This window comes from Schistocerca americana, chromosome 2 (genome assembly GCF_021461395.2).
Source record: "Schistocerca americana isolate TAMUIC-IGC-003095 chromosome 2, iqSchAmer2.1, whole genome shotgun sequence".
Taxonomy (NCBI): Eukaryota; Metazoa; Arthropoda; class Insecta; order Orthoptera; family Acrididae; genus Schistocerca; species Schistocerca americana.
Window position 1 is genome coordinate 389803079 of NC_060120.1, and position 72089 is coordinate 389875167.

General features: G+C 42.6%; 1 non-coding gene across 1 annotated transcript; it reads right to left on the reverse strand.

Moving 5' to 3' along the window:
- Positions 1-24515: 24515 nt before the first annotated feature.
- Trnaa-cgc lies at positions 24516-24588 on the reverse strand. Its single transcript has one exon. It is a non-coding gene; the product is annotated as a tRNA-Ala (tRNA).
- Between the last annotated feature and the right edge of the window lie 47501 nt (positions 24589-72089).

The following is a 72089-nucleotide window of genomic DNA, read 5'->3' on the forward strand; positions in this document are numbered from 1 at the left end:
GAAAGCTTTGGTCAGAGGTCCTAGCATTGCATGTGTAGAGTCGTTCTGTTGTAGTAGAGTACCAACCCCCTAAACGTGAAAGCAAAGATGGTGGGAAAGTCAGATGAGGGAGATCGCGAAGCCTCGTGGATTGGCTCTGTTAGGTTGGCGAACCATCCCCTCCACTACCTATTGAACGAAGAACAGTTAGGCGAGGTGTCCGGGGAGCACTTGTTCCTGGGTCGCGGCGCTGGACAGACATGGAGACACAGCTCTCGTTTTGGTAACGTTAACAAAGGTATTAGATTGTCTAAAATCTGATCGGTAATGAAGTCCAGACGTCGAAATCAGGTGTGAGATTACCACTAAGCCCCATAAGGGAATTTATTTTCGTAATTTATTCGAATTTTCGTAGAACTTTGCGTTTGTTCCTTGGTCAGGGCACTCACCATGGGCCTTAAGCTCACGGTCATATTTTTGCTCTGTGCTTAACGGAAATTCACTCATTCAATGTATTTTAATCTGTTCTTTCATTTAGAGTAATATTTTGGGGGATTTTCATTTATTTTATATGTGTTTCGTTTGTGAACTTCCTTTCGCGCCACGTGGTGGGTTGGAGCAACAGCCTTATTGATGAACTGTAGTTTCGGTCTGAAAATATATTTTACACTATGAATAATCATACGACAGTGGGCAAGTGTAGAATAGGGAAGGAATAATCTTGTGTGTCCGTATTTTTCTGGATTTCTGCTGGCTACTGAAACTTGGCCACGTGCGTTAAATAGCATTGAAGTGATGATTATTCTTGTGCTCCCCCATAACAATCTGATTTGTTGACGATGTTGTGCGATAAGTAATATACATGGTTTAAACTCGTGCCACTAGGAAAAGTATCGGATTTTAATGTCCACTGATTTGATAAAGACTTGCGAAATACTCATCCACCCTGACCTAGTTTTGCTTGTAGTCTTTTTGATGAACTTGTTCTGAGTCACCTATAACAATTGAATGTAATAAGTATGGGTTTAGGTATAATTGTGTGCCTGCATAAAATTACACTGAAGCCAGGTCTGCGCTCCCCTATCACATTCCATAATTACCTGGCGAAACTGAATCATGTTAACTAGAGAGACCAGTTTTGATTATGTATATTGCAAGTGAAACACGACTAGTTGTTGAAATACCATCGGTACTGAATAAATATCAATTAATCTCTACTCCCGACTGATTATTTGCTCCCTCCATCATAAAGAATAGGTGAAAGTCAGTACCACAGGCTAATTCTGGGTCATGAAAGCAAATAAAAGCTATATACTGCCTATTAAGCCCTGTATAGGTGCCTTCTGCAGTGGTTAAAAATATTGCGTTATCCGTTACGTTCAAATTTTTGACGGTTGGTTAAAATCTTCCACTAGAAATTATTAATACCCGGCAATAACTCACAGGGACCAGTAATTTCGTGGAACACACGAATTTAAGAAACCATTTACTACAGACGGTAACTTGCAGGAGCTATAAGACATGACAAAGCGACAGTAATCTTCCAACTTAGGTAGAGTTTTACCACCAACAGTACTGGAAGGTTATGTTACAAGGTGATTGGAACTCATCAACACATAAACTTATAAGAAATGCTCGAAAAGTCCTCCTCTTGCTTCCAAACGTGCATGCACTCGTAGAATCATGAACTTCCGCTACATTTCAAAACTTCGCTGAGGTTTCATATGATTTCGTAAACTTCTATGATACGTAGATGAAGAGTTTCTGTAGCTGGGAGGTCTGTTACACAGACTAATTGTTTTAAGTGCCCCGCGATAATAATCCGAAGGATTGAAAGGTCTGAGATCTGGAAAATCTGTAGGCCATGGAACTGTACCTGCTCGACCTATTCATCTGTAATGATAAATACCAGCCAGTGCATCTTGACTGAGGCTGAAATATATTGGTGTTCTTCCATGCGTAAACCACGTGTTTCTTTTTATATGCAGCGGCACATTTTCTAATAGGTTTTGGAGGGTGTTCTGAATAAATTCCCTGTAAACGGAACTTGTAATTTGTGGTGGAAAAACGTATGGCTCTACCAACAATTGTAGCCCACGATTAATCATAAACTGATGCTCATGTCTAGCCTGTACTGAAGCATGAGTACTGGAATCGGGCCATATGTGTTGGTTGTTGGAATTTTGCGTCGTCTGCAAGCAAAAATGAAGAGACGAACAATGGATTGCCAGTGTGCAACAAACCATCAGCGAAGGTTCTCCCGTGGTGGGTGATCGATGAATGTAAGGCCCATCATACGTTCAAGATGACACGGGTAAATGAGTTACTTGTGGATTATCCTCCATGCAGAATTTCCAGATGTACCCCTTGCCAGGGTCATTTGTCTTGCTCTGATACCTGGCTCTTCTTTGACAGCTCGTAGAATGTGGTCTTCTTGCTCACACAGACGAATACGCGTGGTGTTCCTCGATGAACAGTCTGTGATCCTGTCTCGACAACACGACGATACACAGCACTATACGTTTAATGACTCGACTGTCATCGTTCTGGAAACGTCGTCTCATATAGCCGTGCATTTTTGTGCCCATTACCATTCGCGCGGCCGTACACGAAAGTCATACCTCCTGGACACAAACTGATTGTCCTGTCATTTTTGAATGGCGTACGTTCAGTAAAACCAGTACCTTTAGTGCATGCATCCAATGGACACACTGGAGACAGACGAAAGACGAATATAAACGACTCTCCCTGTCATCAAACCGGCAATGTGGGTGCATAGATAAGCAAAGTTGTTGGGTTGTACCTGGAAAGCCATGGACGGTAACTACCAACTACTTGAAAACGTAATATTTTCGGACATATGGTTATATGAACTTTTTGGTGTTTTGGCGTAAGAAACCGGTCCCCAAAGTTTCTAATAGAAGGGCGTACCAGCAGCCCAACAGTTACTCCACTCGACAATGGCGAAGGAGTATTGGGTAGAAAGCTTGTGGCAGTTTAACCAGCTGACGCGGCTGGAAGTTCGGGAAAGTATTACTCCATTTCAATCACGTTCCATTTAGAGCAGGAGTTGTCAAAAGTTTTCGCTCAAGAGCAAATACTGATTTTGTAGGCCGACACCTCGGCACACGTTATTTCGGTGCTGCAAGGCGGGGGGGGGGGGGGGGGGGAGGATGGAAACGTGGGGGGGGGGGGGGGGGGAGCGTCGTGCAAAGTGTCCGCTCAAAGGGAAAATGAAGTTTCATCAAATCACGGTTACTGATACAAGCTTACCACTTACACATTTTGAATCTGCACATTATAAGGTATAGCACCGAATATATTTAAGTGATAAGATAATAATACACAGGAACTATATGCATTTACCTGAAGACTTATATGTAGTGACTAATATTCCATACATAAGCGGGTGCTGTGGCCAGTGCCATTTCAACACGATCGCATGTTTGTTTTCCTGATTACTCGGTACACTTTCTAAGCGCCAAGAGGCTGCAACAGATCGAAAAATGTTCAACTGTGTGTGAAATCCTATGATACTTAAAAATATATTGCTCTCCATACAAGTGACGTAACAAGAACAATATAAATGAGTTATCTTGCATAGGAGAACTCAAAATAAGAAATGTTTTTACTAATCAATAATGGAACAGTATAGCAGGATATTTAGCAGAACGGTCAAGTAAAATAAGAAGCGTAGGCTCGTAGATTATTTGTATTATTTGGTGACTGGTAACATATTCCCTTAAGATTGAAACCTATGCCTCGGACTGTGGCATATCACGAAATAGTAAGATAAGACAAGGACAGTCAAAAACATGATTTTGCTCCGTCAAGGTGAAATAGGGGGGGGGTGGTGACAGCTACTGCTCATGAAGAGGCGCGAGATCGGCGCTCGCTTTCATATTTGTAATGGCACCATAGCGATGGTGAAGTTCGCTTGCTCCAAGTGTGGTCACACGGGCGTGTGGAGCGGAAGATACCAATTGATATGGAGCTACGTTACGCCTGCAATGGCGACAACACATTATACGTAACAGAGTCGGGTGTTGCCCGCTTTCCAAGAAGTAGATTTCCTGGCTCCCGTAAGGCAGCCTTAACAATGCCGCCAGAGGTCGTGGGTCGCGGGAACCTACTTACTTCGGCAACACAGGTGACCGAAAACAGGTCCCAAGACATCCTGCCGCCGAACAGACTGCAGGGATACAAATCAGATGTCTACGGATGGCGCTGGAAGCCCGTTGACGGACACCCACAACGGAACGTCAAGACGCAATACACAAAAAGTAATAGCAGCAAAAAAGTCAAAGGCAAAGCACATAAAATGTTCGACACAGTAGACAATTCACAAGGCGCAACTCGGCAGTTGCAGACTGTAGGAATAGTCCAACCGGAGAGCTGGCGCAATTATCGGGTGCCACGATCTATTCTTTACATTTAAGGCAACAGCCATCTCATCACCACTCTTCGTAGCTACATGCGACATTCAATGAAGTACGCCTACCAACAAAACACGTGTGAGGACTCAATTGTGAGTCTAAGTCCTGCCTTACATGTGTAATTAAAACTATATTCCACATAAGCAGGAAAATCGGTGAGGTCTATAGTTCTAAGTCTCTACCATCCACAAAAAAAGAAAAGAATCCTTCGGCACTTGACACACAGTCAGGAATCCGTTTTGGACATCAAAGCCACGCCGACGCCAACGCCTCAGACACCGACAAGCCGCTGCTGCCGGCGTCGCCGCTGCGGACAACGGCCGGGGTTCCCGCGACGCCCCTGGCGGATCTCTCTTTGTGATTGTAGACGTCGTAAAACTTGACTCAAATTATTCTTCCAATACATGACTGTAGAACTCTCTAAGCGAACTTTAACTCCGTCCAGATGGAGAAACGCAAACCTTTTTGTGGAAAGTCGGCTCCGTGCCTTGACGAATGAATGGAACGGGTAGCTGAAATTTCCTTCCAGATAGTCTCAACGACACCTAGCTTTTTCTTTTTGTGTGACCAGCTTATTCGTTTCTAAACTACGGCCTTTAATTTATGTTATTCGTCGGAGTACAGGAATAGTGTTTCTTGGTTTTGATAATAAACTTTTTGAAGAGTCTTTGACATTGATCGTGTCACCTATGGCGGGTTCTTCACATGAAAGGCTTGTCATGACGACAAAGCCATGACTGAACGTTAGGTGGTGATTGATGAAATGGATAAAAGAAGAAAAGGAGAGAAGCAGTGCAACTCTCACATATTGAACTAGGAAGTTATTTTAAGCATCTTAATTTAACAGAGAAAATCGTAATAATGAAAGGAGCTGTGACAGAAATGTACTTTTGTTGGGTGGAATGTAGCCTCTGTGTGGCCACTTAGTACTGACTTTCAGCATTTCGCTTGCTGATTAGGAGTAGGACATGTTCCAGATTCAGTACGAAAGCCTAAGGTGCAGGCTTTGATGTATTCAGTTTTGCCTGTAAAAGTTCACAGATTTGCTGAGTGACCTGTGGTACTAATACGGCGATAATAGCTCTGGCACCTAAGATAATTAAATATATAAATTATTCGGATTCAGAGTATGTTCTCTATATTTGAGTATTCATTTTATTGTTTAAGTATCTGATGAGCATTTGGATAACAAATGCAACTTCGTTTTCAGACAATGTTCTCATTCTGACAGGCATCCCATTAAAGCCCTTGCGAAGAACCTAAAATAAATACTGGAACTGTGTCGCAAACTTTCTCCACATCACTTCTCACACTAGCGTAGTTCTTTCTTTCTGTTAGTTCTTTCTTTCTTGACAGAAAGGGGTTCTGGCAACAGCCTTTTCTAATTAAAAAATTTCTATCAGTACATTCGCTAGGCAAACCATGTGGTAATTTAGCATTTGGCATACTGTGCTACCGTGAATATCCTGCAGTAATTTTGCCAAAAACCAAAAGAGGCGATATCTGACAATAGGAAAACATACTGAAATACTTAAACATACAGTAACGAGAAACTTAAACGAACACTAAATATACATTGCAACTTTCATACGATAAAGATAAAAATTCCAAGGTGATGACAAAAATTTATCGAAACACTACTGCGTTACCCAAATTGTTGTGTACCGCGGCCAACCTATAAGCTACTCACATTTTTTAATATTTTAATTGTTTTCTCTGTGACTTTAGTTTAATATGCAGCAAATTCATGAAATTCATGTCACACAATCCTGTAACAATGTTTCATTGTAATATATAGTAAAATAAGTGTAAAAAGCAAATCGCACAAAATTCTGTACAAAAGTATTCAGTCTTTTAGCAACAACCACCTTCCGATCAAAATCGTTAGTAAAGCTAGTGCACAGTTCGGAGCGTAGGCACCGTGATCGTTCATTAGAAAACGTATCTATATTTATGTAATAAATTATATTTCTCCAACCTGTGACATGATCACCAAAAGAACAGTGATCCGGAAAGCATAGAATAAATTTCTTTTATTTCCGTCTACGATCACAAAATTTTTAAGTCCTGGGACTACCTTCCTCGGTCAGCGATGACTGTCCACAGATCTGCAGCAAAACATGAGGAAAAAGCAAATAGATCTAGTGAACTGTCTACGTCTTAAAACAATAAAAGAGGCGATAATGAGAAATATTACTGACATACGTACGGTAAACATGGGCTTAAAGTATGACGCGGCGTCTGTTTTAACACATTTCCTAACATAATGAAGCCATAGTGACACCGTCAAGAGATACACACAAAGGCAGCTTAGCATCACCACACGCATTTAAAATATTGCATGTACTAGGCCACAGTCTCTGTGGAGTCATCTTGTTGATAGCGCTACAGTTCACAACAAACTGCAGAGCAGTAGCCATGACGAGTTTGTGTCGCAAGCTCGTTAAACGCCGTTACTGGAAGTCTACACGTATTCGTCAGTTATATAATTGTACAAAACGCAATAAAAAGAAGAATATAAGGATAATTCTATAGTTGGCTGACCAAGTGTACATGTTATTTCAGCGATAAAATCCAACAAATTAAAAAGCAAGACTAAAGTTAAAGATAGTGAAACGTCTCTGTGAAATCGTTTCATAAGACGCTTGTCGAATTCGGTACAACTTATTAACTTTTCTACCTGATTTTAGCTCAATTTATCAACTCTTCCAGAAAGACTGAGCACTCAAATAAGGCCTATTGAATATTATATGTGTGTTTTAATGTGGGGTTTCGGTTTTGTTTTGTGGGAAACGCTGGGTCGGCCATCGTCTGCTGGGAGCAGACGATGTTGGTTCTAGTTCGAAGGAGAGCACAGGATGACCAACTTAGGTATCCAGTACCTGAACAGAGAGGTTTACCCATTTTAGTCGAAGGCTGTGTCGAAGGCTGTTCTTGTGTGTGAGGTTGGTGACGGAAGGCTACTCCTCTGGTAGCTTCCGCTGCACGGAGAGCTAGGTAATCCCGTGAGAGAAAGCGGCACTCTTCGGTGAACTCTTGGTGAGTACGGATCCTAACCCCCGTTTCAGGTTATAGGAAGCAGGTTGAGTAAGGACTTCGTTATTTTTAACTGTTGAAATACTTAAGAACTTCAGCTTAACTGAAGCGTGTGAAGAGAGTTATTTTTCCGAATGTGCCATAATTATACTGCTTTAAACAGGTGATTTTTGGGTGTTTGAGTTAAAAGTGTGGAAGTTACATTGTTCATTTTGAACAACGATGAAGTAGAATTTCAAACGGTAAATCTGATTAGGAAAAGCTGGTAAGGATCACTTCAACCGTACTTGAGTCTAATACTGTGTCGAAGCGAGTATGATTTTTAATCTTATATTTTGTGGAAGTTGCTTTTTGTCTTTGTGTCGATTTTGTGCCACGTGTCTGGTAATCAATGACCCTTCTGGTCCACCACGGCACCGCAATAGGCTTTAACAGTTTTCTTGTTTAACGAGCTATAATTTGTGCAAGAATATCTGTTCTTTCGTGCGCTTTCTAGAAAGCAGCACATGAGTTTGATTCGGAATGAACCACGTGCTCTAGTTCGGCCGTTTGCAAGCAGCAGACGCAGTTAGTATGTTGAATAATTATCGCACAACCTCGTGCGTTGGTTAAACAATAGTGCATGCGTAGAATCGTAATGCGAATCTCATTGAGTTATTTTTATGGTATGAATGCAATGGAGATGATCGTATCATTGTCTCCCACTGCCGGTCGGGGTGGTCGAGCGGTCTGGAACCGCGCGACCGCTACGGTCGCAGGTTCGAATCCTGCCTCGGACATGGATGTGTGTGATGTCCTTAGGATAGTTAAGTTTATGTAGTACTAAGTTCTAGGGCACTGATGACCCCAGAAGTTAAGTCCCATAGTGCTCAGAGCCATTTTACTCGTATATTTGTCTGTGTTTCTTCTTGCTGTAGTTAAATTGTGCTCTGTTACATTCTCATGTAATGGTTACTTAAATATTTCTAGTCAGATGCCAGTTATGTGTAGTTAGGATGTGCAACCAAATACTTAGATACAATAAATAATCTACGTGAAAGACAAATTCTATGGTGTTGATCTTACCCACTTACTTGAATTTCCAACCCTGAATTAGTCAAGTTGCTTCATGTATGACATGAAGTGCTATTTATCTGGCTACTTAAAGAAATTTGCATAGTTGTATTTAAATTAATAATTTTGCAGCTCCGTTTTTTTCTGAATGGTTAGGAAGGGCTTGGGCTGGTGGCGACCGTGAATTTCTGATTTTTTATCATTATTTGTGTGAGAGAAGCTGCTATAAATGCGAGATAACGTATATGGCTCGATGAGGAACGTCGTAAAGATAGTAATACGTTACAATAGATTGTTAAAAAGGAGTGACAGTATTTCACTCTGAGGCGCTGTTGTGGCGACTTTAGACAAAAATATAATCACATACATAAGAACAAGTTTACGGAGCTAACAGAATACCGATATTATAAAAATGATCTAATAAATAGGGAACGATATCAGATAGCTGAAACAAAAGACTGAAGTAAGCAATGAGTGCCCTCTAATGGCGTGGGCGCCAGAATGCAGCATAAGCGAGAAATGGTCGGAGCGACTTCACGGCCAGAAAGTCTGTCGTCCCCTGAGACAAGCCATTCGAAGAAAAGAACGCTGAAACATCCTACCAGTCGATTAATAAGATCATGAAGGTAATGAAATATCTCATATAAACAAAGAAGGAACCTCCAGGACAGCCGAGAGTGCTAACGTGCTGCTTCCTGGGCACGGGTAGGCGCGCCGGGCCCGGATCGAATCCGTCCGGTGGATTAACGACGACGGCCGGTGTGCCGGCCAGCCTGGATGTGGTTCTTAGGCGGTTTTTCACATCCTACTAGGTGAATACCGAGCTGGTCCCCACGTTCCGCCTCAGTTACACGACTCGCAGACATCTGAAACACATTCCAACTATTTCACGATTTACACTAGACGCAGACAGCTGGGGTACACTAATTCCGTTCCAGGTGGTATGGGGTGGCGGCAGGAAGGGCATCCGGCCGCCCCTTAAAATTCATCATGCCGAATCCGTACATAACCCTGCCGACCCTGCGCCCAATGCAGGACTAAGGCAGTAGCAAAAGAAGAAGAAGATACTGGGTGATCAAAAAGTCAGTGTAAATTTGAAAACTGAATAAATCACGGAATAATGTAGATAGAGATGTACAAATTGATACACATCCTTGGAATGACATGGTGTTTAATTAGAACCGAAAAAATACAAAAGTTCAAAAATGTCCGACAGATTCGCATCTGATCAGAACAGCAATAATTAGCATAACAAAGTAAGACAAAGCAAAGATGATGTTCTTTACAGGAAATGCTCAATATGTCCACCATCATTCCTCAAAAATAGCTGTAGTCGAGGAATAATGTTGTGAACAGCACTGTAAAGCATGTCTGGAGTTATGGTGAGGCATTGGCGTCGGATGTTGTCTTTCAGCATCCCTAGAGACGTCGGTCGATCACGATACACCTGCGACTTCAGGTAACCCCAAAGCCAATAATCGCACGGACTGACGTCTGGGGACCTGGTAGGCCAAGCATGACGAAAGTGGCGGCTGAGCACACGACCATCACCAAACGACTCGCGCAAGAGATCTTTCACGTGTCTAGCAATATGGGGCGGAGCGCCATCCTGCATAAACATCGTATGTTCCAGCAGGCGTTTATCAGTCAGGGTGGGGATGATGCGATTCTGTAACATATCGTCGTGCCTCTCACCCGTCACGGTAGCAGTTACTTACGTTTTGCTGTCCAGCGCCATCTGTCGGACATTTTGTGAACTTTGATTTTCTTTTTCGGTTCTAATAAAACCCCATGTCATTCCAAGCATGTGTGTCAATTTTTACCTCTCTATCTACATTATTCCGTGGTTTATTAAGTTTTCAAATTTATACTGACATTTCGATCACCCTGTATGAACAAAGAAGGAGCGGGTAAACCCTAGAGTAATATGAGCAACTTAAGAAAATGAAACTGATATGTAATGCGCCATATGCACCACTGGCCATTAAAATTGCTACACCTAGAAGAAGTGCAGATGATAAACAGGTATTCATTGGACAAATATATTACACTAGAACTGACATGTGATTACATTTTCACGCAATTTGGGTGCATAGATCCTGAGAAATCAGTACCCAGAACAACCAACTCTGGCCGTAATAACAGCCTTGATATGCCTGGGCATTGAGTCAAACTGGGCTTGGATGGCGTGTACAGGTACAGCTGCCCATGCAGCTTCAACACGATACCACAGTCCATCAAGAGTAGTGACTGGCGTATTGTGACGAGCAAGTTGCTCGGCCACCATTGACCAGACGTTTTCAATTGGTGAGAGATCTGGAGAACGTGCTGGCCAGGGCAGCAGTCCAACATTTTCTGTATCCAGAAAGGCCCGTACAGGACCTGCAACATGCGGTCGTGCATTATCCTGCTGAAATGTAGGGTTTCGTAGGGATCGAATGAAGGGTAGAGACACGGGTCGTAACAGATCTGAAATGTAACTTCCACTGTTCAAAGTGCCGTCAATGCGAACAAGAGGTGACCGAGACATGTAACCAATGGCACCCCATACCATCACGCCGGTCGATACGCCAGTATGGCGATGACGAATACACGCTTCCAATGTGCGTTCACCGCGATGTTACCAAACTCGGATGCGACCATCATGATGCTGTAAACAGAACCTGGATTCATCCGAAAAAATGACGTTTTGTCATTCGTACACCCAGGATCATCGTTGAGTACACCATCGCAGGCGGTCCTGTCTGTGATGCAGCGTCAGGGGTTACCGCAGCCATGGTCTCCGAGCTGATAGTCCATGCTGCTGCAAGCGTCGTCGAACTGTTCGTGCAGGAGGTTGTTTTCTTGAAAACGTCCCCATCTGTTGACTCAGGGATCGAGACGTGGCTGCACGATCCGTTACAGCCATGCAAATAAGATGCCTGTCATCTCGACTGCTAGTGATACGAGGCCGTTGAAATCCAGCACGGCGTTCCGTATTACCCTCCTGAACCCACTGATTTCATATTCTGCTAACAGTCATTGGATCTCGACCAACGCGAGCAGGAATGTCGCGATACGATAAACCGCAATCGCGATAGGCTACAATCCGACCTTTATCTAAGTCGGAAACGTGATGCTACACATTTCTCCTCCTTAACGAGGCATCACAACAACGTTTCACCAAGCAACGCCGGTCAACTGCTGTTTGTGTATGAGAAATCGGTTGGAAACTGTCCTCATGTCAGCACGTTGTAGGTGCCGCCACTGGCGCCAAAGTTGTGTGAATGCTCTGAAAAGTTCATCATTTGCATACCACAGCATCTTCTTCCTGTCGGTTAAATTTCGCGACTGTAGCACGTCATCTTGGTGACTAGGTAAAGACAAAGGCAAGAGATACGTAAGAGGTGCCTAAATAAAAGAAATTTAATTAAGGTTCTATTTCGCGATATAATCGTGTTAAGGCAGCAGACAGATGTGTCTCGTCGCTGTTTGGAGCTGGCGAGTGGTGTTCCGGACTGCAGTGGGTACGAAGTCTTCTCCTCGAGTGAGCATCAGCGCCCGGCTCGCGCCTCGTCGCCCTGTGTCTGGGAACTCGATACGAGTCCCGCAGGGGGCGGTTGAGGCGACGGCTGTGAAATTGCGCCGACTCTCCCAGCCGAACGGTGGCGGGGCGGCAGAGAACCCCGGCGGTCCTGTGCGCCGCGCCACCACCCACCCACCCGCTATCCGCTTCAGCATTGGCGGCGGCGGCGGCGGCGGCTCCGGAGGAAACTGTTTCAAAGGCAGTGGAACTCTCGGCAGCCGCTGACACCGCGCCTCTTCTCCTAAGACTGCGTCCTTCAAACCTGAACATGTAGTTTTCATTTGCCAGCAGAGTGGAAAGGTGGAGTATTTATGGGCTACAATTTATAATTACATTCAAGGAAGAATTAGCGACTCCTTCGTAAATTTTTGGTCTACAAATCTCCTAAGTTGAAAAAATAAGTTTTATTTTCCTTCCGTATCTCCACTCCAAAACATATATTTGTACATGCTATGCAAATCCTTACCTGATAAAACTCTATTATCATTTTCTTTTTTTTTATTTCTTACTGTATACTTGCTGTTTACATGATAGATCATGTTTTTAACAGTTTTTTAAAGTTATTACAATATTATTACTGATTGATTGATTAAAGGCTCTGTCTCAACATAGTAATAATAATAATAATAATAAACTTATATAAATACATCGGCTACACCACTGCAATTTCATAACCACTTCTACAAACCTTTAGATCACATAACATTAACAGATACAAAGAAAGTAAATTGGAAAAAGAAAACACTACATGGCAAGCATCCGTATCATCTAACACAGCCACACATCGATCAAGACGCATCCAACACCTGGCTAAGAAAAGGCAATACATACAGTGAGACGGGAGGATTCGTGTTTGCAATACAGGATCAAACAATAAACACCAGATATTACAGCAAGCATATTATTAAAGATCCCAATACCACAACAGATAAATGCAGATTTTGCAAATAACAAATAGAAACAGTAGATCACATCACAAAGGGGATGTACAATACTAGCAAATACAGAATACCCCAGAAGACACGACAATGTGGCAAAAATAATACATCAACAACTTGCCATACAACATAAACTAATAAAACAACACGTTCCCACATACAAGTATGCACCACAAAATGTACTGGAGAATTATGAATACAAATTATACTGGAACATAGCCATTATAACAGATAAAACGCCACCACATAACAAACCTGACATCATACTCACCAATAAAAAGAAGAAATTAACACAACCAATCGAAATATCCATACCCAATACAACAAATATATATCTGGCTGAGGAAGTCAACGACATGTGGCATCAGGATAAAGTTGACATTGTACCAATTATATTATCAACTACAGGAGTCATACCACACAATATCCACCAGTACATTAACGCAATACAGCTACATCCAAACGTGTATATACAACTACAGAAATCTGTAATTATTGATACATGTTCAATTACCCAAACGTTCCTAAATGCAATGTAACATATGCCACACAGTTAAAATGAAGTCACGCTTGATCAAGGTCCGCGTCACTTTCCATTTTTAGCCCGACATAACGTCTGAGAAAGGAATATAATAATAATAATAGTGCCTGTGTAATGGTGAAAAGGAAATGTGTATATGATGTATTTGTATACATATCATATATCACTACAATATTAGGTGAATCAATATATAAATATTAAAAGGAGAGAAAGTGGTTGATCGAAAAGTAGAATTAATACTAGATAGATAATATTTAATAGTAAGAACAATTCAACACTAGGTTCTAAACAGGAGGACCACAAGCAGAGAGAAACAGCGTGAATATCACCTCACGAAATTAATGTTCCTTCATATACAAAAGTGTAGAGTTAGGACGACTATGGTGGCAAAGGCAGGTAAAATGGACACTTCCTTTCATTCTCTTGAAGAGTGCTGCATCGTTGTGGTGAAAACTTAAGGCTATTCAAAAAGATATCTTCATACTCTCACTAAATTTCATTATGCGTCCTCATCTACAGTTAATTATTTTGCATTTTCTAAATGTCTCAAGTAAGGTAAGTGACAAATTCATTTGCGTATATACATTGTGACAATTAATTGTTACAATGCTGGTAAAATGCTATACCTTATCCCTTAGATTTATGAACTGCAGAGATTATGTAACTTTGCGTTCAGACAACTGTTTACTTATTAGCGTCACCGGCTGCGGGGGCCGAGCGGTTCTAGGAGTTTCAGTCCGGAACCGCGCGACTGCTACGGTCGCAGTTTCGAATCCTGCCTCGGGCATGGATGTGTGTGATGTCTTTAGGTTAGTTAGGTTTAAGTAGTTCTAAGTTCTAGGGGACTGATGACCTCAGATGTTAAGTCCCATAGTGCTCAGAGCCATTTGAACCGTATTAGCGTCTAGCGTCTGGCCACTCGCCTAATGGCTCAAAGTAGCCCCTTGACTATTTTTTGTATTGTCTGTATACGCCTTGTTTCAACACAAATGGAATAAGACACTCGTATTTCATAAAGTAAGTATGCAAAGGCGTAGGTGTATTAATGAACCTATGACCTTTTGTTACTTGTGTATGTTAAGATGCAGTCGAATTATTTAAGGAACTCACTACTCCAATTATGGGATTCCAAAGCTATGCAACCGGCATTAGACGCTGCAGGAGAAGAAAGGATCCCAGTGAAAATGGAGTTCTGCACAAATGATAAGTCACTGATGAAAATGAGATGGCAACCCAGCCAGCGTGTTTTGCGGTAAGTCTAAGACACATTACATATTTGACAAAATTAAAATGAGGTCAACAACAACAAGGAAAGAACGGCAAAAGAAAGCGCAAGCTAACGTCGAGCACATACAAAACTGAACTGTTAGAAGATGAGTTCTACAAGAGGTGATAAAAAATTTTCCTTTTGAGGACGTTGCTGCAGCGTATATGAAACATAGTGCTTCTCCGATGCAGGTATATAAGTACCAACAAATATGCAAGGGATTAATGTGACATTCGTGCCGAAGTGTGACGATCAAAATATTCACTGGAATGTGCGTAAAACTCGTTATTAAATTGAAAATTACAGATTAATAAAAGATTTTTATATCATTTGTCTCCTAAATATCCTAGGAATTATAGAAATGACAAGTCAGAGAAAAGTTCTCGTCGTAAGGAATCCATAAAGCCTAAGAAGTCCAGTGTTGAGCAGATATAAGAGCTACGGCAGTGCCGAATAGGAAAAGAAAAAACCAGGCTAAACGATTGCATAACCTGTCGATTGGATGTATAGAGACTAACTAATGTCAGAACTTGTGATTTATCTATTTTGTGATGATTATACTACTATACATAACCACGGTATTAAAGTGTGTGATAATCAAATTACATATTCATACGAATCACTACCTATGATTTCACCCTATCGTTTTCAAAAAAAATATATGATACGGATCCGAAGTGAACATTTTTCTGTCCTCTGATGCTGACTGCTGAGATTCGAAACCAGTTACAACTACATATCTGTACAGTGAGATTACGAGTTCAATAAACATTACTGTGATAAGCAGATATTCGCTGATTATGATGGGTCTTACTATGGGTCATATGAACGAAGCCATGAATTTTAGTCAACAGTCCACATAAAGCTGATATGCTCGACAATTTCTTTGAGGTTAGGGCGATATTCATTTTATTAGTTTAAAGGCGCTACAAGCAAATCGTATGACACACATCGAAATGCCTGAAATAAGCTCGTAAATATATACAAAATTAACAATGCATTTGGCTCTTACGAGTATGTATTTGGTATTCCATCGTCTCCCTGTCGCAGATAACACACAATCCTTCGAGTAAAGTTGTCATCCCATTTCGAAGCACGTACGAGAAGAACTTCTAAGGAATGCTTTTGCTCCATCCAGCGCAGTCTGCTGCTATTCCCACTACATACCACGCATAAGCGCATGTTCTGGCTCCGACAGGTAGCGTATTATATCCCAGACTGGTATTGCGAGACGTCGGCGTGATGTGCAGCAGTAAGGTGGAGTGGCAGAGATTGTGTGTGTGTGTGTGTGTGTGTGTGTGTGTGTGTGTGTTTGTGGAAGCGGGGGTGGGGGCTGTGGTGATGTAGGCTACATCAAACAGCTCTTACCATGTCAGGCCGATATAAGGGTTTTGAAAAACGAAGTTGTTACAATATTTCAGCCACTAAAGGCACTCATTACCACATAAGTAAGATGTGTCGACGGCTTTTAGAGATTTACTTGTCTCATCTGATTCTTGAGTACAGTTTGTTGGTCTGAAAACCCACTCAGTTCCACTAGAGAAACGGATGAAATGATTTGGATAAGAATTTCACGATTAACCACAGCTCCATGGAGTTAAAAATAAAATGACACGGAACTATTCAATAACCTTTAGGAGCAACAGATAAGTTTAGAGTGATTCAACAAATCATTATAGAACGTAATGAGCCAACGTCTAAAGGTGTCGCAACTCAATTGCGACTGGATTATCTGACCATCTAATAGCTTCAGCATGGCTCGCTGAAGTCGTATGAGATGGTCATTCTCTGTCGCTTTTAGCCCCTAATCCCGACACAAAATTTGTGTTAAAACCTTTTATTACCATAGAAACGAAATTTAAAAAATTAATTTGAGCACGCAATAAATAATAGGAATAATAGTGAAATAATAAGTTATGATCCCATAGAATAGGGTTTTGCGTAATTCAGGTTGTTTCGGGTTCAAACGAAGGATTTATTTCAGATAAGCGCACAGCTATATGTCAGTCGTAGCCTCACATAAAATAACTAAATCATGTAAGCAATATTTAAACTATTAGCGCAAAGGTAATTATGGAGAGGATGCAGAGCATTCACTGACGATAGTCTACACAAAATAAGTGCACAAAACCACCCATTAATTCACGAAACCCGTAGTCAGTCTTAAGGATCACTAGCACGAAATCTCACGAACATTCACAGCAAAATCAAAAGTTTATTAATCGTCAAAGCTGTCGTGAACAACATATGGCAAATTCACCTAACTTGAAATACTGAAGTGCAGCAAAATATTAAAGCCCAGAGATGATTAAAACAGTTAAAATGTTCGCGCTGCTGCAAAAGAATCAATGACTAAAAGCCACAAGCAAACTCTCACAATATTCTAAATCCACAGTTCACTCCCACAGAACTGTCAAAATCCTGAAATCTTTTCGAGTCTTCAAGCTCATGGCCAGAAAATGTTCTAAGTACCACAAACGCTTGTCTTAGGCCCTGTCACACTCTGGTCACTCATGTTCACCCACTATCCTCTTATCCTCAATGCTCACTGACAAAAGACTATGAGCTCGTCTCTGTATGTCTACTTATGCACTATCATATGAACACTAATCTGCACAAACCAGATGTTCGTAAAATGACTATCACTCTAATTTTTCATTTAATATTTCACAAATGAATGTACTAAACACAGGATAAAAGTTCATGGTCAATTCACAACCTAACAATAAAATAATTGTACATTATTTAAACTGTAATGAGTAATTACATGAATATCTCACGACATCCGATGCTGCAACGAGTTTCTAGTCAAATTCAGATATATTATAAATGTTAAGCTATAGTTAAATAAACGTAGGAATCAGGGGCTGGATGCTTCACTATTATTGTGTTGTTTTACACATCTATAGTTCAATTCTTTTATCTTGGCGGCTCGTGCATGCCCGCCCAAACGCGGGAGTATTGCTGCGTTGCCAAGTTGCAAACGGCGCACGCGCCAAGAGAAGGAGCGCCATAGTATAGTATAGTTCGCAAACTTACGTTGAGGGTGGAGTGCGCAGTTTATGAAGTAAAGCCGCCACGGCCGCATTAACCCTTTCGCTGCTACAGAGAGGTGCTCCCCGCATTCCGCGCTGTGCGCGATTTTATCATCACTGCACTGCTCGCCTGTGCTGACACGCAGTGTTCCGGCTGCTTTGACACTTATCATTCGATTTCACAAAAACTATTTGGCCCAAAAATTTTATTTTTACACATCTTCTTGACTGACACCTTCCCCCCATAAATGACTTAATTTTGTTTCGATGTTCAACGCAGTTACTGTGCAGCATTAAATGTAGTAAACCATTGCACGAAATTTTGAAGAGTTTGCACAGGTAAAAGTCCATAGCGTATACTTCCCGTATGGTCGATTTTAGTTGCCACAATGTTGAGAATGATATGTGGACAAGATACCTAAATTTCATATAAAATTTACTGTATAACAATATTTCATTTAATTTAAGTACCAGATAGGTGTCGTATGCAATATTGAGAAATATTCCGTCTTCCGCGACTGTAATAAAAGTTTTATTTATACCAGAGTTATTTCTGATTAAAACAAAGTTGGCGAAGTACACAAAAGTGAATTGTGGATGTAGTAAAACATAGAAAAAACTAAAATATATTGTCAGTGAGGCACAGTGCACAAACAATTTGTGTTTGTCACAACGGACAGCAAATACTTGCCAAAACATATATCAGTCGACGAAAACATTGATTATCATCATGTTGCCAAAGCAATGAAACAAAGAATTGCGTCCGACCATCAAGTAGCTCAGCAACGTACGAGCCGAAATTGTGCTCTAAATAATACTGTTAATACTGAAGCAAAGGAATAAATCTCAATATAAATAGTAAAACAGCGACTGCCGAAGAGAAGTTATATGAACAAAAGAGAGAAGTTATATGAACAAAAAAGAATATTGTATGTGTGCCTTTTAATTGTTTTTAATTACTGTAAAAAGAAATATTGGAGGACAAAATTAGAAAAACCAAAAACTTATTATGATTATAATGAAGAGACAAAGCACTAGAAATTTCAAAAAATTACATTCAAACGATAAAATTCATGAAGTAAGACACTTCGATATTGTTTTTAAATACAGAAAATATAAAGCACCGAACGAGGTTTCAACTTGTATCCTCTCACTTAGCAACTAAACACCTTAACCATTACGCTAACGCATCATCTCATTTAACAGAGCTCCTGGAGGACTTATACATTTCACGCAAAATACAAACACTGTTGGTGTGACTATGAATTACTCACGTTTCATCGAAGTACAATAGGAAATAAACAATTACCGCTGTTCTTTATTGCGGAAAAGTTCGTGAGAATGATACAAATACCTTTCCTTGCTATCGCCTGAATTAGGAGGCTTATTGCTTATTTTGTTTAATTAATTAATATAATATGAAGCAATTGGTATAAAGAATGCTTTTTTCCAAACTTTCTATTAAAGAAAGTCTTCTCTCAAGACACTGCTTTTGTTCAATTACTTTATTTATGACTGAACGTTTCTAAAACTGAAAACACTCGTCCGTGCTCTGCACTGCAGTCGAGCTCTGGCAACGTCGTTCTCTGTTCATTGGCTGACTGCGTTTTGTGAGTCATATGCACAGAACTAACCTAAACTCGGCCGCCGTCATAAATGACAAGCACTTTAGTTCCATTAGACTCAATTGAGAAGTGGAGCACCATGGTTATGGAATAAGTCAGTACATAAAATTACAGCAGAAAAGTTGCTAAAAACAAAGTTAAATTTAGACATATCCTATACTGACGTTAAGTTGTTGAGTGTGTATCGTCATTGTCAAAAAATAACACAAGAAACTGCTTAAATTTTTCCAGAATTTCCCAACCCGAATAGGATTGAGCTCTGAGGAAAGTTTTCAATTTAGATTTCAAAGAGCGAGGGCTAATGCTAAGTTTTTCTTTTAGTTCTTGTGATAATTTATTGCATGCAGAAGGGTATTACACGCCTTTCTGCACGACATTCAAGGAGATTCGATTCAAATGTAGATTGTATATATACCGAGTATTAACTGAATGAATGCTGCTAATTCTTGGGAATAAGCTTTTACTGTAAACAACATTAAATAAAACATACACTGAGAGGTCAATGTGAGAGTTACAGTCTCTTGAAGAGGGGTCGTCTAGAGGGTCGCTAATTTACACCACATGTTGTTCGAACTGCCCATTTCTGAACCAAAGATGCTTTTTGTCAATGGGAAGCATATAATTCCATATATTGGACTATCACTTATTGCAGCCACTGTTCTGATGGTAAATACAATAGCAATAAGTTTTTGAGATCCTGAACATAATCAGTCCGTGAAAGTGTACCCTCTGTCTGAGCGCCTAGGAATTGGGACTATACTAATCATACGCCCTTTCTGTGTAATCATATTGTAACTTTTAATTGAACTGTGTATTATAAACTCTAAAAACTAAGCCTTATTGTGATTTACCGAAGTTATATTGTCTACAAGCCACTAATTTATGCCTTGAACTACAATAATTATATTTGACAGATTGCTTTAGATGCTCTGGAATGCTTCACTACCAAGCTAGCGTCATCAGCAAACAGAAATATTTTAGATTCACTTCTCCTGTTAGAAGTCATATCATTCATATACACTCCTGGAAATGGAAAAAAGAACACATTGACACCGGTGTGTCAGACCCACCATACTTGCTCCGGACACTGCGAGAGGGCTGTACAAGCAATGATCACACGCACGGCACAGCGGACACACCAGGAACCGCGGTGTTGGCCGTCGAATGGCGCTAGCTGCGCAGCATTTGTGCACCGCCGCCGTCAGTGTCAGCCAGTTTGCCGTGGCATACGGAGCTCCATCGCAGTCTTTAACACTGGTAGCATGCCGCGACAGCGTGGACGTGAACCGTATGTGTAGTTGACGGACTTTGAGCGAGGGCGTATAGTGGGCATGCGGGAGGCCGGGTGGACGTACCGCCGAATTGCTCAACACGTGGGGCGTGAGGTCTCCACAGTACATCGATGTTGTCGCCAGTGGTCGGCGGAAGGTGCACGTGCCCGTCGACCTGGGACCGGACCGCAGCGACGCACGGATGCACGCCAAGACCGTAGGATCCTACGAAGTGCCGTAGGGGACCGCATCGCCACTTCCCAGCAAATTAGGGACACTGTTGCTCCTGGGGTATCAGCGAGGACCATTCGCAACCGTCTCCATGAAGCTGGGCTACGGTCCCGCACACCGTTAGGCCGTCTTCCGCTCACGCCCCAACATCGTGCAGCCCACCTCCAGTGGTGTCGCGACAGGCGTGAATGGAGGGACGAATGGAGACGTGTCGTCTTCAGCGATGAGAGTCGCTTCTGCCTTGGTGCCAATGATGGTCGTATGCGTGTTTGGCGCCGTGCAGGTGAGCGCCACAATCAGGACTGCATACGACCGAGGCACCCAGGGCCAACACCCGGCATCATGGTGTGGGGAGCGATCTCCTACACTGGCCGTACACCACTGGTGATCGTCGAGGGGACACTGAATAGTGCACGGTACATCCAAACCGTCATCGAACCCATCGTTCTACCATTCCTAGACCGGCAAGGGAACTTGCTGTTCCAACAGGACAATGCACGTCCGCATGTATCCCGTGCCACCCAACGTGCTCTAGAAGGTGTAAGTCAACTACCCAGGCCAGCAAGATCTCCGGATCTGTCCCCCATTGAGCATGTTTGGGACTGGATGAAGTGTCGTCTCACGCGGTCTGCACGTCCAGCACGAACGCTGGTCCAACTGAGGCGCCAGGTGGAAATGGCATGGCAAGCCGTTCCACAGGACTACATCCAGCATCTCTACGATCGTCTCCATGGGAGAATAGCAGCCTGCATTGCTGCGAAAGGTGGATATACACTGTACTAGTGCCGACATTGTGCATGCTCTGTTGCCTGTGTCTATGTGCCTGTGGTTCTGTCAGTGTGATCATGTGATGTATCTGACCCCAGGAATGTGTCAATAAAGTTTCCCCTTCCTGGGACAATGAATTCACGGTGTTCTTATTTCAATTTGCAGGAGTGTATGTAAGAAATAATAGTGGTCCCAGCCTGGCCCCTGAGGCACCCCACTTCCACTTAACTGTACCCCAGTCAGTCGCCACCTCATAGCCGTTCTCTTTACTTTGGAGAATGACCTTTTATTGCATCTCTCTAAAGTATAATAAAAACCAGTTGTGAATTTCTCGCATTCTTCCATAATGGTCCTACTTACATAATACAGTTTTCTGATTAACACAGTCAGACGCCTTCGATAAATCAAGGAAGATGCCTCCTACTCGCAGTTTTGTATTATCCATCCATCGCTTCACATAGAAAAGATAGTGTAGCATTTTCGGTTGTTAAGCCACTTCGCAAAATCAAACTGTACATTTGAGAGCAAATTATCTGAACTAAAATGATCAGTTACCCTTATACTAGTATACAGCCTTTTCAATAACTTTCATTAAAACCAGTTTGATTTTTACTTTTTCATCCAACATCAACTTTCGCCACACAGTTCTTGAAGGAGTAAATTTAGTCCAACAATATTTAGAGTCTCCAAAAATGGATTTCGATAAATGGCTCACCAGATAAAAAACCGTGACTAAGTTTTTATTGACGGAACGAGCTACAGTTACGGTCAATGCTGTTACTTTTGGCACTAAACATTGCAGTGATATGACATTAAAATTGACCAACGGTGAAGAAGGAGGTTAATCGAAACAATGCAGGGTGAACTAGCTCATAACGATGCATTGTCGACTCAAGAAGCAGTTCTTCTATCAATGTTTGCATAAGTACAGTTATTTGTACAAAAACAGTCACAACGATACATGACGATGAAAGAAGTCACCACAGTGTCGAAACTAAGTTTATCATTGAAGCTTCCAATGATACTCTCTCTGTAGCAATAGACGTTCTGATAGAAATTCACAATGAGTTCGATAAGGAGCAGATGCTGCCAAAAATAAAAATGTGTCGTAGGCGCCTACGTGCAGCCATTACGATTGTGAACGTTGCTGTTAGATAGACAGCCCAGGAATCCTTCAACTTATAATGAAATGGGATTTCAGCGAATCATTTCCCTGTACATCACTTATAATCCCGTACTTGTTGACCATCTGTGCCACAGTTGCATCATGCAGGAGAAGTTCTTCTATAATGAAACCAATAAAAATTGTCCTCTCTCCACGATGAATCAAGAACCACAAGCCAATCTGTCCATTTTATAAACTGAAAGAAAAGTTCAATTGCAATAGAGTCCAACGACGCTATTGAAAATTTCAGTGAAATAAAAGCACTAGAACATGTACTACAATAATATCAATAATAATTACTGTCTTGCACTAAGATTACGAAACTTATATTATAATTATATAAACTTTGTTTCTAGACATATAAAATAAAAGATAAAACATAATTTTCTTATTTGATTCTTTGTCATTTCTTTGCACTCTACCTTACAGTTGCTGTGCTAAATGCTGGGTGGTATTCTAAGTCTCCCATAATATCTTTAGGTACGTATATTTCAATAATTAGAGCGTAGATCATGCACATAATAAATACTTGCTGCTTTTGTCAACCGTTACACTTAGATTATTCAATTTGTACAAAATGTACACTACGAATATATCAGTGCCTAAGCAGACCTAATTCTGTTTCGCTGCCCCGTGCCTCCGACAGGGTTAGTCCATAACTGTGGTTGGGCCAGGAATATTCACTTCGAAAGGCTTTATTTGTTTGAATAATGTGAAAAATTTTATCTCTCATTGTATTTAGTTTTCATTCTTGATTTTGTATCACCTTTGTCAAGCGTTAAGTAAAGTGACAGCTTTAGTTGGGTATATTTTAGAACTGGGTTCCGTGTTAACATCCTTTGTTGAATATTTTTGTATTCTCCTTTTATTGTATAGAGCAATTTGTGGTATGTCACCCCATTATGGTAATATTAGTTATTAAGGTTGTTATTTTTGGTATTTCAATCCACGTGCTCTTATTGTAAAGTCGGTTGAATCCAAAGACAAATTATTTGTGGGTGTATGACATTGTATTAGATATTAAGTGGCGTTTTGATGAACTGAGAAGTGATTCCTTCTATTGTTCCTTCTTGTGTATACGCTCTGAGTTGATAATACTGATTAAAAAATGGGTTTATGTTTTGTTAAGCGTTTACATCCTCACATCCTCCAGCCGTTTTCCACTGCCATCGTTTCTGCGTCACACAACAAAGCCAATGAAATTACGAATAATTCCTAATAGGCTGACATGGCATTTTTGCAATATATTGAACTGTTACTTGGCAGATAAACAAAATAACTGTAAGAAAATTGTATAAATAAGTTAATATTGGAGATCGAACAGAAATATGGAAACATAATAATCTGAAAAGTTTTCAACATAATAAAATCTATGAACGTAAAGAGGAAGATCGAAATAACAACAGAAATACGGAAAAAGTGCACAGCTGAGGAGGAGGAGGAGATTAGTGTTTAACGTCACGTCGACAACGAGGTCATTAGAGACGGAGCACAAGCTCGGGTTAGGGAAGGATGGGGAAGGAAATCGGCCGTGTCCTTTCAAAGGAACCATCCCGGCATTTGCCTGAAGCGATTTAGGGAAATCACGGAAAACCTAAATCAGGTTGGCCGGAGACGGGATTGAACCGTCGTCCTCCCGATTGCGAGTCCAGTGTGCTAACCACTGCATCACCTGGCTCGGTGCACAGCTGAGTGAAGTAGTAAGCAAAAGGTGTAGAAGACGACTTCAGCAACGTTCCACGCTGGAAAAGAAGCAGGAAACTGCATTTCGTAAATGGTCATCTTCCCATAACGATGGAAGTAAAAGGAAAAACAGGACTTCAAAAAAGATACAGACAGACTTTCTGTTTTAAAAAATATTATCAAATAAGTATCAATTGCAGTCCACTATGTTGTGTGAAGGAGCTGTAAGTGCTGAGCGTATTAATTTCATGAAGTACAAACAGTCGTACCATACCTGGAAACTACGCTACAACGAGCGTTTCCTCTCTGTCGTTTCTCATTAGACTTGAGTATAATGTAAAGCTGTCTGCACAAACGTGCCAAAACTGGCGAGCTACAGCTAACTGCAAGCTTCCTGTTTCCGTTCTTCGATTTCACAGGCGATTCGGTCGCTGTAAATGTTTGGAGCGGTGTCACGAACACTCTGCCAGCTAGTTTGCATCCCGCCAACGCTTCACAGCGAGGAAATAATTCATCAGCGCCACATTTCCGTCCGGGTGCGCTTTTCAGCTGGAAAAAGATGTACAAAGGGCTTACGTAATACCTCTAAATAAGTAATTGGCTGAAATTGGCAGACCAGCTTGCGAGCGAGCTCGCAGTGCCCCGGGCGACATACCTTTTTTTGTGGGTGGAACTCCACCTCCAGTGCCTGGCTTACAAGTCCATTAACCTAACGATTAGGAGTGGTGAGGTTACTGAAGCACTCTGCGACGATAAAAGCGTAGAGACGATTACTTACAACCAAAGTCAGCGTTATTCAGGGTTGTGTTTTTACGTGTTAAATATTAGGAGCAAATTTTCTGAACACTGCAGAACACTGATAATGGGCAGTATACTAATAAGAAAATGGAGAAAGTCTGCTATTACAGAGAAATTTTTTTCTACTTTTCGACTACTAGCAAGAAAGTATTTCACCTGGAAATGGTTGGTATAGGTGAAACAATTCGTTTTCAGTTACACCGGTTTTTTCATCTCCAGTTTTACCTGACTGTTAAAACCGCTCGAAATAACTGGTTTCTCAAATAACCGATTTTGGGTTTGTACATTTCTGTTATTCTCAGTAATAACCGTAGCCTACCGCCAAAGATTAAGAAATTCTAATGAATGTAAAGTAGTAATACATCTCGATCGATATGAAGTTGAAGGTATGACCCAAATAAATCTGTGTCGCCAGTAAAGGTGACGGAGGTGAGGGAGGAGGCCGGAGAGACGGCGAGAGCAAAGTGTCACAACTTATGACTTTCCTGCGTCGTCATTTTCGTATGATAGCAAGTTTTCACCATGAAGCAGCCACAAGATTTTGACTTCAGTTATGATTCCAATTTTATAGCATGGTACGTCAATCAAATTTAACTTCTATTGCAAGGGACATTGTGGAAGTTTTTTTCTAATATGATGTCACAAGCTTGCTGGGCCTCCTCCCGTTTTTATATTTTAGAGCAAATGGAGCATTGTATTCGACTGCTGTCACACTTCGTTATATACCGGATGATCAAAAAGTCAGTATAAATTTGAAAACTTAATAAACCACAGAATAATGTAGATAGAAAGGTAAAAATTGACACACATTCTTGGAATGACATGGGGTTTTATTAGAACAAAAAAAAAAAAATTCACAAAATGTCCGACAGATGGCGCTGGACAGCAAAATGTCGGTGACTGCGCATGACAATCGTGTATAAAAGGAGTTGTAATGAGAGAGAGAATCAGATGCGCCAGCAGTCGCAGCATGTTGACGTTACCTGAAAAGCCGCTTTTAGTGAAGCTGTACTATCAGAATGGGGAATGTGCTAGTTCACCGTTACGATCCTATCGCCATAGGTAGGGGATTCGAACGGGTAATGGTCCGTTGACAAATGCAGCTGTGGCTAGAATGATTTCGAAGTTCGAAGCCACGGGTTGTTCAGACGATAGACTCCGTAGTGGCCGACAGAGCACAAGGCGTAATGCTGCTGAGACAGTTCAGGAAGAAATGGAGACTGTAGCGGGTTCGTCTATGCAGGGGGAGGTCAGCGCTCGTGCAGTCGCACGTCGCACCGGCATTCCATACACTACTGGATGGTTGGCACTTAGGCGTACCCTCCGATGCTATCAGTACAAAATCCATCAGCATCATGAACTGTTACCTGGCGATTTAGCGAAGCGGAGGGCATTTGCGATGGGGCGTTTCAAAAAGATGGTGGAAGATGACGATCAGGTAAGTAACGTTTTGTGGACCGACGAAGCTATTTCACGCCCCGAGGGTCTGTCAACGTCCACAATTTTGGCTACCGAAAATCCTAGAACTGTTGTGGAAACTCCATTGCACGACGAGAAAGTCACGGTATGGGTTGGATTTACCACATCTACCGTTATCGGGCCTTTTTTCCTCGACGAAATGCGTGCTAATGGTTTTGTAAGTGCTACCGTGACGGCTGAGAGGTACGCCGATATGTTACAGAATCGCATCATCCCCAGCCTGGCTGGAACGTACGATGTTTATGCAGGATGGCGCTCCACCCCTTATTGCTAGACGCGTGAAAGATCTCCTGCGCGTCGTTTAGTGATGATCGTGTGCTCAGCCGCCACTTTCGTAATGCTTGGCCTCCCAGGTTCCCAGACATCAGTCCGTGCGATTATTGGCTTTGGGGTTAACTGAAGTCGCAAGTGTATCGTGATCGACCGACATCTCTAGGGATGCTGAAAGACAACATCTGACGCCAATGCCTCACCATAGCTCCGGACATGCTTTACAGTGCTGTTCACAGCATTATTCCTCGACTACAGCTATTTTTGAGGAATGATGGTGGACATACTGAGCATTTCCTCTAAAGAACATCATCTTTGCTGTGTCTTACTTTGTTATGCTAATTATTGCTATTCTGATCAGATGAAGCGCCATCTGTCGAACATTTTTTGAACTTTTGTATTTTTTTGGTGCTAATAAAACCCCATATCATTCCAAGCATGTGTGTCAATTAGTACCTCTCTATACATTATTCCGTGATTTATTCAGTTTTCATATTTATGCTGACTTTTTGATCACCCGGTACTTTAAGACTGCAGATTGGAACCATTTTGAACCACAGCTGACGTCTGAGGACGACAGCGAGAAACTATCGTATACATGACGTGGGGGAAGTCTTGCACACTACGTATCCACGCGTACTGTCTAATAGGCCACTTCCCATGGCAACAGATACGTTATTGTCCCAGTAATGTTGTACCGATTCTTATGTCATGTGCTTTTGCCAGTTTATAAATGTCGCTATTGTTATTGAAATAGCACTGATCGCTTTCCCCGTATTCTACAATAACCCAATAATTCAAAGCAATGGAAATTTTACAGATAGGTACTGTTACTCTTTGCAAAAAAAGTTTATTGAACTCTAACAATTTTAGCGCTCTTGCTACGGCAAATTTATATGCCAACTTTTCACTTTGCTGTTAGTAAAAAGCAAAAAAATACCTGTTATAAACGAGACCAAAAAAAAACCGAAAAAATGTCTGTTATTCGGAACTAAGATACCGGTATCGATTTTGAACGTCGGTTGTGCCGCATCCCTAGTTTTCAACGAGTTGTGTCGTCCTCGTTGAGTGTTGCACAATTTGATGCTTTATCGACGTGGACTCTCTAACGTGTCTACAAAAATATTGGGAACACAGTACAACTCGCAGCCATCTACTGAATAGTCTTCGATTAAATTTTACGTCGCCGTAATGCTGTCGCCGTTCATGAATCTCCCCAGAGGGGCAGAAGGAAATGAAACGGAACTTTAGGTGTTGAGAGTGTATGTGATATTATTTCAGTGATCACATTATAAACTCCAATCTACAACGACTTTGGTAGTACGATCCTGCCAATCAGTTTGACGTGGCAGCCCGTTTGCCTTATATATGCACTGATTCGATCGAGAAGGGTGTCATAAAGCCGTTTTATCCTCCCCTGAGACGAAATAGCTCACAATTACTGCGTTCGAACATTATGAATTACCCCAAAGAAAACGAATTACTAACAAACAGTCAACACAGATTCAGTAAATGTCGCGCTTGTGAATCAGAACTAGCTCTTTATTCTCACGAAGTAATAAGTGGTGTCGTCAGATGCCAAACTGATTTCGTGTTTTTAGACTTCCGGTAGATTTTTGAAATCTCACAAGCGACTTCTAATCAGTGGAGTATCGTCACAGTTCTGTGAATGAATTCGTGATTCCTTATCACAAAGGTCACAGTGCATAATAATTGACGGAAAGTTTTATCGAGCAAAAAGGTTCAAATGGTCCAAATGGCTCTGAGCCCTATGGGACTTAACATCTGAGGTTATCAGTCCCCTAGACTTATTTAACTACTTAAACCTAACTAACCTGAGGACATCACACACATCCATGCCCGAGGCAGGATTCGAACCTGTGACTGTAGCAGCATCGCTTTCCTGACTGAAGCGCCACATCGGCCGGCGAGCAAAGAGGAAATAATATCAAACTGTTATACGCCCTCTGCTGTTCTTGCTCTACATAAACGATTTAAGAGTCAATCGGAACACCCCTCTTAGATTGTTTGGAGATGATGCTGTCATTTGCCATCTTGTAAAGTCATCAGATGATCAATACCAATTGGAAAACCATTGAGACAAGGTATCCGTATAGTGCGAAAAGTGTCAAGTGACTAAATAATAAGTGTGCAGTCATCCACATCAGTACTAAAGGAAATTGGCTAAATTTGGGTTACACGATAAAATCTACGTAAAGGAAGTAAATTCAACTAAATACTTAAGAATTATAGTTACGAATAACTTAAATTGGGACGATGAAATAGATAATGTTGTGGGCAAAGCAAACCAAAGATTGTGATTCATTGGCAGAATAGTTAGAAAATGCGATAGGTATACTAAAAGAGGCTGTTTACACTCCGCTTATCCGTCCTCTGCTGGAGTAATTCTGTGATGGAATCTGCATCAGATAGAAGTGACGAAGGACATCGAAAAAGTTCAAATAAGAGGAGCTCGTGTCCTGTTATCACGTAATAGGAGAGAGATTGCTACGTATGTGATACGCGAATTCGGATGTCGATTATTAAAACGAAGGAATTTTTCGTTCCGTCAGAATTTTTTCATTAAATTTCAATCAACTTTTCTTTCCTCAGAGGGTGAATATATTTTATTGACGCTCGCCTACATACGGAGAAATCATCATATAGCAAATTAAGGCAAAGAGTTAAGTGTTCATTTTTCCCGTAAACTGTTCGCAAGTGGAGTGGTAGAGAAGTAGGTTAAAAGATGTGATCGGAGGCTTTCCTGCCGTACATGTTGTTTAAGGGCTCTCGGGTGTCCAGCCTGATGCGACCGTTGAAGTCCCACGATATTTCGGCGAATAACCTTTCCGCCATGAAGATGGCGAAAGGTTATTCGCCGAAATGTCGTGGGACTTTAACGATCGAATCCGGCAGGACACTGGAGAGCCCTGGAAACAAGGTTAAATATGATTCGATAAATCCTCTGCCAGACAATTGTGAATTGCAGAGTAATGTAGATCTAGAGCTCGTCCTATATAGCCTGGGTACTGAAATTGGCATGGAGATGACTTTCGAGATGGTTTTAGTGGTTTTAGACATGTTCCCCTGGGGACCTACCTGGCCACAGGACAATCTCAACATCATAAAGATAGTGCAGCGACACCTGCCACGGGGGTAAGAAAATTGTGCTGTTGAAAAATGACAGCATCATTCTGTCGCATGAGAGTTAACACGTGAAGACGCAGGATGGCCGTCACGTACTGTTGCATCGTCAGGATTCCCTCAGTCACCACCAACCGAGAACTCAAGTCATACCTGACGGTTCTCCAGACCATGACGCTAGTATCAATGCTGCTGGAGGAACATCCCCAACTAAACATTATGACAGAAGTGAAAATACTTTTTCAGTTGTGCGATTCTTTTTATGTTTCAATAGTTAAAACGCGACCGGTTCCGGGCTCTTAAATGCACGTCATCAGGTGTTAAACTGAAAGTAAACAAGAGACCGGATGTAATAATAGTTTTTACAGGCCGTAGTGCATATAGAAAAGCAAAACAGCGGTTTGGTTAGGTGCGGTAATACCTAAGTCAATGGCAAAGTCACACCAGACAATACTGCGCACAACTGCGTGGGTAAAGAAATATGCACTGAACACGAGGACACTTACGCTTTGTGCTACGACGTCGAGTGCCGCAGTGCGTAGTGTGTCACAGCGAGCGTAGAGCACGGAGTAGCCTACACGTAGGGGAAAGCAAACTGGTAAAGCAGAGTGGCGAAAGTGCTGCCGTCTGTAGACGGGAAGAGCAACGCGGGGCCAACTAGCCCGGCCGTTCACGGTTTGAACTTGTGATTTACATTCAAATGCAAAAAAATGAAAAAAATAAAAAAAATTAAAATAAAAAATAAAAGAACATTACATAGAAAGTTACACGAAAAGCGTTAAAAGTGGTAAAGAAACAGAACAATGTCCGTACAGAAATGTAATAAAACTGATGGTAAGCCGGCGACATAAAATTTATGTATAAACCGTAAAACAAAATGAAGATATTTTCCTTTCCACGAGTGGCAATCAAATTTTTAAAACAGTGGGGATACATATGGCGACGTGGAATTACGTGCCACGGTCACGCATTGAAAGAAGTGCACATATGGCACTCCTATTAAACAACGTCTCTTTACTGAACAAAACGGGAGGTAGCAAAACCTTCAAGTCCACACTGTCAGGAACTACCATACCAATTAACAGGTTGCAGGAGTAGCACTAAACGCACACATTAAAAGTAGGTGCAATTCAAAACCTGCTAACTAAAAGTCAAGAACTTAACATTGTTTACGTAAGATAAGAGCTGAGACAAATTTTACATCAAAGACGATAAACAAATTTTAATTTAGTGAGAAAACAAATAATGACGCACAATAGTGCACCATAGTCATATGATTAAAACATTAAAAATGTATGAACTTCTATTAAAAGAGGAGCTTCACCGCTATGTAGAATATACTGGATGGACCCTTCTGTCTTCACTATTGGATGATGACGATGATGTTCGGTTTGTGGGGCTCTCAACAGCGGGATTACCAGCGCCCGTACAAATTCCCAGCCTTTGCTCAGTCCAGATTCGTCACTTTCATGAATGATGATGAAACGATGAGGACAACACAAACACCCAGTCATTTCGAGGCAGGTGAAAATCCCTGACCCAGCCGGGAATCGAACCCGTGCTCGGGACGTGAGAACGCGATCACGAGACCACGAGCTGCGGACTACACTACATAGAAGATGGGTGTATGCCGTATAGTAGCTAATTAAGGGCCGCAAAAGCAACGGCAAAAAACCAGTTAAGAAGCATACATGTGTAACGTGCAATAATCAGGAACAGAAGGAGAAGGAAATGGCACTGGACGATGCTTCAAAAAAGAAACGTTATTCGGCAGGAATGCATGCTTAAGCAAAATTTGCTCATTCGACATGCCTGCCGGATCACAGTTAATACTACGGATAATTTCTGTCTCTTCTAAAATATTTAAAACAGTTCCCTTACGTTGAATGCTGCAATTCGTGTTTATATCTGAAATGGAATAATCATGGTCCTTGAGGTGGTTAGTGAGGGCGGATTTAGAATTGCTAACAAGGAAAACTCCCCATCGCACCCCCCATCCAGATTTAGTGGTAAAATGGCCCAGTGGATAGCCCGTCAAAAACTGGACACAGATCAAGCATGGAAACATGAAAAAGCTATAATGAACTGGGAAAAAAGATGGAAAAGAAAAACAATCAACGGCCCAAGTTTAACAAGTGCAACACCGAGTGAAATCGCAGAGTTACAGCGTCGTGGTGAAGTGGTCACTGTGTTAGAATGTAATACGCGCGAGTTGGGTTCAAAACTATCTTGTGTCATTACCTTTTATTTCCTAACATTATGAACGTCCGTCTGGTCACTGAAATGTTTGTTCTCTTTCTTTAATCATGTGGTAAGCATACATTACCGTCTCAAGTAATGCGATAAATAGTGAGAGCAGTCGAGATACCACACAGACGCCTCACAGAAATGGAGACAACAAATAAACGGTGTGAACTACATTACAACAAAAGAATTCAGGAGTCACAACTTCCAAAACCGAACGCAACTTCAAATATGTTAAAAATATAAGTTTTGACAGAGCACAGAGAAACTGTGTGATTGTGAAACTGTTGCGTTCATTTGTTGTATATGACAAACTATTGTGTTTTTCGTCATATTCTTGGGAGTGATCACATTCATACTAAATCGGGCAAGGAGGCATATCTCACTCACCCACCAGGCGGACAAATTAGGTGCGTCGATAAGAAATGGTTCAAATGGCTCTGAGCGCTATGGGAGTTAACATCTGAGGTCAACAGTCCCCTAGAACTCAGATCTACTTAAACCTAACTAACCTAAGGGCATCACACAAATCCATGCCCGACCGTAGCGGTCGGGCGGTTCCAGACTGAAGCGCCTTGATCTGCTCGGATCACTGCGGCCCGCGCGTCGATAAGAGATTCTTATCATATGACACACGTACTGTCACTAGTACCGTATATGAAACAGCAGACGTATTTTCTGGTGGAGGATTCAGTTGACTTTTCACCTTGTCATCAAAGGTTTGCGGTCCCCATTCGAAAATAGCTTGCTTTCGGTTGCTCATAGAGAAGTTGGCCGGAATCAACTTTTATTATACGTCCCTTCCTTACACCTCGCTGTAGCAAACGGATTTTACACCATGACACGAACAAATTTGAATTCAGCGAACACCGTTGTGACCACTCTGCCGCGACAACATTGCTGTTGCAAATTGCTCTATGTTCCTCTTCTTATGCTTGGACCGTTCGCTGTTTCAAATTTCCTTTTTTCCACAACTCAGTACGCCTTCTTCCTGCTTTCATGCTTGATCTGTGTCCAGTTTTTGACTGGCTGTCCATTCGGCCCTTTTACCATTGAGTGGGGTGCAATGGGGAGTTTCCCTCGTACCTTCCTGATGCTCTCTAAAGCGTATGTTAAAGGAGCAGCCAGTTTGGCTCATGTAGATGGAAGGACAGTCACTACACTGTGTGCGCTAGACACACGATTGTGCGTAGCGTTTGTCCTTCCTGGTTTCGTTGTGGTTTAATAGGTGCCCGACTTTATCTGGGGTATAGAAGGCGGGAATAGCCCCCTCTTTTCTAAGTTATTTCCTGATCCTATTGAACATAAAACCTACGCATGGGATCCTGCAAAAACATTTTTAGAGTTATCATTACTGGTAGATGATAGGGTAGTCTGGTACCGATTATCAGAAGCGGCTTTCGAGTACGCTGTGTTTTACAGTTTGTTGTACCCAAATTTTATGTGACCGACTTCCAGTTAGTTTTACCACAGGTTTGTACTTCCACTGTCCAGCATGTTCCTCTACCACTCATAATGCACTTTTAACGCTTTTCATGTAACTTTCTATGTAATGGTTTTTTCTATTTTGAATGTAAAGCGCTAATCAAATTGTGAACTTCCGGGCTAGTTGTCTACGCGTTGCTCTTCTCGTCAACAGATGGCAATACTTATGCCACTCTGGAAAAATTTGGAAATTTGTGGTAAGTTCCTGTGGGACCAAAGTGCTAAGGTTATCGGTCCCTAGGCTGAAACCTATGCCCCATGGAGGACTCGAACCTCGAACCTCCAACGTGGCGGGGGGGGGGGGGGGGGGGGAGAGGGGGGGGGCGTACGAACACGAACCGTGGCAAGGCGCCCAAGACCGTATGGCTACCCCGTTCGGCTGCCACTCTGGTTTACCAGTTTCCTTCCCCTTCGTGGTCGCTACCCCCCATCTTCTACGCTCAATGGTGGTACACCGCGTCTTTCGCCCACCGCCGAGCTCGGGGTCATAGCACGAAGTGGAAGTGTCCTGTTCGCTGCATATTCCTTTATTCAGGCAGTCGTGCGTAAAATTGTCCGGTGTCACTATGCCATTCATTGACTTAGGTTTTACGGCACCTAGCCCGACCGCTGTTTTCTGAAATGTTATATGGAAATTCATTTTTCTTTTTAATATTACTATTGCATATAAAAACTATTATTAACTCCGGTCTCTTGTTTATTTTCAGCGTGACACCGAATGAGGGCCGTGTAAGAGCGTGAAACCGGTCGCGCTTTAACTAGTGAAAAATAAAAAGATTGTCACAAGCTCTGCTATGATGCTAGAAGTAACACGGCTGTGCCTTTTCAAAACCTTGGAACAATGGAATCTCTTCAAAGGCCGGCGCCATACTCGCCGACGATTATGATCTCGAGCCGTACAGAGCCGCGAATAATCGCCGAACACAATGGGACGCTATTCATGAGCAGTAGATGCTTTCTGATCACGAGAACACCCCATATAGAACCGTTTGGGTCACCATATTAAAGGCATGAAACGGTAATGCCAAGTTCTGGCTGCTGTTAATCTTGGACTAAGAGTTCTGGATGTAACTGAATGTTGCATGGGACCCATTAATTGTTACTGGGGATGAAAGCGACGTGCTTGGTGCACAATATGGCGGTACCCCCTTGTGGTGGTCAGACGTTTTCGACTGTAACCTTCACAACGAATATGGCTGCCCTCACGTTCCCACGCAGGTCACTGTCACATCCGAATGTCTCAGAAATCTAGATATTGCACAGTTCGACAAGACGGCCACACGGAGTCCCACAGTGAGGCGAATTTCAAACCCACTTAGGTACTGTAAAGTTGTCTCACACGGGTACCTAGGATCTCCGTGTCCTTCACAGTAATCACTGTGACGGTGTGTTTTGTGTCGTCTCGTTGTCTCTGTAGGCCTGTACCATGAGAAGCAAGGAGAGGACGTTGTTTACTGGCCTCTTTCTACAACATAACTGCACGCTTATATTAACTGGGCTCTTTATTCATAAGAATAAGAAAGCTGCTTAACTTAAGACAGTCCAGGCGTTGTGGTACAAGCCCTCCGTAATAGTGCATGTTAGCCTCACGGCTGGTGAAGCATAAGTCCGCTATGTATACTACATTGGTCGCTACGTACTGACTGACTCTGAGCTAGCGGCTGAGCTATCTGCGACTGCGACTCCCACTGGGCTGCGACAGACGACTAGACTCTTTGACTCACTGGCAGTAACTGACTGATTCCCCAGCCCGCGGCGGCGATCTACACTCATTCTCATAAATTAAGGATAACTGCAGAATGTTGTGCCACACAACGTTGCACAACACAAAACTTGCGCGACAATAGCATAGGCACATAGGGAACACACACACGACACAGATCTGTAAGTCCATGGTATTGGTGATAAGTTGAGAAAACCGTCCCAAAAACACATGTGCTACAAAACGCCACTGTTTCCTGCGCATGTACCCCTACATCAACATGGGATATGATCACCATGCGCACGTACACAGGCCGCGCAACGGGTTGGCATATTCTGGATCAGGTGGTAGAGCAGCTGCTGGGGTATAGCCTCCCCTTCTTGCACCAGTGCCTGTCAGAGCTCCTCAAGTGTCCTAGGTGTTTGGAGACGTGCAGCGATACGTCGACCGAGAGCATCCCAGACGTGCTCGATGGGGTTTAGGTCTGGAGAAGCGGCAGGCCACTCCATTCGCCTGATATCTTCTGTTTCATTGCACTCCTCCACGATGACAGCTCGGTGGGGCCGTGCGTTATCATCCATCAGGAGGAAGGTTGGACCCACTGCACCCCTGAAAAGGCGGATATACTGGTGCAAAATGACGTCCCGATGCACCTGACCTGTTACAGTTCCTCTGTCAAAGACATGCAGAGGTGTACGTGCACCATTCATAATCCCACCCCACACCATCAAACTACGACCTCCATACAGGTCCCTTTCAAGGACATTAAGGGGTTGGTATCTGGTTCCTGGTTCACGCCCCATGAAAACCCGGCGAGAATCTCTGTTCGGACTATACCTGGACTCGTCCGTGAACATAACCTGGGACCACTGTTCCAATGACCATGTACTGTGTTCTTGACACCAGGCTTTACGTGCTCTCCTGCGACCAGGGGTCAGTGGAATGCACCTTGCAGGTCTCCGGGCGAATAAACGATGCCTGTTCAGTCGTCTGTAGACTGTGTATCTGCAGAAAGCTGTTCCAGTGGCTGCGGTAAGGTCCCGAGCAAGGCTACCTGCAGGACTCCGTGGCCGTCTGCGGGCACTGGTGGTGTTGTGCACTGTGGACGTCCCGTACTGCAGCGCCTGGACACGTTTCCTGTCTGCTGGAATCGTTGCCATAATCTTGAGATCACACTTTGTGGCACACAGACGGCCGTGATACGACCTGCTGCGTTTGACCAGCCTCCAGTCACCTTAGTATTGTACCCCTCGTGACGTCATCAATATGTGTTCTTGGAGCCATTTTCAACACACAGTCACCATTAGGACGTCTGAAAACGTTTGCACACGTACTCGCTGCACCGTACTCTGACATGCACCAACACACCTCTGCGTATGTGGACTGCTGCCAGCGCCATCGTGCGACGACCGCAGGTCAAATGCACAGCATGATCAAACCCTGAGGTGATTTAAACCAGCTAACCACCCACCAGAGCTTTGTTTCACCATGTATCAGCATTATCATTAATTTATGAGCATGAGTGTAAATACTGGCGGTCGAGAGGGCGTTGGCGGCGCTTTGCCTGTGAGTCTGTTTTTGGCCTCTCTCCTGAAACGCGCGTTTCTTGTGCCTATTATCGATCTTATCGCAACCTCTTTGGCGACGGGTTACACCAGCACAGTGTTCAGGACCGTTTCAACTATACCATGTCTGGTAACAACAGTAGATACTAACAACACTTACGCAATCTAATGGCCATTCTACCTATCACGGGGAATTGAAACTCTGGTAATTTACATACCCACTGATGGTGTGCACGTTCCCGAAGTCGGCATCCGACCACGTCTTCTGGGTGATACAGATTTTTTGTCAGGCAGTAGCAACAACCATGGAAAAATAGGAGGAGACTATTATGTAAAAACCTGTCATTTTCCAGTTAAAACAATAATCTCATAACGTAACACGTATTGGAGACTCTAATGATCTGATGACAGTCACAATATAATGAATAATATCGAATATCGAGAATACCCATAATATCGAAATATCAAGTCACCGGCGTTGTGTGAAAAACAATACCGGGAAGGCAGCTTTCTATCGCCATGTAAAAAGTATCGGTTTCTTGCCAAAATAAAGGAGACTGGAGTGTGATGTTGTAAGTGACGTGCACAAAGCAGTGCCATAAAATAAGTTACATGGTCCTCGTTTTACAAGACAAAATCCGTGAAGGAAATCAATAACGTTAGACATACTTCAAAGTTTCAACAGCACTGAATGTGCCACAAAGATTGTCTTATCAATACAAGGGTAGGGTCACTTATCACTGAACAACATAACCAATTACCGGACTTAACTACACAACGACGCATCTCTGCGTTTGCAAGGCATACACCTGCCTTACAATTTGCAATTTGCTGGCAAACAGAATGTCGAAGCTCCCAATACAGTGCAGAAACGCCTATGTCGGACCGTGAGTTAATGGGGTGATATGACTTTCGCACGCACAACCGATTTAAGTTTTCAGACTGGTTCGCGTGACGCAGTCACGTGGTGGAAATGCAGGTAACCGTTACAATTACAGCATCACCAAGGAATATGATTAGTTTGATGGTCTTAGGGTGACAGAGATTGTGAGTTGTAGCGACGTCTTACGACATTTGCACCACGCATCTGAAACATTAACAAGAAACCAACTATTTCTTCCATTTCTCATTCAGAGCTGTTCATTAATAATTATCTGAAATGAAGACAATGGTACGCATCAACATTTCCTTCTTGAACTAAACATAAACTAACATCGAGGGAGGTAATATGTCCAGTCCCGTTTTTCAAAGCACAAACCTTCTTTTGGCCTTCTTTTGGGAATTATGTCTAAGTTTCTATGGAACACAGACGAATATTTCTTGCGATGTTTTAATTTTATAACAAATTTCTAAGTGAAGATATAAATCAATACGTGGGAGTTCCCATAACCTGCACCCTTCAGTGGAAAATGTAGTCCTCTGTAACACGTAGCAACCTGTAGAAGAGACAACAATTATCAAAATCGTGCAAACATTATGCATTGAAGAGTGTGGATATTCTCTTCCACTGCCCCTAAACTTCAGCAGAGGACTGAGTATAACACGGAGGATCTAAACTAGGGATTATCTTCAAAATTTGTTTACATTCTAACACTCTACGCTGTCAGTTGCCAATGATTCGAAAAATTAACCTAAATGATGACTGCTGTTTTTCTCTTTTGCACGTAAACGGATCATTAACATGTAATTATACACGCGAAAGCAAATGTAAAAGTTAAGGTCACAGAGATGTAGTCGTGTTTTCTGCAGGTGTTGACTGCTCTTTTTTTTTAAATTTATTAATGACTTTTTGGAATCACCCAAAACTCAGAAGCATAACTGCTGTTATCCGTTATATACATTTAAACTTAATTTCAGACACAGTAGGAAGAAGATCAGCTGGCAGTCTTTTAACGAACCTCTGGTGCCTGTAGAACTCGGGTCCCAGTGATGCAGAGTACTCGCTGTGGGAGATATTTAAGACTTCGAGTCCCGCAGAAAACGGCCGACTGCACAGAGTGCTCTGCTTTTCACAGCCAATCTCCGCTCGTTTGCACAGTTTCGGGCACGCTTCATAGTTTCGTTAGTTTGACAGACACTGGTTTCCTCTAATGGCGTGAATCGCTTCTCTAGCGGCTTTCTGGCGTAACCCTGAGCGAAAGACCGTACAAAGGGCTGCGTTACAACGGAAAATGCCGTTATGTCGAAGATTCCTAACGCGTGACTCTATGGTCTCTTGGACGTCACAAAAGGCGGGACATGGTGCTTATTCCTCAAAACATGTTTGTATTTTTCATATTCGAATAAAAGTAGTCGATGATGATGTAGGTAGTAAAGAGGTTGGTTGTGTACGTATTAGGCAGACCTAAATTCCCACAAGCACCCATGTGTACGCGTCGGGTGACCCCGTACTGTAACAGAAATTATCAACAGTGTCTATATTCCACTATCATGGCCTGCCATAAACAAAGGCGGCTTTAGCTGCAACAAGCGAGCTTTGTGGCTCAGTCAGCGTTTACCGCCCTCCAGAGGACTAATTTCTCTCTCACACACAGATACAAACTTTCATACAAAGGCTGCGCAATAAACACAGCTGATGCCATAAAATGGATCTTCTCGTCCTCACCAATTTAACACTGAAGCACCGAAGAACCATAGTTCGCACACTCAGTAATTGCGTATTTCCGATTTTCCGGTTCCAACATTGAACGTGTTTACGTCGGGGCTTCTTGTGGCATTTCCATTCAAATCTCTATAAGAACGTGTTCGCGTGTAAGATTACTGAGGCGAGATACGCGTCTGAATGTAGCCCTACGAAGCGTACAAACCTGGCGAAGTGACTGCTAACTAAATGTACATGGAAAGTAAAGTCTTATCAAATAAATATTCTTTTATTTGTCACTTTAGCTTGTTTCACCCGATAGAGTCATGTACTCAGATTAATATCTGTAACTTAACCCTCGGGGTGGACCCCTTTAGTATTAGGAGGTAATATTTCACTTCGCACAGCAACAGATGTTCGAGTTGCAAAACAAACTTCCAAGAGACTCCCCAGCGCTGGTTTTAAAGGGCTCGCAGGCCGCACCATGTTGCTTTGACACAGTAGCCTGTTTGCTCGGTACTTCTCCGGCTTGCCAGCATAGAAATTTCCAGATCACGAGCTCGACTCACGCTCACTCTGCTCGCCTTGAAGGGGTCAGGTCAGTGAAGTATTGAAGTATCCTCCTCCTCCTCCTCCTCCCCCCCCCCCCCCCGCCGCCCACCTAGAACGAAATAAATGCAGACGTATCAAACAAAGCCATATTAAGCAAAGTAAACCCGTATGCCTTACACACATAATATACCTAGCAAGATTCGAAACTACGAGGGCAAAAGCAAAATCTACATCTACATCTGTGTGATCAATCTGTTATTCACAATAAAGTGCCTAGCAGAGGGTAAAAGCATCAAAGTGAGCAGTAAAAGGTTATAGAGTAATTCTTTGAGAATTGTCAAGCCGTTCACGACCTGAAAAATTCTCATTTCTTCACTTTTTAATAAACAAATCCAATTAACCCTAGCTATACCAAGGTATTTTCCATAACGGCCAGTACCAAGGGGTGAGGGGGGGATGTCGAGTCGCCACTTTATGCACATTCGCAAGAAAAATTTCCTTAACATTGTTGTTGAATTACATTACCAATATATTTTTTTAATTGCTACTGATGTGTAAGTAGGGTCCAGAACCTGAAAATACCGTTAAGGATACTCTTAGCAGTATCAATGCATTTCAGTAATATGTACTACCGAATTCATGGACACCACAAAAAATTTAAAACATTTGCATTTAGTTCATTGTTGTTGACTTTTACTCTCAATATATTTTTAAAAACGATACTGAGGTGTAAGTAAGGGCCTAAACCTGGAAATGTTATGACATTCATCGGGGAATGTGACATCTACTAGGGAGAGTTAAATTTTTGAGTTTAGTTTAATTGAAAAACTTGAAACATATATGGAATCTGGTAGAAGAATTCGTTAAAAATAAGCTTTTTCTTCAAAATTTTAAAATATAAAGTAAGAAACTAGATTACGGTACTTTGAAGAGCTTAGCGTAAAGTAATTCCTCTCCCCACACCTGTTATAGTGAGGGTTCATCATCTATTAAAGTTACGTTTATATCGGTCAGCTTTTTTTTCATTTTTTGAGTTGCGTGTTTAGTAACAGTGACTATAATGGCCTAGCCATCTTCTTTAATTCTTTTTCTCGATATTATAATTGAATTTCTGTACATGCAATGGTAAATTTCTCGCCTGCGTGAGCGGGGGGTTTTGAAAGACAGCAGTTAGACATATCAGTTCACGCAAGCCGAGAAGCCTCGCTGTGTTACTCTCTAGGCGCCTGGGATGACTTGTGAAGAGCTCGCCTCTCGGTGGAAGGAGATGTTGAGCCAACCGGGCTTGGCGGGCACGCCGCTGGCCCGTATTTTTTCGACTCAGGGGCGTCGGCCTGTCAGCCGTAGCAAATTATATCCTCGTGCTTTAGAAAACGGTCCACAATGGAAGAGTCCAGCAGAACGCTAATAACAGTGACCTGTGGATGCTCGACACAGCAAATAAATGGCGATTTTACGGATACGCCCTTCCATAAAGCACTTTCTGCTGAGGTCTCTGGTGAATGCGGACCCATTTGTACATATTGCTTTCTGCCTGGCACTCCTGAAAGCAGCTAAACAATTCGGACTGCGCGTATTTTAACCGCTTGGTAAAAGCGGGTTACGATAAACAGACGCCAAGAGCCAGTGAAACGGGACATTTTTTTCCCGCCCATAGACAAGAGGAAAACGCGTCGGTTGTTCTAAACAAACGGGGATACCGTGCATTGGTGGAATAAAGAAGAGAAATAATGGCGTACCAGTACCCTCACGAGTTTGAAATTCTCGGAAAAGTGGGATTGAAAGCCCAGATTTTTTTGAGCAAGATTTTTCCAGCTTTTTGGTGGGAGGGCTACAGTACCGTAACAATTACGCCATTGGTTAGAGCTGAGAACTGAGAATTTTTCTCAGTGGTGGATGAATTTCAGATGGAAATTTGGAGCAGAGCAGACACAAGAGATTCGGTTGAGACTTCTGTTGGTGCTAGAGACCCGATGACTACTCTTGGAGGCAGAGAGACACAAGACACTCTTCTTCACTGTGAAGACGTGATAGCGACAGATACTCTTCTCTCGGTGACCTGCCGCTGCTTGTGAAGTAAACTCAACTGATACACCAGTCCTTGTGGCATCGGATTGCACTATCCATAATCTCCTTGTCAAACACAACTGTTATGGTGAGAATGTCGGGTGGCATTGGCTGCTTAGGAAAGAACGAAGTTAGGCGTTTTCAAATATTTCATAAACTCCATGTGGGCTCTCTCATGACCAGGCGGCTAGGCATAGTTGCATGATTGTTTTCACTTCTCTATCCGGTACGTTCGCGCAATCAGTATTATCCATCTGCAGCTACGTTGAGCTGAATTAGTATTCTTAGGAAGGCGATTACTACCAACAACACTTCCTTGTAGGTAACTTTACCAAACACAGTGGTGATCATAATTTATTTTCGTGTTTCAATCAGATGTACTCTGTTGTGTGTTCGACTAAATTCTGTGTAATATTCTTATTAATCTGCGCGCTGTGAATATTCTGTAATAAAAACTTGGCTTCACTTAGACCAAGTTTTGAAATCCGTAGGAAGTGAATTTCTTTTTCATCTAGTTTGTTAATATTGAATTATGGGAGTGTCATTACCGGGAGTGTCAATACCCAACACACAGTACCAGGGCCAACCCCACTTTTTAACAGCAGCAATTAAAGTCCGTTGTATAACATTTTATTGTGCACCTGAGTTCTTCTGCGAGCAATCTGCCTTTCAGCAGCCCAACTGATGCAGATCATGATACCATTCCAGAAGGAAGGTACAGCTCGATTGCTAGCTGTCACCCTGAACTCAATGAAAGAAACAACGGGCTCTACTAAAGCATTAGAAATTATTAGAAGAATTTCCAACATAGAATCAAAGTCGTCAACATCAGCTGCACCTACAAAATGGAGCCCAGGTCAAGAGCTTAGATCGTATAGCGTGTTGTAGCAGACACTATGCAAGTGTAACAGCCATAGCAATCATGGCTCGAGCTTTTAGTCGGTTCAAACCAGTTGGCACTTAATTTTCAGCATCGAAGCGAACAACTGCCCTTCCTTCATATGGGCGCTGGAGTTTACTCTGTCTAACTGCCCCCGATGGTCATTCTAAAACCAAGTCAAAGAATATCCTCCTCAGTCTTCTCAGTCAAACTTGGCACAACGGACAGGTATCACATTTCTAAAGAGGAACAGTCGTCATACCCCACAAAACCAGTAAAGGGCCACACTTCTCGTGGCAGTTATTGCAATGTCACTTTTCTTTTGACTGGTTTGATGCAGCCTGCCACGATTTCCTTTCCTGTGCCAACCTCTTCAGCTCAGAGTAGCACTTTGCGCCTTCAATTATTTGTTGGATATATTCCAATCTGTGCCTTTCCACACTCTTTTTACCCTATACAGCTGTTTCTAGTACTATAGAAGTTATTCTCTAATGTCTTAACATATGACTTATCCTGTTTTTTTCTTCTTATCAAGGTTGCCTATATCCTCCTTTCTTCGCTGATACTAATTTTCAAAATCCATCACCAGGCCCTTTTCTCACACTCCTCGATTATCTTCTTTTCCGGTTTGTCCGCAGTCTATTATGAATCGTCAAACAATGCTGTGCTCCAAAAGCATTTTCTCAGAAATTTCTCCTTTTGTGGTTTTCTCTGCAGACGTGACACTTAGACACAAAAGAAGGGAGAAAGAGATAAAATTGAGGAATTCAAGATGTGGGTTTCGAAGAAAATAGAGAAAATAATATGGGTGCATAAAATGCAGAGCTGTGAAGCTATGGAATGGCATAAAGAACAAATAACTCTCCTAAGTCCAGTTAACAAAAGGAAAGCAAACTGAGTGAGACTGTGAGAAAAAGATATTCTAACAACAGCTGTCGACGGTACAGTCAAAATACAGAAGAATATAGGTAGGAGAAGAATAAAAGTGCTGAAGTTAAAAAAAAGGAAGGCCGGCCTTAGTGGCCGAACGGTTCTAGGCGCTACAGTCTGCAACTGCGCGACCGCTACGGTCGCAGGTTCGAATCCTGCCTCGGGCATGGATGTGTGTGATGTTCTAAGGTTAGTTAGGGTTAAGTAGTTCTAAGTTCTAGGGGACTGATGACCTCAGCAGTTGAGTCCCATAGTGCTCAGAGCCATTTTTGAACCAAAAAAAGGAAGGTATCAGATTATGCAGCAGTTGACCCCGAACAGAATAAGATGGAGACATCAGTGGTATCACAACCCTGCCTATAGGCCTTATCATGATGATGATGATGATGAGATATTAAACTTGTGAAACTCTTGCAATAAAGTTGCAGGAAGTGAGAGGAGTAAAGAAGCAGCACATCCAACAATGATCCTCTGTTGTGAGTCTAGCGCACCAAACGAGTTCACAACTTGCTTCACCCACTTGAGGTTATGTAACGTGAATTTTCACAGCTCTTGCCCTAATCCCCCTTCACTGGTAAAAACTTCACAAATAAGATGTACCACGCTGATCAGGCAGCGCATGAGTAGCCATGTTTCACGGAGCATGGCAAGAAGACTTTGAAGAAAATGGACAAAGGAATCTGATGCCTGTTCTGAACGACTTGTTGGACTGAATGTGAGGTAGCAGAATTTTATGGCGAGAAAAGATCACAGAGAAAAGTGCACAGGGACGTCACCAACGTCAGTTTTCAAAATAAAGCACTTACGCACCCTGCTGCCGCATTCTGTGAGGTCATATAGATCAGTTGACACTGAAACCTAGGGTAAAGCCATATCAAACAATTATTATGGAGAAAATTTTAGGTAGTCACTTTAATCTTCCTTGAGACAACAGTAGTCTCAAAAAATTTCTGTTACCCCCTAATTACCCACCTATACTAATAAACCACTCTTTTTTAAAACTAGTGCTCTTGCTTACGGCACACTCAAATTCTGAAATGTTTCTAAGTTGATGTCCCTGTACTGTTCTCACCATCGCAAAAGACCTTTGCCTTCCTGCTTCAATCATCGCTAGTCGTCGGGCAGACGATTGCAGATGGTAGGACACAGCGATGTGAGATTCCCATGTACAGTCGTGGCCAAAACGAGCGAGACCACTCGCCTTTTCGTTATGCTGATCCGCACAGCTTTAAGGTCTGCTACGCAGCATAACAGGCAAGACGACGAAGTGCCACCAACATACTATGCAAGTTCGCTCAGCTGATGGGCTGAGATAGCTAGCACTGGAGAAACTCGCACTTCGAAGACGCCACAGCATCGTCTGCCACCACTTCGTGAAAAACTAAATACCTCAAGTATAAGCCAATGTGTTATATTCGCATATTTGTGACTATGACTTGAATCTAAAGTGTGGTTATGGATAGTACCTATGCTCAGATGGGGAATCTAACATCATGGATAAAGACAAGGGGAAATGAATCAGGCGTCCTCCCTCTTCCGTAACATCTGTAAGTAGGCTGTTTAGGTTTTTATACTGGTAACGCCACGTAGCGCTCTGTATGAAAATCACTGGCTGTGCTGTGTGCAGTCTGTGGCTGGTTTGCATTGTTGTTGGCTATTGTAGTGTTGGGCAGCTGGATGTTAACAGCGCGTAGCGCTGCGCAGTTGGATGTGAGCCGCCAGCAGTGGTGGATGTGGGGAAGTGACATGGCGGATATTTGAGAGCGGATGATCTGGACGTGTGTCCATCAGAGACAGTAAATTTGTAAGACTGGATGTCATGAACTGATATGTATATATTATGACGTTTGAACACTCTTAAGGTAAATACATTGTTTCTTCTCTAACAAAATCTTTCATTTGCTAAGTATGTCTATCAGTAGTTACTGCCTTCAGTAGTTTGAATCTTTTATTTAGCTAGCAGCATTGGCGCTCGCTGTATTGCAGTAGTTTGAGTAACGAAGATTTTTGTGAGGTAAATGATTTGTGAAACGTATAGGTTAATTTAGTCAGGGCCATTCTCTTGTAGGGATTATTGAAAGTCAGATTGCGTTGCGCTAAAAATATTGTGTGTCAGTTTAAACACAGTCATGTATAATTTTTCTAAGGGGACGTTTCATACCTAAGGGGACGTTTATATTTTAGTTATTGTTTCTTAAATGAACTGCGCAGAAAATCATTCATCAGAAGTGAATAACTTTTTAGTAACACCAGATGATATTAACAGCTTGCCGGCGCGGGTTAGCCGTGCGCTCAACGGCGTCATATCGCGGACCGCGCGGCTGCTTGCGCCGTCAGTTCGAATCCTTCCCCGGGCATGGATGTGTGTTAGGTTAGGTAGGTTGAACTAGTTCTAGGTCTAGGAGACTGATGACCTAAGCAGTTTGGTGGCAGAATTCGTAGGGCCATTTTTGACCTTTCGCGTAAATTTTCTTTACATAAACGGCCGTATCTTTAGATTGCGTTGCAATAGCTCACTTTTTTACACCACCAAGGAACCGTATACCGCAGGAAGTGCGATACATTTCCGCTTATTATGTCCACATGTACTCGAGGTAAATGGGGAAGACAGATAGACGGTCAAGAAAGTGAGACTAGTAGGGTTCCATTTTTACCGATTTACGTGACGAAATCCTAACAACGAAAATAGCTACCACAGTTACTGAAGATGAGGGGCGCATAATAATTCCCCCTACTCTTTATTCGAAATGTTCTAGTTGCAGTCGATACATCAGCATACTAATCGTAGCTCCGCTTTCGATCAAAATCAGGTTTACAGGAATGAAAATAAAATCCATTTGCCTATACACGTGGTAATTCAGATCCCACTATTAATGCCACCGCGTTTTAGATGTGTGAGCATTCCCATTGCTTGCTACCTTAAGGAACACTTCGGCTAATGAACGTTTTCTGGCTGTGGAACGTCTAATGGAGAATTCGAAACATTGTAGAATACGTTTGGCAGCTACGTCGCCGTTTATATCCTGGGTTGGTGCAGAATTATCCTACTAAATGTACTCGCTAATAACAGTTTTTTGTTATTTCGATAAACATCCCGAATGATTGTCACATAAGCGGTGACATAAAGGTAGACAATTCGTGTTTTTGAGTCCAGAAACCTCTGTGCAACAGAAACTGCAGATAATTTTGCCATTTTCATTGCGAAATTGCCGGTTTCTTCATGTCTGGGGTAATAATAGAGGCCTGTTTGCCTGGGTTGTCTGCTAGCGTAGTGAAAGGTGTTTGCTACTGTAGGAGAGGACTGGTTTGTTTTCGGTTCTAATCTCTATGCAGGCAGATAGACTATCAGTAAAAGAATTTTAAGAAATTCTCGCATCCCCAATACGTTTTATTGCTACCATTATTTTGTACAGCCCCCCGTGAATGTCGATATGAAAGTCTTGTAGAATTTCATACTTGTTACCGCCTACTTTTTCCGCTTCTGTCAATAACTGAATTGACTTAAGTGTGGCACAATGATTTTTAACTTAATTTCGTTACGAATCTTCAAGCATTGCTAAATTTGCACACTTTCATGGTAGGTCAGCAACGGTAATCCAGTATGACTGGTCTAAACGTTTACACAGACCATTTCGCGACCGAATGCGCATAATATTTTGCTAATTCGCAACGATCTGGGATACTTTGTCTTACTAAAACAGTTATGTTACCTCGATAATTCATTTTTATTAGTAGATTTCATACTAATTAGCGTTTCTTCTTTCATTTATATCTTATATTTAGGTGTTGTGGTTAAGTCACTAATCAGCATTGATATAGTCTTACACATGATTGAAAACAGTGTGGCAAATTTCGGAAAGTTTTTCAATTTCACGCTTGTGCATAGTATGTTGGTAGCACTTCGTCGCCTTGCCTGTTGTGCTGTGTATCAGACTTTAAAGCTGTGCTGATCAGCATAACGAAAAGGCGAGGGGTGTCGCTCGTTTTGTCCACGACTGTACTTCAATAGTTCACCAAGTCGACGCCAGTTTGGTCTCAAAGCTGCTGTCAAATATCACAGAGAACTGAATTCTAATCAATTCCTCAACTACTGTAGCATTACAGAAGCCATTAGTATTGGAAGTACTAATTATGGAGGTAGATATGTAATTACACCTGGTTGATAGCTCTTTCTGTTGTGACGTTGTCATTTGTCAGTAGATAATGATACAAGGCTATAACAAATAAGAAGCCAATGTGTATGATGTGACATTCAGATGAGAATGTATATACATCTCAGATACCTACAGCTAGATGAGAATATTGTTGTGGGCATAAGATGTTACAGTGTTACCGAATAAAAGTGGAGCTTGAAATGTATTCAGAGACAGCAGCTGAGCTGCTTCTTCGGTCATCCACAATTAGGTTTTCCATGGCTTCACTGAATCGATTAAGGCAAATGTCAGAATGATTCCATTAAAATTGACATCTGATTTCCTTTCTCAATGCAAGACACAGATCCGCCTCACACGACCTAATCATCAACAGGACATTACCAGGGGACTAAGTGGGTTCTGGCACACGCTGCATTGTTGCGATATTCTCTCCGCCCATACTTTCCACCTCTCCAAAACCTTCTAACATCGCCAACTACATCAAACATAGCTGCAATATTTCTCCCTCACTCCGACCCCCCCCCCCCCCCCCCCCCCACCCCTCCAATGTTGTAACATCACAATCGATTGTGAGAAATCGGTACAGAGCAACTTTATTTAAGAAGTGTTTATGTGTTACTAGTTAAGTTCTTTGTATCATTGGAGGGAGGTGGTACTTTATGATGTGTAAATGGTTTAACGTAACAGCGTGCTTAAATAATCAAATTTTATTAAATATGTTTCTTTATGTATGAGAAACTGCAATATAAAAACTGGTTCATACTTAGGGATTTTGTATTGTATAATATGAAAGACATAGTGATTCCCCTCTACTACTGAAGTGGTATGGCGCGCAAAGAAAAGGTGAAAGTGACGGTCAGGCTGAGCGGGAAGCGACAGAGCACACTAGGCAGTCAGTGGCCAGCAGCTGTGGAGTCAGCACCGCAGGTGCCGAGTGAGGCATTCGGTATCCTCATCTATGATGGAACGGCCTCGGATGTGGTTGCTGCTGTAAAAGGGTGCTCTCGCCTTGGGAAGGGCTCTAAAATTAATATTTACACAGCCAAGAAGAAATGAAAAAATGGTTCAAATGGCTCTGAGCACTATGGGACTCAACTGCTGAGGTCATTAGTCCCCTAGAACTTAGAACTAGTTAAACCTAACTAACCTAAGGACATCACAAACATCCATGCCCGAGGCAGGATTCGAACCTGCGACCGTAGCGGTCTTGCGGTTCCAGACTGCAGCGCCTTTAACCGCACGGCTACTCCAAGAAGAAATGAAATAGAGCAATAATCCGCCAGATGAGACACCCGGTAGCTGCCACGTGCTCAGCACCGCTATTGCGCCACTGCTCAAATAACTTCAGGAGCTTAGAACCGCATATGAGTATGAACCAGTGTGTTTGTGTGTGTTTAAATTTGTAATCGTAATCCAGATGGTGCAAAAACTGGTATTTGAAAGATGAAATTTTCCTCTTCAATCAACGAAGCAGGGTCCTTTCCTCAAAGTACACTCCTGGAAATGGAAAAAAGAACACATTGACACCGATGTGTCAGACCCACCATACTTGCTCCGGACACTGCGAGAGGGCTGTACAAGCAATGATCACACGCACGGCACAGCGGACACACCAGGAACCGCGGTGTTGGCCGTCGAATGGCGCTAGCTGCGCAGCATTTGTGCACCGCCGCCGTCAGTGTCAGCCAGTTTGCCGTGGCATACGGAGCTCCATCGCAGTCTTTAACACTGGTAGCATGCCGCGACAGCGTGGACGTGAACCGTATGTGCAGTTGACGGACTTTGAGCGAGGGCGTATAGTGGGCATGCGGGAGGCCGGCTGGACGTACCGCCGAATTGCTCAACACGTGGGGCGTGAGGTCTCCACAGTACATCGATGTTGTCGCCAGTGGTCGGCGGAAGGTGCACGTGCCCGTCGACCTGGGACCGGACCGCAGCGACGCACGGATGCACGCCAAGACCGTAGGATCCTACGCAGTGCCGTAGGGGACCGCACCGCCACTTCCCAGCAAATTAGGGACACTGTTGCTCCTGGGGTATCGGCGAGGACCATTCGCAACCGTCTCCATCAAGCTGGGCTACGGTCCCGCACACCGTTAGGCCGTCTTCCGCTCACGCCCCAACATCGTGCAGCCCGCCTCCAGTGGTGTCGCGACAGGCGTGAATGGAGGGACGAATGGAGACGTGTCGTCTTCAGCGATGAGAGTCGCTTCTGCCTTGGTGCCAATGATGGTCGTATGCGTGTTTGACGCCGTGCAGGTGAGCGCCACAATCAGGACTGCATACGACCGAGGCACACAGGGCCAACACCCGGCTTCATGGTGTGGGGAGCGATCTCCTACACTGGCCGTACACCACTGGTGATCGTCGAGGGGACACTGAATAGTGCACGGTACATCCAAACCGTCATCGAACCCATCGTTCTACCATTCCTAGACCGGCAAGGGAACTTGCTGTTCCAACAGGACAATGCACGTCCGCATGTATCCCGTGCCACCCAACGTGCTCTAGAAGGTGTAAGTCAACTAACCTGGCCAGCAAGATCTCCGGATCTGTCCCCCATTGAGCATGTTTGGGACTGGATGAAGCGTCGTCTCACGCGGTCTGCACGTCCAGCACGAACGCTGGTCCAACTGAGGCGCCAGGTGGAAATGGCATGGCAAGCCGTTCCACAGGACTACATCCAGCATCTCTACGATCGTCTCCATGGGAGAATAGCAGCCTGCATTGCTGCGAAAGGTGGATATACACTGTACTAGTGCCGACATTGTGCATGCTCTGTTGCCTGTGTCTATGTGCCTGTGGTTCTGTCAGTGTGATCATGTGATGTATCTGACCCCAGGAATGTGTCAATAAAGTTTCCCCTTCCTGGGACAATGAATTCACGGTGTTCTTATTTCAATTTCCAGGAATGTATTTAAGTCCGAGTATCCTGTTCACGAAACACTGATATTAATCTATTTTATTTTACTTGAATTTACGAAAAGGAACCTGAAACATGCACAAAGTGAAATGCATATGAAATGTGAGTAGTGTGAATTTTATTGAATTTGTCATATGTTTAAGCGTGTTAACCTAAATTGAACTCTGGTCAGATGCTGATTAGTCTCCGTTTAGTTTTCGAGAACAATATTTGTGCTGAATTATTTAAAGACTGAAGTAGTGATTGTAGTCAGCAGGGATGAAGTCTATATTTTGTTTCTGTGACTGCTAGTCTTTGCAGTTGTTGCTGCTACCCACTGTGTAGATTCGTCTGGCTATTGTAGGTGTTCATTGCACTTTTCTGAGAAAGAATCTATTAATGTCACTTTTGCAAGAGTATATCCAAATCCATTGAATATGATGTTTTCACATTATTATGCCTAATTAGGCTGGAGACCGTTTTGTTATTTCATTTATATTAAAGCTGTTACCGTAATTTCTTAGCACATTTTAGTCTTTCTGTTGTGTACCAACTGCCACCCTTACGAATTTCATGTTCGATACCCACTTTCTGTAAGGTAACACATGGACAAATTCAAAAATCCTTCCAGATAGTAACACTATACTGTGCAAGCTTAAACCATTTTTGGTAAATACTAATATCTAGAAGTGTTATAACGTCTCTGATGACATAGACCAATTACCATATGTATAAAAAGGCAGAAAATTAAAAAAAGACCTGAAAACTCAAAATAGTCTAATTTTGCTTAGTGTAATATAGAAGATGTCGGATCTACAGCATTAATGGTTCCAGAATCCAAGATGGTGGCTGTGGGGTTACTAGCATAGTCTAAAGTTTGGCAGGGTTCTTTAGTTTCCCAAACCCCATGAAATCTAATCAAAGATGGCGGTCCACGTGTATACGAGGTGCATTCAAGTTCAAAGGCATCCGATTTTTTTTCTCCGGACTGGAAAGAGATAGAAACATGTGCATTGTTTTAAAATGAGGCCGCGTTCATTGTCAATACGTCCCAGAGATGGCAGCACCGTATGGCAGATGGAATTTTACCGCCAGCGGCGAGAATGAGATCTGTTTTAAATACTTAAAATGGCGATGTTTTCCTTACTTGAACAGCGTGCAGTCATTCGTTTTCTGAATTTGCGTGGTGTGAAACCAATTGAAATTCTACAGTTGAACGAGACATGTGGTGATGGAGTTATGGATTGGTCGAAAATGCGTTCGTGGGTGCGACAGTTTAATGAAGGCAGAACATCGTGTGACAACAAACCGAAACAACCTCGGGCTCGCACAAGCCGGTCTGATGATATGATCGAGAAAGTGGAGAGAACTGTTTTGGGGGATCGCCGAATGACTGTTGAACAGATCGCCTCCAGAGTTGGCGTTTCTGTGGATTCTGTGCACACAATCCTGCATGACAACCTGAAAATCCTAAAAGTGTCATCCAGGTGGGTGCCACGAATGCTGACAGGCGACCACATGGCTGCCCGTGTGGCATGTTGCCAAGCAATGATGACGCGCAACGACAGCTTGAATGGGACTTTCTTTTCGTCGGTTGTGACAATCGATGAGACGTGGATGCCATTATTCAATCCATAAACAAAGCGCCAGTCAGCTCAATGGATGCACACAGATTCACCGCCACCAAAAAAGTTTCGGGTAACCGCCAATGCTGAAAAAATGATGGTGTCCATGTTCTGGGACAGCGAGGGCGTAATCCTTACGCATTGCGTTCCAAAGGGCACTACGGTAACAGGTGCATCCTACGAAAATGTTTTGAAGAACAAATTCCTTCCTGCACTGCAACAGAAACGTCTGGGAAGGGCTGCGCGTGTGCTGTTTCACCAAGACAACGCACCCGCACATCGAGCTAACGTTACGCAACAGTTTCTTCGTGATAACAACTTTGAAGTGATTCCTCATGCTCCCTACTCACCTGACCTGGCTCCTAGTGACTTTTGGCTTTCTCCAACAATGAAAGACACTCTCTGTGGCCGCACATTCACCAGCCGTGCTGCTATTGCCTCAGTGATATTCCAGTGCTCAAAACAGACTCCTAAAGAAGCCTTCGCCACTGCCATGGAATCATGGCGTCAGCGTTGTGAAAAATGTGTACGTCTGCAGGGCGATTACGTCGAGAAGTAACGTCAGTTCCATCGATTTTGGGTGAGTAGTTAATTAGAAAAAAAATCAGAGGCCTTAGAACTTGAATGCACCTCGTAATGGTACAACCAGCATGGTTGCCAGATTTTGAGAATTTTCTGCAGCTCTACAGTGTTACTATCCAAGATAGTGGATCTGATGAATACTGGCACAGCACACATAGTTGCCTGATCATTTCTCCTAAGTGTAGAATCAAAGACGGTGGAGTTAGTAGATTCTGGAACAACCTGTAAGACTGCCAGGTCACTTTTGCTAATTTACAAACACTTACTAAGTGTAAACTGAGAGGAAATTCAAAAACACATTTGTCCTAGGTTGAAGTCCACTTGTGCTATGCTCATATTTTATTTTTAAACATTTACAGCTACGGGCATAGTACGATAGGGCATAAGTGTTTGGTTTGAAAGGTAGCAATGCATTTGGCTCATATAGCTTTCATTAATTTAAGCTAAATAATGCGACTGGATAGGATGAAGATGCGGTCGTTTCTGGCATATTGAAGCATTTTTTGTAATACTGACAGGCCATGCACGTCAGATGGAAGATGTGCTCAGTTGAGTTCACATGCCTTAATAGACAATAATAGATGGACAGTAAAAAGAGACGAAAATTGTGGAATACAGAAGTATTAAAGAAATGGACGAGGAAGTATAGAAGAGGACATAAGGAGTAAGAGAGAAAGTAAATGGCGAAGTAGAAAACACTAGATTAGAAGTAGGGCAAGCATTGAAAGAAGCACAAGAGGCCACGATAATAGCACAAGAATCGATCGATCAAACAGAATAAATAATGAAGTAACCCTGTGATGGGATGAAGAAATTAACTTGAAGGGTTGGAAGGGTTGCAAGAATGCCAAATCAGTTTTCAGGTTTTCGGAAAAATCAAATGAAATTGCCCAAGAGGCAGCAAAATATTGAAAAATGTGTTGATAAGACAGAGGAGCGAATTGGGAAGAGCAAAGAACAGATAGACAATATGTTAGAAGATTTCCTGCATCAATTACAGATTAAAAACTGTGAGGTAGTAGAAGAAGAATTATATAAAGCAGATGTAGTTTCAGATGTTGCCTTCCTCGTATCAGTAGCAGAAATCCAGCATGTACAGTCACTGCTTGCTGCCTGCATTTAACAATAAAAAAGAAAACACCAATGAGAAGTAATGAGTCACATAAGACTTACAACAGACTTTAAGAGAACGTGTGGCCGCTGGTTGGGAAATGGGATCAAGTGAAACACGTAATTTAGGACCACTGAGCAGAAGCCATGCTCAAGGCAGAAGTGAAATTAGTTCTAGGCACAACAATAGCGAGAACTGTCATGATGACTCCCAAAATGAAGAAGTAAGCACATTGTAAACTACAGTTAGCTCAGGCGTAAGAGAAGTGGAACTGTTCAACTCCTAACATTATATCTCTATCTGAATGTTTCAAAATTATAAGAGTAATAATAATACGCTTCACCTCAAAACCTGGAGTGCTCATTTCGATCTATTTTTACCTCCTTCATGCTCTTTCCATACAAGCGAGAATTCGTTTGCACATACGTCAAAGGGGAAACAGAGGAAAAGATGAGGGGGAATGCTGTCACTTGTACCTCATACAGAGAATTCAGACAAGGTTTCCTCACGGATTGTTAGTCACCTGAGATGCAGGAACGAGTAAAACGTGAGAAGAGAATGTGCACGGATTTAGCAGCATCTGGCTTTAAGAGCCATGTGAACTTCTTTGGAGCTATAGTCAGATACAATCAGTTCTTAAATGTTCCTTGTAGCCCAGGCAAGATAATTCGACACTGCTTCATGAAACTGATGAATAATTACCAGAACGTACAAGCGAGACAATGCAGCAAAGATACTGAAGCATTTAAAAACATGGTTTGTGAATTAGACTTTGCTTTCAGTGAACATAATGCTAGGAAAAGACGAAAAATCAAGAAAGTAATTTCAAAAACCTCTTAACCATATAATAATAGCCTCAACACTAGACCACTGTCATACTCATAAATATTATACTGTGAAACACTGAAGTTGACTTTCATTTCACCGTCTTCTCCCATTGTTTCTAAACTCTGGGAATTGCATTTAAAAAGATCTGGCCACCATTCCTCATAGTTCTTAACAATGTTGTTATCCTCAAGGTAGTTGACAATGAATGAATTCTTTTTATTGGCAGAATGAAGAATAAGTTCGATATATTCTTTCACAGTATAAACTCTGTCAGTTTGTCGTAACTTTCTTCTTATACCCTCAAACGCCCTATCATAAGGTAGGAAAGAGTGCCCCTGGATAGAAAAGCATTGAAAATTTTTTTCAAAGGTACCAGTTGTAGGAATGTTTTCTCCTTTGTAATTAATGTACGCTTCTCCTCATAATCTAGCCTTCTTTATTATGATGTGTTTGTATTTATCATAATGCCGTATGCCTTCCCTCTTGCTATGGCTGTTACCTTCTTCATTTTAGTCCATGCTCTCTTTTCTGATTAAATTGCCTCTACTAATGAAAGATTAGACAACAACCACGCGAGATTTGTCTTACAATGTGATGCCAACAATAGATCATGAAATCGGAACTGGTAAAATTTGATTGTTGTTAATGTAGGGACATAACTCGTAGGCTACTACCGGTGATTTAAAAAATATTACATACTATGAAAACGACATGAGCCCTGGACTCATGACTTTTCATACCAACCAAAAATTTTGGCAACGATTTTCTTGGCTTTAAAGGCAGAAACTCATGACGTCCTCAACACAGATACATGTGTCGACAGATGGGGTACACAAAGGTACTGAAATCTGAATCTGTGAAAAATTGGACTCATGTCCTTGTCATAATAACTGATTCAGTTTCAGAACCACTAAACCATGTAATTCCAGCCTGAACACTAGACAACTTCCTGTTTATTGGAACGGTGGCTGGAGTTTGATATAGCATCTACATGGAGATCATAAGAGACAAAACGCTAGCTTCCACTGATTACGATACAGATTTGTAGTGACCTTGTTGAAAGAACTATACCGACGCCACATCGACATAACCACCATATTGGTTTGATCTGAGCACATCTGTGACGCTTTCGGATGTCGAAAATTACGGGAATTGTGGATACATATGATGCCACTTACTTCTGGAAACCTGAAAGAATTCACTGTAGAACCGATTCGCTGGCGTACTCAGTCTGCTGACAGCCGTATGACGTCACTTAGAGCACTGACTAATCCATAATAGCAGTAGTTCCAGACAATGAGTGGAACTTTTCCATACGAATAATATCTAGGTGTTTCAGAACACAAGCTGCGCGCGATTAGCTGAGTGGTCTGAGGCGCTACAGTCATGGACTGTGTGGCTGGTTCCGGCGGAGGTTCGAGTCCTCCCTCAGGCATGGGTGTGTGTGTTTGTCCTTAGGATAATTTAGGTCAAGTAGTGTGTAAGCCTAGGGACTGATGACCTTAGCAGTTAAGTCCCATAAGATTTCACACACATTTTTTTTCAAAACACAACATAAGAGTTAGGTGAGGTTTACTAATCTAAGATTCCATTCCACTGACATGTCTGATAACCACCATCAGGTCCATAATGATAATGTGTGGCGACAGTCAGGAGCTAACGAGTGATCATGTCCTTCCAGACACAGAAGATGTCTCCATCAATCATTTTGATGGATGGCGACTTTGTCTTTGCAGGAGATACTGCAGAGATGGCAAGCAAACAAATGTACCACGCGACTGAGATTCATGAAAACTCTAACACTGCATCTATTTATAGCTACGACATGAGATACCTATTAGATGCCAGCATTCCAACCTGTGTGATTGTGCTCTGTAGAAGCGTCATTGAAGACTGCTAAGTGTCTTCCACAGTAATGGTGAGAGTCACATGGTCAGCCTGGTGTGGTGTTGGCTGTGTGGCATGTATGAGTCGACCAAACACAGATTCCTTGGCTATTTAATCTGGTAATGCTGGACTGGAGGCTATAGAACGAATGGTCTTTGTGGGGCAGAACTAATGAAATGCTCTGAAACTGCACCTGTTAATATTGGCCAGCATTCCAAATAGGAAAATGATATTTATTCCTGAAGTGTGCACTTTGATTGCTATCAACAGTTACACTACTAGATGTACTATCCACCTAGAACTCTCCTTGGATACTACTAGTAACAAATTTCTATCGCACTAAAGCCTACATTCAGCGAAGATCAGAGTTAATTAAAAAATAGTACTGTCATCTATCAATAGAAGTGCGCTGTCATTACAGTACAGCTAGCTGAGATTCTATATTAACTTGTGGTATGACTCTACTACTACTACTACTACTACTACTACTACTACAGCTAGTTGGGAATCTGTTTCGAACTGGTGGCATGAATTTGCATTATGTGTTACAATGACAAGCTTTATGAGCTTGCTTTGCTTATGTGATTACTGTATTGAAGCTTCATCTGTCTTGAGTTTCCAAGTTTCCTCCTGTTCTATGACATGTGTTGCTCTCCAAGAAAGACATTTCACTGGCAGCCATACCCCCAACACTTCGACAATACTACGCAATCTATCAGAACGATGTAAAATCACAATGCCCGAACTGGAATCTGAGAGTGACTTCATCCTTAAAATTGTTATCCAGCCCTAACAAACAACGCAAAATTGCGCTACAATATGGAGAGAGTTTCCATGCAAGATTTGTTTATTTGTAAAGGTGAGTGGATGGTCTGTTTACTGTGTGGGGGATTAGACTTGGGAAATATTACATCACTGGGTATACTGACTGTTTCACATCTGAGTGTATCGCCAGGAGTTTGCAGAAACCTAATTTCTTGTAGAAACAGTGTCACTTTCGCACATTCCTGCTGAAGTAATTAACAGTATGAGGTATCCTGGGCACACTCGTATTGGTTGGCTGGTTGGTGGGTACTGCTATGAATACAGCGCAGTCTGCATGACTTAATGAACTTTTTATTCTGTCAGAAATCTGCATGTCATTCTTGAAAATTTAATGTTTGTCCGTTATTTGGGTGGGCTGGCACTGGGTAATGGTAGGAACAGCTAATCAACTGTTACCTAGAGGCAGCTTTAATGCATTTCCATGCTGGTGCATCACTGACGAATTGAAATGGCTTCATATCAAATGAGACTGGTATGGTGCAGATTTCATTGCAGAGGTTGATGCATGCCAGTGTGATGTGCTAGAGAGCATGAATTGTGTGATGTAGCCATTGTCCAGATCTGAAACAGCTCCCTGATTAATCCCTTGAAAATGCATCTATGTAAGTGCTACTTTATAGCATTAACTGGCTGTTAGAGTAAGCTGAACCACTGATATCACATTGCCTGGGCACATTGGAATGCAACTGTGTTGAGCACAGTACACATGCACTCAAGTCATCACAACTGCTGTGGATGCATGTGCTGATAGGACTCATGACGATCTAGCTGGTGTGTGCAAGGCCATGGGCAGTAAGCACATGACTTGTCTGTCAGTGCAGCATGAACTGCTCAAGAAGGGGCTGTAACAAGGACTGCAAAAGGGGCTTTCCTTACATTTATTTGAGTAAATACACTCTCCCATCCTATCATGCCATGCAAGCAGCTGTAATTGTTTAAGCAATAAATATAAATGAAGCACAAGTGGACTTACACCTAGGAGAATTGGGGTTTTGAATTTCTGATTTTTTTACGCTTATGACTTGATTCGAAACTCAGCACAATTGACCCAGCAACCATGAAGGATATTCCACTACACACTACGTCCACCGCCTTTGATTATATACTTAGGAGACGTGATATGGCAACCATGTAGGCTGTGTCAGTATTCAACAGGTCCACCACCGTGGAATATGATGTAATAGAGCTGGTGAGAACCCAGGAAACCAGGCAACAACACAGGCAGTCCAGGTCCACTGTCTTGGACTCTGACACCATAGGGGCTGTCCCCAGATCCGCCATCTTGGAGTTTGTGAATATCACGACATTTTACACTTAGTGCAACTGGGATTTTTTGAATTTCAAAGCATTTTTTGAATTTCCCGTCATCTTACAGATAGGCAATGGACTAAGACATCAGGAGGGTGGTGGAGAAGTGGGCGAGTCTGGCAACAACACATGCCATCACTGATTATGTAAGAGAGCTGGCTAGTGGGATGAGAAGGGTTAGGTGAGGGAGGGAGGGAATATGGCAACAATGCTATCTGTGCCAGGACCTGCGTAGCCCATCTACTGATGCTGAAGTACTAATTTTGGGTACTAGCAAAGTACATGAAGATGATTAGGAAAGTATTTTCATCAGTATCAAGCTTTGCTTTTCTATACCAGCATGACATTGCCTCTGCCCACTGAAGAATTACCACTACATCGTATTTTCAAATTTCGACCTTTAGCTGGACTAGGACAGGCTTCGTCGAGACACCTACCTAGGGGATTTGGAACATCATTTGGGTAAACTACAGTCTTTGTTGGATGTCAGATGACTTCGTCAAATATACAACAGTACTCACATCGCTCCAAGAAGAACGAAAACAAGTTCCATCTTTATTATATCAGAACTTGATGGGAGCCCTTGTCCAGATGATAAGTAACAATAGCAAAAAGAGGTTCTGCGCACTCTTGGTTACATGACAGAACCAATAAAAGGTTTTACTGTGTTGATAATGCCTCAATAGCGTTGGGTAGTAAGACAGGTTTGGCTGCGTTACGTACGTTATGAATCACTAATTCGTTTCGTTTTTTTAAAAATCTTTTCGCTTCAGTAATTTGCAGCTGATCATTGAGTCATGCACAGATTTTTAGAAAGTAGTTTGACAGAGTATCAGCATCACAGTTGCCCCATACCCACTGTTGGGCAGCAGAAATGAAAACTTCTCTTGGCTCCATGCATATGTCTAAGTTACTCATTTTCGGCTGTGAAAATAGTGGTTGCAGACAAACACAATTAAGGAATGTGAAAGAGTATTTGAGTTTAGCGACAAAAAACTTGGCTTTCCCTTCCCCACTCCACCTTATATTAATTTACTTTTCACTTCAGCGCACAAAAACTCTTACAGGTACTCAATTTCTTGCATATGCTCTTCCTTTACTCTGAAATCCCACCTTATTTTACTACATTGAGGCATTATCAACACAGTAAAACGTTCTATGCTACCAGCATGTCATATTCCTCACAAAACTGAAAGGAGAAGGCAACATCTGATGTCACCGCTAATAAGTCCTGCACAACCATAGTAGGTGCAGGTGCTACTATTATAGATGTGAGGTTCATATGAAAAATGGAAGAATTGGAACCCACATCCGGGTTTTGTCATCCCTGTGCGTTAGCGTAGCTATTGAAGTAGAAATTCCCAGGGCGCGACCAACATCTTAAAATCCAATAGTTTGCACGTCAAGGGACTTAGATACCCAACAATATGGTCAAAGTAGTAAACAAGACCAGTAGCTACTCAGATATAGAAGTTAATCTTCGCGACTAAGCTATCAGATTTCACGATCGTCTTAATGATGGAATTCAATTACGTGTAATCAATGTAAATAAACGAGAGACATTGGAAAGAAACTGCTAAAAACACAGACATTTAATGTGATTAGGAAAAGGGAAGGAAGAGAGTGTAAGTAACAGCGAGAGAGAAAGAGGTGGGGGGGGGGGGGGAAGAGAGAGAGAGAGAGAGAGAGAGGGAGAGAGAGAGGGAGGGAGGGAGAGAGATAGGGGCCAGCAAATGCATATGTTCCGCAACGACCTGGAAATATGCAGATAAGCTGCCCTCGGGAAGAATCCTCCGGGCGAGAACAGAATTCTTGACGACCTCTGCCATAGCAATTAAGCCGACGTCAGCTGCGCTTGCTGTCTACCCGAGACATGGTTCTGACCACAGATAGAGGCTCCTTTTGCTGTTATAGTTCCATAGATTTAATGTTTGAGTGCAATTCCAAAAAAGGTATCTACTAGCAGATGTGAATATTATCGAACTACGGTTTAATAGGCGGTGATGGCAGAGTAATGACACGAATTGCTTACAGACCCGTGATCGGACCCATAAAACGCCGGTTTTGTTTTTGCTGTCTGCAATATCTTCCTGAGAAGTTCCCGCCCTCAGATCCCAGTGGAGAAATGTATCACCTCCAGAATATTTTAACCAAGAGAAAGTCATCATCATTAAGGCATACAATTGAGATTCATGCTCTCAGGAAATACGAAGGCTGTAGTCTCCCTTACTTTTACGCAAGATCGTGTCGACTAATTTTACAAGGCCAGATGAGTCTGTCATTCATATTGTTGGCCTTGGAAATATCGAAAGGGCTGTCGTCCATTCTCAGGAACCATATGTCAGTAATATCGCTCCACTGATAGCTCTCCCTTACGGCTTGTGCGTGTATCGTTCAGGCATGCAAGCAATTCCACCTAGGCAAAGTTCATAGCAAGTGAGTGGAAAACTGATATTCACGTTATAGATTGCTGTAGTGTCCATTACTCCTCATAATTTGTAATTACGCTTTGACAGACTCTAGGCATGAATTTTCTGTGTGGAACCTATCGTTTCAGAATTAATCTGAAAATATTCGTTCCCTTGCTTGTAAGGTACATACTGTAATTGGATATCCATCCCAAAGATATCCGATTGGGATATTCTACGGCCCAAAGCAAGACGCTCTCTTATTTGGCTGAGGGGAAGAATGCTGTTGTTCCCTGAATAGGTTCGTTCCCAAATGTGTTTTGCATTTGATCCATCTTTGTAAAAGGGAACTTAAAAATTTGAGGTGCTTTAACTAGACGTTTCAGTTACATTAATGTGATCATCGCCTAAGTTCGACGTCAACGTGCAATAAACACTCACATGCGGCAGGTGGTACCACTAGCAGTGGAGGGTATATAAAGTGTGTCGGGAGGACGTGGAAAGACATCCATTCGTTGTAATGCGCAAACGGAGTGGTTTAGCTCACGTCCAAAAGGGCATGGTCGTTTGCTTTCGGGTCAAGGGTGGGATCATTTCCGAAACTGCTAAGTTTGGAAACTGCTCGCGTGTCGCGGTTCTTAAAGTATACCGAGTATGGCAAAATGGCGCTATCCTAAACCAGCCCCGCGGCAACTGTGGTGCGCCACAAGCCGTAGATGACAGGGGTGTAAGAGTGGATAAACGTGCAACTGTTGAACAGCTGACCGCTCAGATGAACCAAAGGGCTACCAACAGTGTCCCCTCAACGACTGTTCAATGCTGCTCAATGAACACATGCTGACTGCTGTCCACCGGCGACGAAGACTGAAATTTGTACTCCAGTATGCCTAATGGACGTCCACTGATTAGCGACAAGAGCCCTTTTCAAATCAATCGCCCTTTATGCTCCATCAGGAAGATGGTCGTTGGCGTGTACGGCATAAAACGTGTGAAAGCAAAGGGTACAGGCCGGAGGAGGGAGCTATATCGTCTGGGGGATGTTAACGTGGCATTCCGCGGGTGATCACGTCATTCTGGAAGGAGCAATGGATCAACACACATATGCATCTATACTGAGGATGGGGAAGGTGGGGGGGGGGGGGGGGGGGGGAGGAATACGTCGACCCCTACATACAATTTGTTTTCACTCAGCACATTGGCGTATATCAGCAGGACAATACAACGCGCCACACAGCCCGCAGTTTACGTGGGTGGTTCATAGAGCACCATGATAGGTTAACTTACTCCCCTGGCCACCAAACTCCACGGGTTTAACCTGCGGAACCACCTCGATCGGGTTGTTCGCGTCATGCATTCTCAACCGAGAAACATAGCGCAGCTGACCACAGAACTGGGATCGGCCTTGCTCCACACCCATGTCAGTACATCGCGCAATGGTTTGCGCTTCAAAATGTCGTTACTTAGGCTTTTGACAGATAGTCACGTTACTGGCACTGTGGATTTTCCATTAAAATTTGTAATGGTGCAGTTAAACTAGTGAGCTCTAGACTGATTATCTCGTACAGTTAGCTTGTATATTTTGTGATGAAGCCAGATTTATGTCCGGGTTGTTTAGTGATGATCAGGGACGGTTTTCGAATTGCTGTATGATGTATATTGTTTTAGAGACGTAGCTGAAAATGTAATCCGTTTACGTTAATGCACAACTGCAATCTGCGTGTTAAAGCCTGTCTAAACGCTTAGATCTACCAGGCGTTTCACAAATTACGGCTGCACCTTCATCCAAATGAGCACCCAGCTCTTCTGGAGTGCCTATCGGTAACTCATAAGCGAAACGCTGCATCGATAGTACGTCAGCAACAGCTCCAAAACAGTGTAAATCAAACTACAGTTTTAACAGCGTCTCTCGACATTACTTGCATCAGAACCTGTATGTACGCCTGGTGGGGAAACGGTGCGCCTGTGACGTTTTTGTCACATACAAAAGTGTTTCTTTTATCTCCTCTAAACGCTAAAATTATGTTTACGTAGTTTTTTTACGCCTTATTATATATTAGTAGACAGAAATTGTCCAGTCAGGCGGCAACAAACTGAAACATGCAGGACTCAGAGACAAATTTTGCAACGCTTCTATTTGCCGACGAAGTTAATGTCACATATCGAATTTAAAGTTTCAGTGGGGTACTGTGTTAAATATTGTTGTAAGCGTTTAGAAACAAGTGAGTCAGTGGGGCTGTAAGCAGATCAGCGATTAGAGAGTTTCATTAGAAAGCTCAGGTCAATCAGGCCAGACCAAATGTCACTGCAGACGTATTAATTGACGTAATCAATACATGGTAATTACGCCCTCTACACACATATTACAGTAAACTGACAGATCACTGTCTTGTTTGGTAAACGTACAAGCGATAATCGATTTCGCTGCGGGGAGTTTATGTTTACTAGAGTGCAATACGGAACAAGAGGACACTATGGAAATATTCACGTCTCAAACGATGCAACAACAAATTAATATTCGGTTCAACTGTCTTGCATTTGTGATTTGCTGTTGTTAGCGAACAGTATCGATGAAGCCAGGTTTCAGGTATAAGAATCAAAACGATTATCGCCAAAGTTTGGGTCAAAAATTTCTTCTGGGAAAACTGAAATGATGTCCAGCTTCCCATTTGGCATATCCCATATTATATTCCTCAATGCTCAAAAAATTAATTTGGTAAAAATGTTTAAGTATTCTGAAATATCAGTGAAAGAGCATCAACAAACAGTAAAATATTACCACTACAGCGAGCACAGAGAATTACGTGGAAGCTTACGAAAAACGATAAACAATCTCTTTCAATAAATGCTAAACTTCGACATTATTCCTCCGTCGCTAAACCGGAGGCTACACGTGCAAGTGAAACACCGTTTACACCAAACACTCAAGCACCAACTGATAAACTGTAGAAGTTGATAGAAGAATACTGCGAACGATTATCAATAAAAAACACCAAGTTAATGCTAAGTGGAGACTTAGGCAATTTGGTGGTTTACCAATTAAGTAAGTTCACTGTTGTTACAATGCGAAAACGAAGGATTACATGTTTTTCCCCCATTTCTCGCTTACCGAGTACTAGACTTCTGAAACAACTTTTTAACTAGTTTTGGAAAAGTACGACAAAAAACAACTGGTTTAAAGAAGTATAAATGGGCGTAAACTATGTAAATAAATAAATAAACAAATTTGTTGGTCAATTATATCTGTTTGGTATTTGTTTGTGTTCAGATACATCAACAATGGTGGCCGAAGACTTTCGGCATGAGAAAGGCCTTGTCAAAGAGAGCGGAGGAACGGACAGAGGTTCAACGCATTCTCTTCCACTTGGGATGAGAAACTGCCCCGAAAAGGATGAATCAGCGGTCCAGGATATCACTACATTAAAGTCACATAATGCGTATCCACAGGATACGTGGCCTGTAACTGAAAAATAAATGTCATGATGATTTCTCCGTTGGCAAAAGATTTTCGATTAGTCACCCAATCGGATCTCTGGGAGGGGATTGCCAAGGGGAAAGTGACCATCAGAAAAACATGGAATAACCACTGACGGGACAACATTCTACGAGTCGGAGCATGGAATGTCCGAAGTTTTAACGTACTGGGATAGATAGATAACGTGAAATTGGAAATGCAAAAGCTCTTTCTAGATATAGTGGGTGCCAGTGCAGCGAAATTGAAGGAAGGTAAGGATTTCTGGTCAGATGTATATAGGGTAATACCAACAGCAGCAGAAAACGATGTAACGGGAGTGTGATTCGTTATGAATAGGAAAGTATGGTACAAGAGAGCTACTGCGAACAGTTCAGTGATAGGGTGTTTATCGACAACAAATCAGCGCCGGCAACGATAGTTCAGGTATACATGCCAACATCGTAAGTAGAATATGAAGAGATAGAGAATGTACATTAGGATACTGAAAGGATAATTCAGTATGTAAAGGAAAGTGAAAATCTTGTTGTCGTGGTGGATTGGAAGGAGGTTGTAAGGCATGGAGCAGAAGAATGTGTTACTGGAGAATATGTGTTTGGCAGTAGGAATCAGAGAGGAGAAAGACTAATTGAGTTCTGTAATAAATTTCAGATTTTAATAGCTAATACTCTGTTCAAGAATCATAAGAGGTGGAGGTATACTTGTAAAAGACATGGAAACAGGGAAATATTGCAGCTGGATTATATCATGGTAGCCAGGGATCCCGAAATCACATATTGTATCACAAGGCGTACCCGGATGTAGACACAGACTCAGATCACAATTTGGTAACGATGAAAACAAACTGATGTTTAACAAAATAGCCTGGAAGAAACGGCGTGGAAGGACGTGAGGTACTGAAGTACTGAGGAAGGATGAGACCCGTTTCAAGTTCGTTAAGGATGAGGCTACTGCAATGAGGAGTACCAGAGTAGGCAGTTCAGACGAACAGGAGTGGACATCTCTGCAAAGGTCGTAACAGTTGTAGGACATACAAATATTGGTACAAAAAGGTAACTGTGAAAAAATCTTGGGTAACAGGAGAAACACTTTAATTGATCGACCAAAGTAGGACGTACTAAAATTTTCAGGGGAATACAGAAATATAGCAATGTAAGTCGCTCAGGAATGAAATAAATAGGAAGTGCAGGACAGCCAAGCCGTAATGGCTGCAGGCAAGATGTTAAAATCGGAAATCAAATGCTATTCGGGAGACTCACACAGCAATACAAGGGACAAAACAACTTTAGGCGGAATTAAAAGCAAGAGTGGTAACGTAAAGAGTGCGATGGGAATACCACTGTTAAACGCAAAGAACAGAGCGGATAGGCGGGAAGAGTACATTGGAGGCCTCTACGAGCGGATGGGGATTGTATGATGACGTGACAGAAGAACAAATTGTAGTCGATATGTAAGACATAGGGAATTAAGGTCAGAATTTAGAAGTGTGCTGGAAGACTTACGATCAAATAAGGCAGAAGGGATAGATAACATTCCATCGGAACTTCTAAATCCCCGAGTGAAGTTCGGATTTAGGAAAGGTAAAGGCGCCAGAGAGGTGGTTCTGATGTCGACCTCGATAATGGAAGGAAGACTGAAGAAAAATCAAGAGACGTTCTTAGAATTTATCGGACTAGAAAAATCCTTCGACAATGTACAATTGCGCAAGGTGTCTGAAATTCTGAGAAAAATAAGAGTAAGCTACAGGAAAGGTAAGTAATATGCAATATGTTCTAGAACCAACAGTGAACATTAAGATTAGAAGAATAATAGCGAACGATTCGATGTATAAATTGTTTAAGGCAGGGACGCAGTCTTATTGCCCCTATTTTTCAAGTTATATACTGAAGAAGGAATGACGGAAACCAAAGAAACGTTCAAGAGTGGGATTAAAATTCAGGGTGAAAGAATAGCAGAGTAAAGGTTCACGGATGGCATTGCTGTCCTCAGTGAAAGTGAAGTAGGATTACAGAATCTGTTGAATGGAATAAACAGTTTAAGCAGTACAGGATATGGGTTGAGAGTAAACCGAAAAAAACAAAGGTAATGTGAAGCATTATAAACGGGAATAGCGAGTCACTTAACGTCAAAATTAGTGGTGACGAGCAGATGAATTCTGCCAGCTTGAAAGCAAAATAACACACGACAGAGGATGCGTGGAGGATTTAAAAAGCAGTTTACCATAGGCAAAGATGCCAGCCCTGTTATCAAACATAGGCGTTAATTTGAGGAAGAAATGTATGAGGATATACGTTTGGTGCATGGCATTGTGTGGTAATGAATCATGAACAGTGGGAAAATCGGAATAGAAGGGGATCAAAACGTTTGACACACGGTGTTACAGAAGGACGTCGAAAAGTAAGTGGACTGATAAGAGAAGGAATGAGGGGGTTCTATGCTGAATCAGTGAAGAGAGGAATTCAAAATACTAATAAGATGATGTAACAGGATTACAGGAGATGTACTAAGACACCAAGGAGTAACCTCTGTCGTACCAGAGGGAGCTGTCGAGGGTAGAGACTGTAAAGGACGACAGAGGCTGGAATACATCCAACAAATAATTGAGGACGAAGTTTGCAAGTGCTGCTCTCAGATGCAGAGGTAAACGCGGAAACAGAGTTTGGGGTAGGACACATCAGCTCTTCGAGAAGATTGCTGACTGATAAAATTGAATTTGGTGGAAAATCCTGAAACTGTATGTAAAATGAAAGCGGTTCGCCTTACAGCTGTCGGTGTGTTTATACTTTTGAGTTTTATACAGGACCTGAAGAGGTCCCGCCGGGGCTGTGATATATTTCGGATCGAATCACTGCGGAATTCTCTAACCGACAATCCGGATGGTTGGCGAGCAGAGCCCGTGAGGAATGGCGGTCGGCGTGCGCCACACACATCACTGCACTGCGCTCCGTAAGGAACCGGAGAGACGCGGCGTATTTTTTTGCGGCTTAACTGACAGCCGCGCTTAAGAGCGGCAGCTGTTTTCTTTGAAAACTTAATGCGGCCTCTTTCCGGATGAGCTGGCCGGAAAAGGCGGGGGCCCGCTGCGAGTGGCCCTGCACTAGAGCTGGCTGCGGCAGAAAAAACTGTTAGCAGCTCACGGCAAGTGCTGGCAATTCACTCAGCACCAAGGCGGCGACGCTGGGCACTTACTTCAGAGTCCACACCGGAATTTTTTACTTCGTTAAAGTGTGCCATTGAATATCTGGTTGTTTATCCCACAACCGGGTGCTAGATTGTCAATAACATTGTGCAGTAATTCGTAGTGTGCAGTGTTACTGACCATCTGTGGATAAAACCGAAAATTATGCAATATATTGTACAATACCACGAGGGGCTTTCAATAAATATTTCAACATTTTTTTCTCGTCCAATTTCGGTTGAAAAAATGCGGAATTTGCTGTGGGACATTGTCGAATATTCCCGCTTCAGCCCCTACTGTTCCATATTTAGCAATTATATACAACCACTCGCTCACAGAAAGATCGGTAACTAAAGATGGAAAATTGCTCAAGTCACACCAATAGCCAAAAAGGGAAGCAGGAGTAATCCGCTGAATTACAGGCCTATGTCTCCAACGTCGACTTCAGTAGGGTTTTGGAACATATACTGTATTCGAACATTATGAAGTACCTCAAAGAAAACGATTTATTGACATATAGTCAGCACTGTTTCAGAAAATATCGTTCTTGTGAAACACAACTAGCTCTTTAGACTCATGAAGTAATAAGTGCTATCGACAGGGGATGTCAAATTGATTCCATGTTTTTAGATTTCCAGAAGGCTTTCGACACCGTTGTTCACGAGCTTCTTCTAACCAAACTGCGTGCCAACGGAGTATCGCCTCAGTTATGCGACTGGATTCGTGATTTCCTGTCAGAAAGGCCACAGTTTGTAGTAATAGACGGAAAGTCATCGAGTAAAACAGAAGTACGAGGTGCATTCAAGTTCTATGGCCTCCACTTTTTTTTCTAATTAACTACTCACCCGAAATAGATGAAACTGACGTTACTTCTCGACGTAATCGCCCTGCAGACGCACACGTTTTTCACAACGCTGACGCCATGATTCCATGGCAGCGGCGAAGGCTTCTATAGGAGTATGTTTTGACCACTGGAAAATCGCTGAGGCAATAGCAGCACGGCTGGTGAATGTGCGGCCACAGAGAGTGTCTTTCATTGTTGGAAAAAGCCAAAAGTCACTAGGAGCCAGGTCAGGTGAGTAGGGAGCATGAGAAATCACTTCAAAGTTGTTATCACGAAGAAACTGTTGCGTAACGTTAGCTCGATGTGCGAGTGCGTTGTCTTGGTGAAACAGCACACGCGCAGCCCTTCCCAGACGTTTTTGTTGCAGTGCAGGAAGGAATTTGTTCTTCAAAACATTTTCGTAGGATGCACCTGTTACCGTAGTGCCCTCTGGAACGCAATGGGTAAGGATTACGCCCTCGCTGTCCCAGAACATGGACACCATCATTTTTTCAGCACTGGCAGTTACCCGAAATGTTTTTGGTGGCGGTGAATCTGTGTGCTTCCATTGAGCTGACTGGCGCTTTGTTTCTGGATTGAAAAATGGCATCCACGTCTCATCCATTGTCACAACCGACGAAATGAAAGTCCCATTCATGTTGTCGTTGTGCGTCAACATTGCTTGGCAACATGCCACATGGGCAGCCATGTGGTCATCTGTCAGCATTCGTGGCGCCCACCTGGATGACACTTTTCGCATTTTCAGGTCGTCATGCAGGATTGTGTGCACGGAACCCACAGAAATACCAACTCTGGAGGCGATCTGTTCAACAGTCATTTGGCGATACCCCAAAACAATTCTCTCCACTTTCTCGATCATGTAGTCAGATCGGCTTGTGCGAGCCCGAGGTTGTTTCGGTTTGTTGTCACACAATGTTCTGCCTTCATTAAACTGTCGCACCCATGAACGCACTTTCGACACATCCATAACTCCATCACCACACGTCTCCTTTAACTGTCGATGAATTTCAATTGGTTTCACACCACGCAAATTCAGAAAACGAATGATTGCTTGCTGTTCAATTAAGGAAAACGTCGCCATTTTAAGTATTCAAAACAGTTCTCACTCTCACTGCTGGCGGTAAAATTCCATCTGCCGTACAGTGCTGCCATCTCTGGGATGTATTGACAATGAACGCGGCCTCATTTTAAAACAATGCGCATGTTTCTATTTCTTTCCAGTCCGGAGAAAAAAAATCGGAGGGCTTAGAACCTGAATGCACCTCATAATACCCGGAGTTGCCAAATGAAGTGTTATGGGCCCTCTACTGTTCCTGATCTATATTAACGATGTAGGAGACAATCTGAGTAGCTGTCTCAGGTTGTTTGCAGATGATGCTGTCAATTACCGTCTTGTAAAGTCATCAATGACCAAAATGACTTGCAAAATTATTTAGATAAGAAATCTGTATGGTGCGAAAAGCGGCAATTGACCCTGAATAAGGAAAAGAGTGAAGTTATTCATATGAGTACTAAAAGAAATCAGCTAAATTTCGATTATGCCATAAGTCACACAAATCTGAACGATGTAAATTCAACTAAATAATTAGGGATTACAGTTATGAATAACCTGAATTGGAACGATCACATAGATAATACTGTGGGTAGAGCAAACCAAAGACAGCGATTCATTGGCATAACACTTAGAAGGTGCAGCAGGTGTACTAAAGAGACTGCTTACACCACGTTTGTTCGGCCTATTCTGGAGTATTGCTGTACGGTGTGGGATCCGAATCAGGTGGGACTGACGGATGACATCGAAAAAGTACAAAGAAGGGCAGCTCGTTTTGTATTATCGCGAAACATGGGAGAGAGTGTCAGGTACTCATAGACGCTTGCAGATCATCTGCGGAGACCACGCAGTGAATGATAGGACTTTGAGTCGTTGGCCGAGGCGTCTAATATTACCGCAACAAGGTCGCCCAAACCTATCCGATCTCCCGGGTGCCGGCCGGTTTCACATAGCTGTATTACCCTCAGGAACTGAAGAAACAACTCCTTCACCAAGGCCTCACACAGGTCTGCACACTCGACAGGAGCTCACTAAACTTCATTGACCTGTTCTTCCTCATCCATCCTACAGTCCGGATCTCGCACCTTCAGACTACCGTCTGTTTGACCCAATGAATGACGCAATCCGTGGGAAGCAGTACATGGATTTGGGGGAGGTTACTGATTGTGAGGTAACGGGCGAATTGTCGCGCCCTGGAAATAATGTACGTTCAGAGTTGGCATGGCCACAAGGGCTGCTTTGCTAGCCGGGGCCCGGCAGCAGCCACGTGGAGCCAAACATTAACTGATCAGCAGGGGTAATCCCAGCGTGTGGTCCAGAGAGCGCGTGGCTAGGAATACCTTGGTGACGCTGTGTTGATGAAAGAGACATGCCCAGAGTGCCAGAGATGGCGGACTTTGTGAAACCTTAATGACAGACATTTCACAGTTCGTATAGAAATTAATAATAGCCAGATGAATCATCATACCCCAAAAAGAAATATGTATATTACCATTGTTGGCATGACGATTCTGATAGTGTAATCAGATTTTCAATATCGTTATTAGTTTAAGGTTTAGCATCTGACTGTAAATTATACAAGTAACAAAAATGCTTCAAATGGCTCTGAGCACGCTGGGACTTAACT